A 70739-nucleotide genomic window follows, 5' to 3' on the forward strand; every position below is an offset into this window, starting at 1 on the left:
CCTCATCTCGCGGTGAGGGGGAAGTCTCATGGTTTTTCTCGAGTTGCGGCGGGAACCTGGGGTATATTCTCGAGTTACGACGGGGATGGCCCTTCCACCCACGTGTTTGTTCAGCGATGTCAGGACTGCTGCCTAGTTGTGAGGGACAACTCGGTATTCTCCTCGAGGGTTGGCAGGGCAAGTGGGACGCCTGTCCAGCTGAGGCGGGAGACCAAGGGTCCCTTTCCACGTGCCACAGGAATCCTGGAACTCCTATCAAGTTTCACGAGGAGTCAGGCATCGTCTCCTTTGGAGGCACTGATCTCCGCGTACCTCTGGAGTTTTCAACGGATGTGAGGACTCCGGTCGCGATGAGGTGGGGAACTCGGTCTTTCTCTGTGGTCTCCACAGGGGATTCAGACATCCTTTCGTCTTGGGAGATGCAAGACGAGCCTGCCTTCAAGTCACTGCAGGGATATCCGGCCTTATTTCGAGTCAGGGCATCGCGGTGTCCATTCCACTTAAGGCCGCAAACTCAGAGTCAGTCTCACATACCTAGAGCTGAGAGAAGCCTCCTCTTGAGGTGCTTGTGGTAAGGTGGTATTCCTCTGGAGTTGAAGCCAGGGACTAACCTCTAATCTCGAGTTGATTTTTGGTCCAAGGAGCTCTTTTGTGTTGCTACAGTGACCTCAGGATCCCTCTACCCTTGAAACAGTGTTCTTGGGGTTTCTCTGGAGTGCCGTCAAGGAAATCAAGGCTCCTTTCATGTTTGATGTGCAACACGGAATTGCTCTGCACGCAGTGCAGGGTAATCTGGCCTCATCTCGCGGCGAGGGGGACGTCTCATGGTTTTCCTCGAGTTGCGGCGGGAACCTGGGGTATATTCTTGAGTTACGACGGGGATGGACCTTCCACACACGTGTTTGTTCAGCGACGTCAGGACTCCTGCCTTGTTGCGAGGGACAACTCGGGATTCTCTTCGTGGGATGGCAGGGCAAGTGGGACGCCTCTCCAGCTGAGGCGGGAGACCAAGGGTCCCTTTCCACGTGCCACAGGAATCCTGGGACTCCTATCAAGTTTCACGAGGAGTCAGGCATCGTCTCCTTTGGAGGCACTGATCTCCGCGTACCTCTGGAGTTTTCAAAGGATGTGAGGCCTCCGGTCGCGATGAGGTGGGGAACTAGGTCTTTCTCTGTGGTCTCCACAGGGGATTCAGACATCCTTTCGTCTTGGGAGATGCAAGACGAACCTGCCTTCAAGTCACTGCAGGGATATCCGGCCTTATTTCGAGTCAGGGCATCGCGGTGTCCATTCCACTTAAGGCCGCAAACTCAGGGTCAGTCTCACATACCTAGAGCTGAGAGAAGCCTCCTCTTGAGGTGCTTGTGGTAAGGTGGTATTCCTCTGGAGTCGAAGCCAGGGACTAACCTCTAATCTCGAGTTGATTTTTGGTCCACGGAGCTCTTTTGTGTTGCTACAGTGACCTCAGGATCCCTCTAGCCTTGAAACAGTGTTCTTGGGGTTTCTCTGGAGTGCCGTCAAGGAAATCAAGGCTCCTTTCATGTTTGATGTGCAACACGGAATTGCTCTGCACGCAGTGCAGGGGAATCGGGCCTCATCTCGCGGCGAGGGGGAAGTCTCATGGTTTTTCTCGAGTTGCGGCGGGAACCTGGGGTATATTCTCGAGTTACGACGGGGATGGACCTTCCACACACGTGTTTGTTCAGCGATGTCAGGACTCCTCCCTAGTTACGAGTGACAACTCGGGATTCTCCTCGAGGGTTGGCAGGGCAATTGGGACGCCTCTCCAGCTGAGGCGGGAGACCAAGGGTCCCTTTCCACGTGCCACAGGAATCCTGGGACTCCTATCAAGTTTCACGAGGAGTGAGGCATCGTCTCCTTTGGAGGCACTGATCTCCGCGTACCTCTGGAGTTTTCAAAGGATGTGAGGCCTCCGTTCGCGATGAGGTTGGGAACTAGGTCTTTCTCTGTGGTCTCCACAGGGGATTCAGACATCCTTTTGTCTTGGGAGATGCAAGACGAGCCTGCATTCAAGTCACTGCAGGGATATCCGGCCTTATTTCGAGTCAGGACATCGCGGTGTCCATTCCACTTAAGGCTGCAAACTCAGGGTCAATCTCACATACCTAGAGCTGAGAGAAGCCTCCTCTTGAGGTGCTTGTGGTAAGGTGGTATTCCTCTGGAGTCGAAGCCAGGGACTAACCTCTAATCTCGAGTTGATTTTTGGTCCACGGAGCTCTTTTGTGTTGCTACAGTGACCTCAGGATCCCTCTAGCCTTGAAACAGTGTTCTTGGGGTTTCTCTGGAGTGCCGTCAAGGAAATCAAGGCTCCTTTCATGTTTGATGTGCAACACGGAATTGCTCTGCATGCAGTGCAGGGGAATCGGGCCTCATCTCGCGGTGAGGGGGAAGTCTCATGGTTTTTCTCGAGTTGCGGCGGGAACCTGGGGTATATTCTCGAGTTACGACGGGGATGGCCCTTCCACACACGTGTTTGTTCAGCGATGTCAGGACTCCTGCCTAGTTGTGAGGGACAACTCGGTATTCTCCTCGAGGGTTGGCAGGGCAAGTGGGACGCCTCTCCAGCTGAGGCGGGAGACCAAGGGTCCCTTTCCACGTGCCACAGGAATCCTGGAACTCCTATCAAGTTTCACGAGGAGTCAGGCATCGTCTCCTTTGGAGGCACTGATCTCCGCGTACCTCTGGAGTTTTCAAAGGATGTGAGGCCTCCGGTCGCGATGAGGTGGGGAACTAGGTCTTTCTCTGTGGTCTCCACAGGGGATTCAGACATCCTTTCGTCTTGGGAGATGCAAGACGAGCCTGCATTCAAGTCAATGCAGGGATATCCAGCCTTATTTCGCCTCAGGGCATCGCCGTATCCATTCCGTTTGAGGCCGCAAAATCAGGGTCCCTCTCACATACCTAGAGCTGAGAGAAGCCTCCTCTTGAGGTGCTTGTGGTAAGGTGGTATTCCTCTGGAGTCGAAGCCAGGGACTAACCTCTCATCTCGAGTTGATTTTTGGTCCACGGAGCTCTTTCGTGTTGCTACAGTGACCTCAGGATCCCTCTAGCCTTGCAAAAGTGTTCTTGGGGTTTCTCTGGAATGCCATCAAGGAAATCAAGGCTCCTTTCATGTTTGATGTGCAACACGGAATTGCTCTGCACACAGTTGAGGGGAATCGGGCCTCATCTCGCGGCGAGGGGGAAGTCTCATGGTTTTCCTCGAGTTGCGGCGGGAACCTGGGGTATATTCTCGAGTTACGACGGGGATGGACCTTCCACACACGTGTTTGTTCAGCGACGTCAGGACTCCTGCCTAGTTGCGAGGGACAACTCGGGATTCTCCTCGAGGGTTGGCAGGGCAAGTGGGACGCCTCTCCAGCTGAGGCGGGAGACCAAGGGTCCCTTTCCACGTGCCACAGGAATCCTGGAACTCCTATCAAGTTTCACGAGGAGTCAGGCATCGTCTCCTTTGGAGGCACTGATCTCCGCGTACCTCTGGAGTTTTCAAAGGATGTGAGGCCTCCGGTCGCGATGAGGTGGGGAACTAGGTCTTTCTCTGTGGTCTCCACAGGGGATTCAGACATCCTTTCGTCTTGGGAGATGCAAGACGAGCCTGCATTCAAGTCACTGCAGGAATAACCGGCCTTATTTCGAGTCAGGGCATCGCGGTGTCCATTCAACTTGAGGCCACAAACTCAGGCTCCCTCTCACATACCTAGAGCTGAGAGAAGCCTCCTCTTCAGGTGCTTGTGGTAAGGTGGTACTCCTCTGGAGTCGAAGCCAGGGACTAACCTCTCATCTCGAGTTGATTTTTGGTCCACGGAGCTCTTTCGTGTGGCTACAGTGACCTCAGGATCCCTCTAGCCTTGAAACAGTGTTCTTGGGGTTTCTCTGGAGTGCCATCAAGGAAATCAAGGCTCCTTTCATATGTGATGCGCAGCACGGAATTGCTCTGCACGCACTGCAGGGGAATCGGGCCTCATCTCGCAGGGAGGGGGAAGTCTCATGGTTTTTCTCGAGTTGCGGCGGGAACCTGGGGTATATTCTCGAGTTACGACGGGGATGGCCCTTCCACCCACGTGTTTGTTCAGCGATGTCAGGACTCCTGCCTAGTTGCGAGGGCCAACTCTGGATTCTCCTCGAGGCTTGGCAGGGCAATTGGGACGCCCCTCCAGCTGAGGCGGGAGACCAAGGGTCCCTTTCCACGTGCCACAGGAATCCTGGGACTCCTATCAAGTTTCATGAGGAGTCAGGCATCGTCTCCTTTGGAGGCACTGATCTCCGCATAGCTCTGGAGTTTTCAAAGGATGTGAGGCCTCCGGTCGTGATGAGGTGGGGAACTAGGTCTTTCTCTGTGGTCTCCACAGGGGATTCAGACATCCTTTCGTCTTGGGAGATGCAAGACGAGCCTGCATTCAAGTCAATGCAGGGATATCCGGCCTTATTTCGCCTCAGGGCATCGCCGTATCCATTCCATTTGAGGCCGAAAAATCAGGGTCCCTCTCACATACCTAGAGCTGAGAGAAGCCTCCTCTTGAGGTGCTTGTGGTTAGGTGGTATTCCTCTGGAGTCGAAGCCAGGGACTAACCTCTCATCTCGAGTTGATTTTTGGTCCACGGAATTCTTTCGTGTTGCTACAGTGACCTCAGGATCCCTCTAGCCTTGAAACAGTGTTCTTGGGGTTTCTCTGGAATGCCATCAAGGAAATCAAGGCTCCTTTCATGTTTGATGTGCAACACGGAATTGCTCTGCACACAGTGCAGGGGAATCGGGCCTCATCTCGCGGCGAGGGGGAAGTCTCATGGTTTTCCTCGAGTTGCGGCGGAACCCTGGGGTATATTCTCGAGTTACGACGGGGATGGACCTTCCACACACGTGTTTGTTCAGCGACGTTAGGACTCCTGCCTAGTAGCGAGGGACAACTCGGGATTCTCCTCGAGGGTTGGCAGGGCAAGTGGGACGCCTCTCCAGCTGAGGCGGGAGACCAAGGGTCCCTTTCCACGTGCCACAGGAATCCTGGGACTCCTATCAAGTTTCACGAGGAGTCAGGCATTGTCTCCTTTGGAGGCACTGATCTCCGCGTACCTCTGGAGTTTTCAAAGGATGTGAGGCCTCCGGTCGCGATGAGGTGGGGAACTAGGTCTTTCTCTGTGGTCTCCACAGGGGATTCAGACATCCTTTCGTCTTGGGAGATGCAAGACGAGCCTGCCTTCAAGTCACTGCAGGGATATCCGGCCTTATTTCGAGTCAGGGCATCGCGGTGTCAATTCCACTTAAGGCCGCAAACTCAGGGTCAGTCTCACATACCTAGAGCTGAGAGAAGCCTCCTCTTGAGGTGCTTGTGGTAAGGTGGTATTCCTCTGGAGTCGAAGCCAGGGACTAACCTCTAATCTCGAGTTGATTTTTGGTCCACGGAGCTCTTTTGTGTTGCTACAGTGACCTCAGGATGCCGCTAGCCTTGAAACAGGGTTCTTGGGGTTTCTCTGGAGTGCCGTCAAGGAAATCAAGGCTCCTTTCATGTTTGATGTGCAACACGGAATTGCTCTGCATGCAGTGCAGGGGAATCGGGCCTCATTTCGCGGTGAGTGGGAAGTCTCATGGTTTTTCTCGAGTTGCGGCGGGAACCTGGGGTATATTCTCGAGTTACGACGGGGATGGCCCTTCCACCCACGTGTTTGTTCAGCGATGTCAGGACTCCTGCCTAGTTGCGAGGGACAACTCGGTATTCTCCTCGAGGGTTGGCAGGGCAAGTGGGACGCCTCTCCAGCTGAGGCGGGAGACCAAGGGTCCCTTTCCACGTGCCACAGGAATCCTGGAACTCCTATCAAGTTTCACGAGGAGTCAGGCATCGTCTCCTTTGCAGGCACTGATCTCCTCGTACCTCTGGAATTTTCAAAGGATGTGAGGCCTCCGGTTGCCATGAGGTGGGGAACTAGGTCTTTCTCTGCGGTCTCCACAGGGGATTCAGATATCCTTACATCTTGGGAGATGCAAGACGAGCCTGCATTTAAGTCACTGCAGGGATATCCGGCCTTATTTTGCGTCACGGCATCGCAGTGTCCATTCCACTTGAGGCCGCAAACTCAGGGTCCCTCTCACATACCTAGAGCTGAGAGAAGCCTCATCTTGAAGTGCTTGTGGTAAGGTGGTATTCCCCTGGAGTCGAAGCCAGGGACTAACCTCTCATCTCGAGTTGACTTTTGGTCCACGGAGCTCTTTCGTGTTGCTACAGTGACCTCAGGATCCCTCTAGCCTTGAAACAGTGTTCTTGGGGTTTCTCTGGAGTGCCGTCAAGGAAATCAAGGCTCCTTTCATGTTTGATGTGCAACACGGAATTGCTCTGCATGCAGTGCAGGGGAATCGGGCCTCATCTCGCGGTGAGGGGGAAGTCTCATGGTTTTTCTCGAGTTGCGGCGGGAACCTGGGGTATATTCTCGAGTTACGACGGGGATGGCCCTTCCACCCACGTGTTTGTTCAGCGATGTCAGGACTGCTGCCTAGTTGTGAGGGACAACTCGGTATTCTCCTCGAGGGTTGGCAGGGCAAGTGGGACGCCTGTCCAGCTTAGGCGGGAGACCAAGGGTCCCTTTCCACGTGCCACAGGAATCCTGGAACTCCTATCAAGTTTCACGAGGAGTCAGGCATCGTCTCCTTTGGAGGCACTGATCTCCGCATACCTCTGGAGTTTTCAAAGGATGTGAGGCCTCCGGTCGCGATGAGGTGGGGAACTAGGTCTTTCTCTGTGGTCTCCACAGGGGATTCAGACATCCTTTCGTCTTGGGAGATGCAAGACGAGCCTGCATTCAAGTCACTGCAGGGATAACCGGCCTTATTTCGAGTCAGGGCATCGCGGTGTCCATTCAACTTGAGGCCACAAACTCAGGCTCCCTCTCACATACCTAGAGCTGAGAGAAGCCTCCTCTTGAGGTGCTTGTGGTAAGGTGGTATTCCTCTGGAGTCGAAGCCAGGGACTAACCTCTCATCTCGAGTTGATTTTTGGTCCACGGAACTCTTTCGTGTGGCTACAGTGACCTCAGGATCCCTCTAGCCTTGAAACAGTGTTCTTGGGGTTTCTCTGGAGTGCCATCAAGGAAATCAAGGCTCCTTTCATGTGTGATGCGGAGCACGGAATTGCTCTGCACGCACTGCAGGGGAATCTGGCCTCATCTCGCGGCGAGGGGGAAGTCTCATGGTTTTCCTCGAGTTGCGGTGGGAACCTGGGGTATATTCTCCAGTTACGACGGGGATGGACCTTCCACATACGTGTTTGTTCAGCGACGTCAGGACTCCTGCCTAGTTGCGAGGGACAACTCGGGATTCTCCTCGAGGGTTGGCAGGGCAAGTGGGACGCCTCTCCAGCTGAGGCGGGAGACCAAGGGTCCCTTTCCACGTGCCACAGGAATCCTGGAACTCCTATCAAGTTTCACGAGGAGTCAGGCATCGTCTCCTTTGGAGGCACTGATCTCCGCGTACCTCTGGAGTTTTCAAAGGATGTGAGGCCTCCGGTCGTGATGAGGTGGGGAACTAGGTCTTTCTCTGTGGTCTCCACAGGGGATTCAGACATCCTTTCGTCTTGGGAGATGCAAGACGAGCCTGCATTCAAGTCAATGCAGGGATATCCGGCCTTATTTCGCCTCAGGGCATCGCCGTATCCATTCCATTTGAGGCCGCAAACTCAGGGTCAGTCTCACATACCTAGAGCTGAGAGAAGCCTCCTCTTGAGGTGCTTGTGGTAAGGTGGTATTCCTCTGGAGTCGAAGCCAGGGACTAACCTCTCATCTCAAGTTGATTCTTGGTCCACGGAGCTCTTTCGTGTTGCTACAGTGACCTCAGGATACCTCTAGCCTTGAAACAGTGTTCTTGGGGTTTCTCTGGAATGCCATCAAGGAAATCAAGGCTCCTTTCATGTTTGATGTGCAACACGGAATTGCTCTGCACACAGTGCAGGGGAATCGGGCCTCATCTCGCAGGGAGGGGGAAGTCTCATGGTTTTTCTCGAGTTGCGGCGGGAACCTGGGGTATATTCTCGAGTTACGACGGGGATGGACCTTCCACACACGTGTTTGTTCAGCGACGTCAGGACTCCTGTCTAGTTGCGAGGGACAACTCGGGATTCTCCTCGACGGTTGGCAGGGAAAGTAGAACGCCTCTCCAGCTGAGGCGGGAGACCAAGGGTCCCTTTCCACGTGCCACAGGAATCCTGGGACTCCTATCAAGTTTCACGAGGAGTCAGGCATCGTCTCCTTTGTAGGCACTGATCTCCGCGTACCTCTGGAGTTTTCAAAGGATGTGAGGCGTCCGTTCGCGATGAGGTGGGTAACTAGGTCTTTCTCTGTGGTCTCCACAGGGGATTCAGACATCCTTTCGTCTTGGGAGATGCAAGACGAGCCTGCATTCAAGTCACTGCAGGGATATCCGGCCTTATTTCGAGTCAGGGCATCGCGGTGTCCATTCCACTTAAGGCTGCAAACTCAGGCTCCCTCTCACATACCTAGAGCTGAGAGAAGCCTCCTCTTGAGGTGCTTGTGGTAAGGTGGTATTCCTCTGGAGTCGAAGCCAGGGACTAACCTCTCATCTCGAGTTGATTTTTGGTCCACGGAACTCTTTCGTGTTGCTACAGTGACCTCACGATCCCTCAACCTTGAAACAGTGTTCTTCGGGTTTCTCTGGAGTGCCATCAAGGAAATCAAGGCTCCTTTCATGTGTGATGTGCAACACGGAATTGCTCTGCACGCAGTGCAGGGGAATCGGGCCTCATCTCGCAGGGAGGGGGAAGTCTCATGGTTTTTCTCGAGTTGCGGCGGGAACCTGGGGTATATTCTCAAGTTACGACGGGGATGGCCCTTCCACCCACGTGTTTGTTCAGCGACGGCAGGACTCCTGCCTAGTTGCGAGGGACAACTCGGGATTCTCCTCGAGGCTTGGCAGGGCAATTGGGACGCCTCTCCAGCTGAGGCGGGAGACCAAGGGTCCCTTTCCACGTGCCACAGGAATCCTGGGACTCCTATCAAGTTTCACGAGGAGTCAGGCATCGTCTCCTTTGGAGGCACTGATCTCCGCGTACCTCTGGAATTTTCAAAGGATGTGAGGCCTCCGGTTGCCATGAGGTGGGGAACTAGGTCTTTCTCTGCGGTCTCCACAGGGGATTCAGATATACTTACATCTTGGGAGATGCAAGACGAGCCTGCATTTAAGTCACTGCAGGGATATCCGGCCTTATTTTGCGTCAGGGCATCGCAGTGTCCATTCCACTTGAGGCCGCAAACTCAGGGTCCCTCTCACATACCTAGAGCTGAGAGAAGCCTCATCTTGAAGTGCTTGTGGTAAGGTGGTATTCCCCTGGAGTCGAAGCCAGGGACTAACCTCTCATCTCGAGTTGACTTTTGGTCCACGGAGCTCTTTCGTGTTGCTACAGTGACCTCAGGATCCCTCTAGCCTTGAAACAGTGTTCTTGGGGTTTCTCTGGAGTGCCATCAAGGAAATCAAGGCTCCTTTCATGTGTGATGTGCAATACGGAATTGCTCTGCACGCAGTGCAGGGGAGTCGGGCCTCATCTCGTGGCGATGGGGAAGTCTCATGGTTTTTCTCGAGTTGCGGCGGGAACCTGCGCTATATTCTCGAGTTACGACGGGGATGGCCCTTCCACACACGTGTTTGTTCAGCGACGGCAGGACTCCTGCCTAGTTGCGAGGGACAACTCGGGATTCTCCTCGAGGCTTGGCAGGGCAATTGGGACGCCTCTCCAGCTGAGGCGGGAGACCAAGGGTCCCTTTCGACGTGCCACAGGAATCCTGGGACTCCTATCAAGTTTCACGAGGAGTCAGGCATCGTCTCCTTTGGAGGCACTGATCTCCGCGTACCTCTGGAGTTTTCAAAGGATGTGAGGCCTCCGGTCGCGATGAGGTGGGGAACTAGGTCTTTCTCTGTTGTCTTCATAGGGGATTCAGACATCCTTTCGTCTTGGGAGATGAAAGACGAGCCTGCATTCAAGTCACTGCAGGGATATCCGGCCTTATTTCGCGTCAGGGCATCCCGGTGTCCATTCCACTTGAGGCCGCAAACTCAGCACATAGCTAGAGCTGAGAGAAGCCTCCTCTTGAGGTGCTTGTGGTAAGGTGGTATTCCTCTGGAGTCGAAGCCAGGGACTAACCTCTAATCTCGAGTTGATTTTTGGTCCACGGAGCTCTTTTGTGTTGCTACAGTGACCTCAGGATCCCTCTAGCCTTGAAACAGTGTTCTTGGGGTTTCTCTGGAGTGCCGTCAAGGAAATCAAGGCTCCTTTCATGTTTGATGTGCAACACGGAATTGCTCTGCATGCAGTGCAGGGGAATCGGGCCTCATCTCGCGGTGAGGGGGAAGTCTCATGGTTTTTCTCGAGTTGCGGCGGGAACCTGGGGTATATTCTCGAGTTACGACGGGGATGGCCCTTCCACCCACGTGTTTGTTCAGCGATGTCAGGACTGCTGCCTAGTTGTGAGGGACAACTCGGTATTCTCCTCGAGGGTTGGCAGGGCAAGTGGGACGCCTGTCCAGCTTAGGCGGGAGACCAAGGGTCCCTTTCCACGTGCCACAGGAATCCTGGAACTCCTATCAAGTTTCACGAGGAGTCAGGCATCGTCTCCTTTGGAGGCACTGATCTCCGCGTACCTCTGGAGTTTTCAAAGGATGTGAGGCCTCCGGTCGCGATGAGGTGGGGAACTAGGTCTTTCTCTGTGGTCTCCACAGGGGATTCAGACATCCTTTCGTCTTGGGAGATGCAAGACGAGCCTGCATTCAAGTCACTGCAGGGATAACCGGCCTTATTTCGAGTCAGGGCATCGCGGTGTCCATTCAACTTGAGGCCACAAACTCAGGCTCCCTCTCACATACCTAGAGCTGAGAGAAGCCTCCTCTTGAGGTGCTTGTGGTAAGGTGGTATTCCTCTGGAGTCGAAGCCAGGGACTAACCTCTCATCTCGAGTTGATTTTTGGTCCACGGAACTCTTTCGTGTGGCTACAGTGACCTCAGGATCCCTCTAGCCTTGAAACAGTGTTCTTGGGGTTTCTCTGGAGTGCCATCAAGGAAATCAAGGCTCCTTTCATGTGTGATGCGGAGCACGGAATTGCTCTGCACGCACTGCAGGGGAATCTGGCCTCATCTCGCGGCGAGGGGGAAGTCTCATGGTTTTTCTCGAGTTGCGGCGGGAACCTGGGGTATATTTTCGAGTTACGACGGGATGGCCCTTCCACCCACGTGTTTGTTCAGCAATGTCAGGACTTCTGCTTAGTTGCGAGGGCCAACTCGGGATTCTCCTCGAGGCTTGGCAGGGCAATTGGGACGCCCCTCCAGCTGAGGCGGGAGACCAAGTGTCCCTTTCCACGTGCCACAGGAATCCTGGGACTCCTATCAAGTTTCATGAGGAGTCAGGCATCGTCTCCTTTGGAGGCACTGATCTCCGCGTACCTCTGGAGTTTTCAAAGGATGTGAGGCCTCCGGTCGTGATGAGGTGGGGAACTAGGTCTTTCTCTGTGGTCTCCACAGGGGATTCAGACATCCTTTCGTCTTGGGAGATGCAAGACGAGCCTGCATTCAAGTCAACGCAGGGATATCCGGCCTTATTTCGCCTCAGGGCATCGCCGTATCCATTCCATTTGAGGCCGCAAAATCAGGGTCCCTCTCACATACCTAGAGCTGAGAGAAGCCTCCTCTTGAGGTGCTTGTGGTAAGGTGGTATTCCTCTGGAGTCGAAGCCAGGGACTAACCTCTCATCTCGAGTTGATTTTTGGTCCACGGAGCTCTTTCGTGTTGCTACAGTGACCTCAGGATCCCTCTAGCCTTGCAAAAGTGTTCTTGGGGTTTCTCTGGAATGCCATCAAGGAAATCAAGGCTCCTTTCATGTTTGATGTGCAACACGGAATTGCTCTGCACACAGTGCAGGGGAATCGGGCCTCATCTCGCGGCGAGGGGGAAGTCTCATGGTTTTCCTCGAGTTGCGGTGGGAACCTGGGGTATATTCTCCAGTTACGACGGGGATGGACCTTCCACATACGTGTTTGTTCAGCGACGTCAGGACTCCTGCCTAGTTGCGAGGGACAACTCGGGATTCTCCTCGAGGGTTGGCAGGGCAAGTGGGACGCCTCTCCAGCTGAGGCGGGAGACCAAGGGTCCCTTTCCACGTGCCACAGGAATCCTGGAACTCCTATCAAGTTTCACGAGGAGTCAGGCATCGTCTCCTTTGGAGGCACTGATCTCCGCGTACCTCTGGAGTTTTCAAAGGATGTGAGGCCTCCGGTCGTGATGAGGTGGGGAACTTGGTCTTTCTCTGTGGTCTCCACAGGGGATTCAGACATCCTTTCCTCTTGGGAGATGCAAGACGAGCCTGCATTCAAGTCAATGCAGGGATATCCGGCCTTATTTCGCCTCAGGGCATCGCCGTATCCATTCCATTTGAGGCCGCAAAATCAGGGTCCCTCTCACATACCTAGAGCTGAGAGAAGCCTCCTCTTGAGGTGCTTGTGGTAAGGTGGTATTCCTCTGGAGTCGAAGCCAGGGACTAACCTCTCATCTCGAGTTGATTCTTGGGCCACGGAGCTCTTTCGTGTTGCTACAGTGACCTCAGGATCCCTCTATCCTTGAAACAGTGTTCTTGGGGTTTCTCTGGAATGCCATCAAGGAAATCAAGGCTCCTTTCATGTTTGATGTGCAACACGGAATTGCTCTGCACACAGTGCAGGGGAATCGGGCCTCATCTCGCAGGGAGGGGGAAGTCTCATGGTTTTTCTCGAGTTGCGGCGGGAACCTGGGGTATATTCTCGAGTTACGACGGGGATGGACCTTCCACACACGTGTTTGTTCAGCGACGTCAGGACTCCTGTCTAGTTGCGAGGGAAAACTCGGGATTCTCCTCGAGGGTTGGCAGGGAAAGTAGGACGCCTCTCCAGCTGAGGCGGGAGACCAAGGGTCCCTTTCCACGTGCCACAGGAATCCTGGGACTCCTATCAAGTTTCACGAGGAGTCAGGCATCGTATCCTTTGTAGGCACTGATCTCCGCGTACCTCTGGGGTTTTCAAAGGATGTGAGGCGTCCGTTCGCGATGAGGTGGGGAACTAGGTCTTTCTCTGTGGTCTCCACAGGGGATTCAGACATCCTTTCGTCTTGGGAGATGCAAGACGAGCCTGCATTCAAGTCACTGCAGGGATATCCGGCCTTATTTCGAGTCAGGGCATCGCGGTGTCCATTCCACTTAAGGCTGCAAACTCAGGCTCCCTCTCACATACCTAGAGCTGAGAGAAGCCTCCTCTTGAGGTGCTTGTGGTAAGGTGGTATTCCTCTGGAGTCGAAGCCAGGGACTAACCTCTCATCTCGAGTTGATTTTTGGTCCACGGAACTCTTTCGTGTGGCTACAGTGACCTCAGGATCCCTCTAGCCTTGAAACAGTGTTCTTGGGGTTTCTCTGGAGTGCCATCAAGGAAATCAAGGCTCCTTTCATGTGTGATGCGCAGCACGGAATTGCTCTGCACGCACTGCAGGGGAATCTGGCCTCATCTCGCGGCGAGGGGGAAGTCTCATGGTTTTTCTCGAGTTGCGGCGGGAACCTGGGGTATATTTTCGAGTTACGACGGGATGACCCTTCCACCCACGTGTTTGTTCAGCGATGTCAGGACTTCTGCTTAGTTGCGAGGGCCAACTCGGGATTCTCCTCGAGGCTTGGCAGGGCAATTGGGACGCCCCTCCAGCTGAGGCGGGAGACCAAGTGTCCCTTTCCACGTGCCACAGGAATCCTGGGACTCCTATCAAGTTTCATGAGGAGTCAGGCATCGTCTCCTTTGGAGGCACTGATCTCCGCGTACCTCTGGAGTTTTCAAAGGATGTGAGGCCTCCGGTCGTGATGAGGTGGGGAACTAGGTCTTTCTCTGTGGTCTCCACAGGGAATTCAGACATCCTTTCGTCTTGGGAGATGCAAGACGAGCCTGCATTCAAGTCAACGCAGGGATATCCGGCCTTATTTCGCCTCAGGGCATCGCCGTATCCATTCCATTTGAGGCCGCAAAATCAGGGTCCCTCTCACATACCTAGAGCTGAGAGAAGCCTCCTCTTGAGGTGCTTGCGGTAAGGTGGTATTCCTCTGGATTCGAAGCCAGGGACTAACCTCTCATCTCGAGTTGATTTTTGGTCCACGGAGCTCTTTCGTGTTGCTACAGTGACCTCAGGATCCCTCTAGCCTTGCAAAAGTGTTCTTGGGGTTTCTCTGGAATGCCATCAAGGAAATCAAGGCTCCTTTCCTGTGTGATGTGCAACACGGAATTGCTCTGCACACAGTGGAGGGGAATCGGGCCTCATCTCCCGGCGAGGGGGAAGTCTCATGGTTTTCCTCGAGTTGCGGCGGGAACCTGGGGTATATTCTCGAGTTACGACGGGGATGGACCTTCCACACACGTGTTTGTTCAGCGACGTCAGGACTCCTGCCTAGTTGCGAGGGACAACTCGGGATTCTCCTCGAGGGTTGGCAGGGCAAGTGGGACGCCTCTCCAGCTGAGGCGGGAGACCAAGGGTCCCTTTCCACGTGCCACAGGAATCCTGGAACTCCTATCAAGTTTCACGAGGAGTCAGGCATCGTCTCCTTTGGAGGCACTGATCTCCGCGTACCTCTGGAGTTTTCAAAGGATGTGAGGCCTCCGGTCGCGATGAGGTGGGGAACTAGGTCTTTCTCTGTGGTCTCCACAGGGGATTCAGACATCCTTTCGTCTTGGGAGATGCAAGACGAGCCTGCATTCAAGTCACTGCAGGGATAACCGGCCTTATTTCGAGTCAGGGCATCGCGGTGTCCATTCAACTTGAGGCCACAAACTCAGGCTCCCTCTCACATACCTAGAGCTGAGAGAAGCCTCCTCTTCAGGTGCTTGTGGTAAGGTGGTATTCTCTGGAGTCGAAGCCAGGGACTAACCTCTCATCTCGAGTTGATTTTTGGTCCACGGAGCTCTTTCGTGTGGCTACAGTGACCTCAGGATCCCTCTAGCCTTGAAACAGTGTTCTTGGGGTTTCTCTGGAGTGCCATCAAGGAAATCAAGGCTCCTTTCATATGTGATGCGCAGCACGGAATTGCTCTGCACGCACTGCAGGGGAATCGGGCCTCATCTCGCAGGGAGGGGGAAGTCTCATGGTTTTTCTCGAGTTGCGGCGGGAACCTGGGGTATATTCTCGAGTTACGACGGGGATGGCCCTTCCACCCACGTGTTTATTCAGCGATGTCAGGACTGCTGCCTAGTTGCGAGGGCCAACTCGGGATTCTCCTCGAGGCTTGGCAGGGCAATTGGGACGCCCCTCCAGCTGAGGCGGGAGACCAAGGGTCCCTTTCCACGTGCCACAGGAATCCTGGGACTCCTATCAAGTTTCATGAGGAGTCAGGCATCGTCTCCTTTGGAGGCACTGATCTCCGCATAGCTCTGGAGTTTTCAAAGGATGTGAGGCCTCCGGTCGTGATGAGGTGGGGAACTAGGTCTTTCTCTTTGGTCTCCACAGGGGATTCAGACATCCTTTCGTCTTGGGAGATGCAAGACGAGCCTGCATTCAAGTCAATGCAGGGATATCCGGCCTTATTTCGCCTCAGGGCATCGCAGTATCCATTCCATTTGAGGCCGCAAAATCAGGGTCCCTCTCACATACCTAGAGCTGAGAGAAGCCTCCTCTTGAGGTGCTTGTGGTTAGGTGGTATACCTCTGGAGTCGAAGCCAGGGACTAACCTCTCATCTCGAGTTGATTTTTGGTCCACGGAGCTCTTTCGTGTTGCTACAGTGACCTCAGGATCCCTCTAGCCTTGAAACAGTGTTCTTGGGGTTTCTCTGGAATGCCATAAAGGAAATCAAGGCTCCTTTCATGTGTGATGTGCAACACGGAATTGCTCTGCACACAGTGCAGGGGAATCGGGCCTCATCTCGCGGCGAGGGGGACGTCTCATGGTTTTCCTCGAGTTGCGGCGGAACCCTGGGGTATATTCTCGAGTTACGACGGGGATGGACCTTCCACACACGTGTTTGTTCAGCGACGTTAGGACTCCTGCCTAGTTGCGAGGGACAACTCGGGATTCTCCTCGAGGGTTGGCAGGGCAAGTGGGACGCCTCTCCAGCTGAGGCGGGAGACCAAGGGTCCCTTTCCACCGGCCACAGGAATCCTGGGACTCCTATCAAGTTTCACGGGGAGTCAGGCATCTTCTCCTTTGGAGGCACTGATCTCCGCGTACCTCTGGAGTTTTCAAAGGATGTGAGGCCTCCGGTCGCGATGAGGTGGGGAACTAGGTCTTTCTCTGTGGTCTCCACAGGGGATTCAGACATCCTTTCATCTTGGGAGATGCAAGACGAGCCTGCCTTCAAGTCACTGCAGGGATATCCGGCCTTATTTCGAGTCAGGGCATCGCGGTGTCCATTCCACTTAAGGCCGCAAACTCAGGGTCAGTCTCACATACCTAGAGCTGAGAGAAGCCTCCTCTTGAGGTGCTTGTGGTAAGGTGGTATTCCTCTGGAGTCGAAGCCAGGGACTAACCTCTCATCTCGAGTTGATTCTTGGTCCACGGAGCTCTTTCGTGTTGCTACAGTGACCTCAGGATCCCTCTAGCCTTGAAACAGTGTTCTTGGGGTTTCTCTGGAATGCCATCAAGGAAATCAAGGCTCCTTTCATGTTTGATGTGCAACACGGAATTGCTCTGCACACAGTGCAGGGGAATCGGGCCTCATCTCGCAGGGAGGGGGAAGTCTCATGGTTTTTCTCGAGTTGCGGCGGGAACCTGGGGTATATTCTCGAGTTACGACGGGGATGGACCTTCCACACACGTGTTTGTTCAGCGACGTCAGGACTCCTGTCTAGTTGCGAGGGACAACTCGGGATTCTCCTCGAGGGTTGGCAGGGAAAGTAGGACGCCTCTCCAGCTGAGGCGGGAGACCAAGGGTCCCTTTCCACGTGCCACAGGAATCCTGGGACTCCTATCAAGTTTCACGAGGAGTCAGGCATCGTCTCCTTTGGAGGCACTGATCTCCGCGTACCTCTGGAGTTTTCAAAGGATGTGAGGCCTCCAGTCGCGATGAGGTGGGGAACTAGGTCTTTCTCTGTGGTCTCCACAGGGGATTCAGACATCCTTTCGTCTTGGGAGATGCAAGACGAGCCTGCATTCAAGTCACTGCAGGGATAACCAGCCTTATTTCGAGTCAGGGCATCGCGGTGTCCATTCAACTTGAGGCCACAAACTCAGGCTCCCTCTCACATACCTAGAGCTGAGAGAAGCCTCCTCTTGAGGTGCTTGTGGTAAGGTGGTATTCCTCTGGAGTCGAAGCCAGGGACTAACCTCTCATCTCGAGTTGATTTTTGGTCCACGGAGCTCTTTCGTGTTGCTACAGTGACCTCAGGATTCCTCTAGCCTTGAAACAGTGTTCTTGGGGTTTCTCTGGAGTGCCATCAAGGAAATCAAGGCTCCTTTCATGTGTGATGCACAGCACGGAATTGCTCTGCACGCACTGCAGGGGAATCTGGCCTCATCTCGCGGCGAGGGGGAAGTCTCATGGCTTTTCTCGAGTTGCGGCGGGAACCTGGCGTATATTCCCGAGTTACGACGGGGATGGCCCTTCCACCCACGTGTTTGTTCAGCGATGTCAGGACTCCTGCCTAGTTGCGAGGGCCAACTCGGGATTCTCCTCGAGGCTTGGCAGGGCAATTGGGACGCCTCTCCAGCTGAGGCGGGAGACCAAGGGTCCCTTTCCACGTGCCACAGGAATCCTGGGACTCCTATCAAGTTTCATGAGGAGTCAGGTATAGTCTCCTTTGGAGGCACTGATCTCCGCGTACCTCTGGAGTTTTCAAAGGATGTGAGGCCTCCGGTCGTGATGAGGTGGGGAACTAGGTCTTTCTCTGTGGTCTCCACAGGGGATTCAGACATCCTTTCGTCTTGGGAGATGCAAGACGAGCCTGCATTCAAGTCAATGCAGGGATATCCGGCCTTATTTCGCCTCAGGGCATCGCCGTATCCATTCCATTTGAGGCCGCAAACTCAGGGTCCCTCTCACATACCTAGAGCTGAGAGAAGCCTCCTCTTGAGGTGCTTGTGGTAAGGTGGTATTCCTCTGGAGTCGAAGCCAGGGACTAACCTCTCATCTCGAGTTGATTTTTGGTCCACGGAGCTCTTTCGTGTTGCTACAGTGACCTCAGGATCCCTCTAGCCTTGAAACAGTGTTCTTGGGGTTTCTCTGGAGTGCCATCAAGGAAATCAAGGCTCCTTTCATGTTTGATGTGCAACACGGAATTGCTCTGCACGCAGTGCAGGGGAATCGGGCCTCATCTCGCGGCGAGGGGGAAGTCTCCTGGTTTTCCTCGAGTTGCGGCGGGAACCTGGGGTATATTCTCGAGTTACGACGGGGATGGCCCTTCCACCCACGTGTTTGTTCAGCGACGTCAGGACTCCTGCCTAGTTGCGAGGGACAACTCGGGATTCTCCTCGAGGGTTGGCAGGGCAAGTGGGACGCCTCTCCAGCTGAGGCGGGAGACCAAGGGTCCCTTTCCACGTGCCACAGGAATCCTGGGACTCCTATCAAGTTTCACGAGGAGTCAGGCATCGTCTCCTTTGGAGGCACTGATCTCCACTACCTCTGGAGTTTTCAAAGGATGTGAGGCCTCCGGTCGCGATGAGGTGGGGAACTAGGTCTTTCTCTGTGGTCTCCACAGGGGATTCAGACATCCTTTCGTCTTGGGAGATGCAAGACGAGCCTGCCTTCAAGTCACTGCAGGGATATCCGGCCTTATTTCGCTTCAGGGCATCGCGGTGTCCATTCCACTTAAGGCCGCAAACTCAGGGTCAGTCTCACATACCTAGAGCTGAGAGAAGCCTCCTCTTGAGGTGCTTTTGGTAAGGTGGTATTCCTCTGGAGTCGAAGCCAGGGACTAACCTCTAATCTCGAGTTGATTTTTGGTCCACGGAGCTCTTTTGTGTTGCTACAGTGACCTCAGGATCCCTCTAGCCTTGAAACAGTGTTCTTGGGGTTTCTCTGGAGTGCCGTCAAGGAAATCAAGGCTCCTTTCATGTTTGATGTGCAACACGGAATTGCTCTGCATGCAGTGCAGGGGAATCGGGCCTCATCTCGCGGTGAGGAGGAAGTCTCATGGTTTTTCTCGAGTTGCGGCGGGAACCTGGAGTATATTCTCGAGTTACGACGGGGATGGCCCTTCCACCCACGTGTTTGTTCAGCGATGTCAGGACTGCTGCCTAGTTGTGAGGGACAACTCGTTATTCTCCTCGAGGGTTGGCAGGGCAAGTGGGACGCCTGTCCAGCTCAGGCGGGAGACCAAGGGTCCCTTTCCACGTGCCACAGGAATCCTGGAACTCCTATCAAGTTTCACGAGGAGTCAGGCATCGTCTCCTTTGGAGGCACTGATCTCCGCGTACCTCTGGAGTTTTCAACGGATGTGAGGCCTCCGGTCGCGATGAGGTGGGGAACTAGGTCTTTCTCTGTGGTCTCCACAGGGAATTCAGACATCCTTTCATCTTGGGAGATGCAAGACGAGCCTGCCTTCAAGTCACTGCAGGGATATCCGGCCTTATTTCGAGTCAGGGCATCGCGGTGTCCATTCCACTTAAGGCCGCAAACTCAGAGTCAGTCTCACATACCTAGAGCTGAGAGAAGCCTCCTCTTGAGGTGCTTGTGGTAAGGTGGTATTCCTCTGGAGTCGAAGCCAGGGACTAACCTCTAATCTCGAGTTGATTTTTGGTCCACGGAGCTCTTTTGTGTTGCTACAGTGACCTCAGGATCCCTCTACCCTTGAAACAGTGTTCTTGGGGTTTCTCTGGAGTGCCGTCAAGGAAATCAAGGCTCCTTTCATGTTTGATGTGCAACACGGAATTGCTCTGCATGCAGTGCAGGGGAATCGGGCCTCATCTCGCGGTGAGTGGGAAGTCTCATGGTTTTTCTCGAGTTGCGGCGGGAACCTGGGGTATATTCTCGAGTTACGACGGGGATGGCCCTTCCACCCACGTGTTTGTTCAGCGATGTCAGGACTTCTGCTTAGTTGCGAGGGCCAACTCGGGATTCTCCTCGAGGCTTGGCAGGGCAATTGGGACGCCCCTCCAGCCGAGGCGGGAGACCAAGGGTCCCTTTCCACGTGCCACAGGAATCCTGGGACTCCTATCAAGTTTCATGAGGAGTCAGGCATCGTCTCTTTTGGAGGCACTGATCTCCGCGTACCTCTGGAGTTTTCAAAGGATGTGAGGCCTCCGGTCGTGATGAGGTGGGGAACTAGGTCTTTCTCTGTGGTCTCCACAGGGGATTCAGACATCCTTTCGTCTTGGGAGATGCAAGACGAGCCTGCATTCAAGTCAATGCAGGGATATCCGGCATTATTTCGAGTCAGGGCATCGCGGTGACCATTCCACTTGAGGCCCCAAACTCAGGGTCCCTCTCAAATACCTAGAGCTAAGAGAAGCCTCCTCTTGAGGTGCTTGTGGTAAGGTGGTATTCCTCTGGAGTCGAAGCCAGGGACTAACCTCTCATCTCGAGTTGATTTTTGGTCCACGGAGCTCTTTCGTGTTGCTACAGTAACCTCGGGATCCCTCTAGCCTTGAAACAGTGTTCTTGGGGTTTCTCTGGAGTGCCATCAAGGAAATCAAGGCTCCTTTCATGTGTGATGTGCAACACGGCATTGCTCTGCACGCAGTGCAGGGGAATCGGGCCTCATCTCGCGGCGAGGGGGAAGTCTCATGGTTTTTCTCGAGTTGCGGCGGGAACCTGGGGTATATTCTCGAGTTACGACGGGGATGGCCCTTCCACCCACGTGTTTGTTCAGCGATGTCAGGACTCCTGCCTAGTTGCGAGGGACAACTCGGGATTCTCCTCGAGGCTTGGCAGGGCAATTGGGATGCCTCTCAAGCTGAGCCGGGAGACCAAGGGTCTCTTTCCACGTGCCACAGGAATCCTGGGACTCCTATCAAGTTTCACGAGGAGTCAGGCATCGTCTCCTTTGGAGGCACTGATCTCCGCGTACCTCTGGAGTTTTCAAAGGATGTGAGGCCTCCGGTCGCGAAGAGGTGGGGAACTAGGTCTTTCTCTGTGGTCTCCACAGGGGATTCAGACATCCTTTCGTCTTGGGAGATGCAAGACGAGCCTGCATTCAAGTCAATGCAGGGATATCCGGCCTTATTTCGAGTCAGGGCATCGCGGTGACCATTCCACTTGAGGCCCCAAACTCAGGGTCCCTCTCAAATACCTAGAGCTAAGAGAAGCCTCCTCTTGAGGTGCTTGTGGTAAGGTGGTATTCCTCTGGAGTCGAAGCCAGGGACTAACCTCTCATCTCGAGTTGATTTTTGGTCCACGGAGCTCTTTCGTGTTGCTACAGTAACCTCGGAATCCCTCTAGCCTTGAAACAGTGTTCTTGGGGTTTCTCTGGAGTGCCATCAAGGAAATCAAGGCTCCTTTCATGTGTGATGTGCAACACGGCATTGCTCTGCACACAGTGCAGGGGAATCGGGCCTCATCTCGCGGCGAGGGGGAAGTCTCATGGTTTTTCTCGAGTTGCGGCGGGAACCTGGGGTATATTCTCGAGTTACGACGGGGATGGCCCTTCCACCCACGTGTTTGTTCAGCGATGTCAGGACTCCTGCCTAGTTGCGAGGGACAACTCGGGATTCTCCTCGAGGCTTGGCAGGGCAATTGGGATGCCTCTCAAGCTGAGCCGGGAGACCAAGGGTCTCTTTCCACGTGTCACAGGAATCCTGGGACTCCTATCAAGTTTCACGAGGAGTCAGGCATCGTCTCCTTTGGAGGCACTGATCTCCGCGTACCTCTGGAGTTTTCAGAGGATGTGAGGCCTCCGGTCGCGATGAGGTGGTGAACTAGGTCTTTCTCTGTGTCTCCACAGGGGATTCAGACATCCTTTCGTCTTGGGAGATGCAATACGATCCTGCATTCAAGTCACTGCATGGATATCCGGCCTTATTTCGAGTCATGGCATCGCGGTGTCCATTCCACTTGATGCCGCAAACTCAGGGTCCCTCTCACATACCTAGAGCTGAGAGAAGCCTCCTCTTGAGGTGCTTGTGGTAAGGTGGTATTCCTCTGGAGTCGAAGCCAGGGACTAATCTCTACTCTCGAGTTGATTTTTGGTCCACGGAGCTCTTTTGTGTTGCTACAGTGACCTCAGGATCCCTCTAGCCTTGAAACAGTGTTCTTGGGGTTTCTCTGGAGTGCCGTCAAGGAAATCAAGGCTCCTTTCATGTTTGATGTGCAACACGGAATTGCTCTGCATGCAGTGCAGGGGAATCGGGCTTCATCTCGCGGTGAGGGGGAAGTCTCATGGTTTTTCTCGAGTTGCGGCGGGAACCTGGGGTATATTCTCGAGTTACGACGGGGATGGCCCTTCCACCCACGTGTTTGTTCAGCGATGTCAGGACTGCTGCCTAGTTGCGAGGGACAACTCGGTATTCTCCTCGAGGGTTGGCAGGGCAAGTGGGACGCCTGTCCAGCTCAGGCGGGAGACCAAGGGTCCCTTTCCACGTGCCACAGGAATCCTGGAACTCCTATCAAGTTTCACGAGGAGTCAGGCATCGTCTCCTTTGGAGGCACTGATCTCCGCGTACCTCTGGAGTTTTCAACGGATGTGAGGCCTCCGGTCGCGATGAGGTGGGGAACTAGGTCTTTCTCTGTGGTCTCCACAGGGGATTCAGACATCCTTTCGTCTTGGGAGATGCAAGACGAGCCTGCCTTCAAGTCACTGCAGGGATATCCGGCCTTATTTCGAGTCAGGGCATCGCGGTGTCCATTCCACTTAAGGCCGCAAACTCAGAGTCAGTCTCACATACCTAGAGCTGAGAGAAGCCTCCTCTTGAGGTGCTTGTGGTAAGGTGGTATTCCTCTGGAGTCGAAGCCAGGGTCTAACCTCTCATCTCGAGTTGATTTTTGGTCCACGGAGCTCTTTCGTGTTGCTACAGTGACCTCAGGATCCCTCTACCCTTGAAACAGTGTTCTTGGGGTTTCTCTGGAGTGCCGTCAAGGAAATCAAGGCTCCTTTCATGTTTGATGTGCAACACGGAATTGCTCTGCATGCAGTGCAGGGGAATCGGGCCTCATCTCGCGGTGAGTGGGAAGTCTCATGGTTTTTCTCGAGTTGCGGCGGGAACCTGGGGTATATTCTCGAGTTACGACGGGGATGGCCCTTCCACCCACGTGTTTGTTCAGCGATGTCAGGACTGCTGCTTAGTTGTGAGGGACAACTCGGTATTCTCCCCGAGGGTTGGCAGGGCAAGTGGGACGCCTCTCCAGCTGAGGCGGGAGACCAAGGGTCCCTTTCCACGTGCCACAGGAATCCTGGAACTCCTATCAAGTTTCACGAGGAGTCAGGCATCGTCTCCTTTGGAGGCACTGATCTCCGCGTACCTCTGGAGTTTTCAAAGGATGTGAGGCCTCCGGTCGCGATGAGGTGGGGAACTAGGTCTTTCTCTGTGGTCTCCACAGGGGATTCAGACATCCTTTCGTCTTGGGAGATGCAAGACGAGCCTGCATTCAAGTCACTGCAGGGATAACCGGCCTTATTTCGAGTCAGGGCATCGCGGTGTCCATTCAACCTGAGGCCACAAACTCAGGCTCCCTCTCACATACCTAGAGCTGAGAGAAGCCTCCTCTTGAGGTGCTTGTGGTAAGGTGGTATTCCTCTGGAGTCGAAGCCAGGGACTAACCTCTCATCTCGAGTTGATTTTTGGTCCACGGAGCTCTATCATGTGGCTACAGTGACCTCAGGATCCCTCTAGCCTTGAAACAGTGTTCTTGGGGTTTCTCTGGAGTGCCATCAAGGAAATCAAGGCTCCTTTCATGTGTGATACGCAGCACGGAATTGCTCTGCACGCACTGCAGGGGAATCTGGCCTCATCTCGCGGCGAGGGGGAAGTCTCATGGTTTTTCTCGAGTTGCGGCGGGAACCTGGGGTATATTCTCGAGTTACGACGGGATGGCCCTTCCACCCACGTGTTTGTTCAGCGATGTCAGGACTTCTGCTTAGTTTCGAGGGCAAACTCGGGATTCTCCTCGAGGCTTGGCAGGGCAATTGGGACGCCCCTCCAGCTGAGGCGGGAGACCAAGGGTCCCTTTCCACGTGCCACAGGAATCCTGGGACTCCTATCAAGTTTCATGAGGAGTCAGGCATCGTCTCTTTTGGAGGCACTGATCTCCGCGTACCTCTGGAGTTTTCAAAGGATGTGAGGCCTCCGGTCGTGATGAGGTGGGGAACTAGGTCTTTCTCTGTGGTCTCCACAGGGGATTCAGACATCCTTTCGTCTTGGGAGATGCAAGACGAGCCTGCATTCAAGTCAATGCAGGGATATCCGGCCTTATTTCGAGTCAGGGCATCGCGGTGACCATTCCACTTGAGGCCCCAAACTCAGGGTTCCTCTCAAATACCTAGAGCTAAGAGAAGCCTCCTCTTGAGGTGCTTGTGGTAAGGTGGTATTCCTCTGGAGTCGAAGCCAGGGACTAACCTCTCATCTCGAGTTGATTTTTGGTCCACGGAGCTCTTTCGTGTTGCTACAGTAACCTCGGGATCCCTCTAGCCTTGAAACAGTGTTCTTGGGGTTTCTCTGGAGTGCCATCAAGGAAATCAAGGCTCCTTTCATGTGTGATGTGCAACACGGCATTGCTCTGCACGCAGTGCAGGGGAATCGGGCCTCATTTCGCGGCGAGGGGGAAGTCTCATGGTTTTTCTCGAGTTGCGGCGGGAACCTGGGGTATATTCTCGAGTTACGACGGGGATGGCCCTTCCACCCACGTGTTTGTTCAGCGATGTCAGGACTCCTGCCTAGTTGCGAGGGACAACTCGGGATTCTCCTCGAGGCTTGGCAGGGCAATTGGGATGCCTCTCAAGCTGAGCCGGGAGACCAAGGGTCTCTTTCCACGTGCCACAGGAATCCTGGGACTCCTATCAAGTTTCACGAGGAGTCAGGCATCGTCTGCTTTGGAGGCACTGATCTCCGCGTACCTCTGGAGTTTTCAGAGGATGTGAGGCCTCCGGTCGCGATGAGGTGGTGAACTAGGTCTTTCTCTGTGTCTCCACAGGGGATTCAGACATCCTTTCGTCTTGGGAGATGCAATACGATCCTGCATTCAAGTCACTGCAGGGATATCCGGCCTTATTTCGAGTCATGGAATCGGGGTGTCCATTCCACTTGAGGCCGCAAACTCAGGGTCCCTCTCACATACCTAGAGCTGAGAGAAGCCTCCTCTTGAGGTGCTTGTGGTAAGGTGGTATTCCTCTGGAGTCGAAGCCAGGGACTAACCTCTCATCTCGAGTTGATTTTTGGTCCACGGAGCTCTTTCGTGTTGCTACAGTGACCTCAGGATCCCTCTAGCCTTGAAACAGTGTTCTTGGGGTTTCTCTGGAGTGCCATCAAGGAAATCAAGGCTCCTTTCATGTGTGATGTGCAACACGGAATTGCTCTTCACGCAGTGCAGGAGAATCAGGCCTCATCTCGCGGCGAGGGGGAAGTCTCATGGTTTTTCTCGAGTTGCGGCGGGAACCTGGGGTATATTCTCGAGTTACGACGGGGATGGCCCTTCCACACACGTGTTTGTTCAGCGACGGCAGGACTCCTGCCTAGTTGCGAGGGACAACTCGGGATTCTGCTCGAGGCTTGGCAGGGCAATTGGGACGCCTCTCCAGCTGAGGCGGGAGACCAAGGGTCCCTTTCCACGTGCCACAGGAATCCTGGGACTCCTATCATGTTTCACGAGGAGTCAGGCATCGTCTCCTTTGGAAGCACTGATCTCCGCGTACCTCTGGAGTTTTCATAGGATGTGAGGCCTCTGGTCGCCGTGAGGTGGGAAATTGGTCTTTCTCTGTTGTCTCCACAGGGGATTCAGAGATTCGTTCATTTTGGGAGATGCAAGACGAGCCTGCATTCAAGTCACTGCAGGGATATTCAGCCTTATTTCGCGTCAGGGCATCGCAGTGTCCATTCCACTTTAGGCCGCAAAATTAGGGTCCCTCTCACATACCTAGAGCTGAGAGAAGCCTCCTCTTGAGGTGCTTGTGGTAAGGTGGTATACCTCTGGAGTTGAATCCAGGGACTAACCTCTCATCTCGAGTTGATTCTTGGTCCACGGAGCTCTTTCGTGTTGCTACAGTGACCTCAGGATCCCTCTAGCCTTGACACAGTGTTCTTGGGGTTTCTCTGGAGTGCCATCAAGGAAATCAAGGCTCCTTTCATGTGTGATGTGCAACACGGAATTGCTCTGCACGCAGTGCAGGGGAATCGGGCCTCATCTCGCGGCGAGGGGGAAGTCTCATGGTTTTTCTCGAGTTGCGGCGGGAACCTGGGGTATATTCTTGAGTTACGACGGGGATGGCCCTTCCACCCACGTGTTTGTTCAGCGACGTCAGGACTCCTGCCTAGTTGCCAGGGACAACTCGGTATTCTCCTCGAGGCTTGGCAGGGCAATTGGGACGCCTCTCCAGCTGAGGCGGGAGACCAAGTGTCCCTTTCCACGTGCCACAGGAATCCTGGGACTCCTATCAAGTTTCACGAGGAGTCAGGCATCGTCTCCTTTGGAGGCACTGATCTCTGCATACCTCTGGAGTTTTCAAAGGATGTGAGGCCTCCGGTCGCGATGAGGTGGGGAACTAGGTCTTTCTCTGTGGTCTCCACAGGGGATTCGGACATCCTTTCGTCTTGGGAGATGCAAGACGAGCCTGCATTCAAGTCACTGCAGGGATATCCGGCCTTATTTCGAGTCAGGGCATCGCGGTGTCCATTCCACTTGAGGCCGCAAATTCAGCACATAGCTAGAGCTGAGAGAAGCCTCCTCTTGAGGTGCTTGTGATAAGGTGGTATTTCTCTGGAGTCGAAGCCAGTTACTAACCTCTCATCTCGAGTTGATTGTTGGTCCACAGAGCTCTTTCCTCTTGCTACAGTGACCTCAGGATCCCTCTAGCCTTGAAACAGTGTTCTTGGGGTTTCTCTGGAGTGCCATCAAGGAAATCAAGGCTCCTTTCATGTGTGATGTGCAACACGGAATTGCTCTGCACGCAGTGCAGGGGAATCGGGCCTCATCTCGCGGCGAGGGGGAAGTCTCATGGTTTTTCTCGAGTTGCGGCGGGAACCTGGGGTATATTCTCGAGTTACGACGGGGATGGCCCTTCCACCCACGTGTTTGTTCAGCGATGTCAGGACTCCTGCCAAGTTGCGAGGGCCAACTCGGGATTCTCCTCGAGGCTTGGCAGGGCAATTGGGACGCCTCTCAAGCTGAGGCGGGAGACCAAGGGTCCCTTTCCACGTGCCACAGGAATCCTGGGACTCCTATCAAGTTTCATGAGGAGTCAGGCATCGTCTCCTTTGGAGGCACTGATCTCCGCGTACCTCTGGAGTTTTCAGAGGATGTGAGGCCTCCGGTCGCGATGAGGTGGGGAACTAGGTCTTTTTCTGTGGTCTCCACAGGGGATTCAGACATCCTTTCGTCTTGGGCGATGCAAAACGAGCCTGCATTCAAGTCACTGCAGGGATATCCGGCCTTATTTCGAGTCAGGGCATCGCGGTCTCCATTCCACTTGAGGCAACAAACTCAGGGTCCCTCTCACATACGTAGAGCTGAGAGAAGCCTCCTCTTGAGGTGCTTGTGGTAAGGTGGTAGTCCTCTGGAGTCGAAGCCAGGGACTAACCTCTCATCTCGAGTTGATTTTTGGTCCACGGAGCTTTTTCGTGTTGCTACAGTGACCTCAGGATCCCTCAACCTTGAAACAATGTTCTTGGGGATTCTCTGGAGTGCGATCAAGGAAATCAAGGCTCCTTTCATGTGTGATGTGCAACACGGAATTGCTCTGCACGCAGTGCAGGGGAATCGGGCCTCATCTCGCAGGGAGGGGGAAGTCTCATGGTTTTTCTCGAGTTGCGGCGGGAACCTGGGGTATATTCTCGAGTTAAGACGGGGATGGCCCTTCCAACCACGTGTTTGTTCAGCGATGTCAGGACTCCTGCATAGTTGCGAGGGACAACTCGGGATTCTCCTCGAGGCTTGGCAGGGCAATTGGGACGCCTCTCCAGCTGAGGCGGGAGACCAAGGGTCTCTTTCCACGTGCCACAGGAATCCTGGGTCTCCTATCAAGTTCCACGAGGAGTCAGGCATCGTCTCCTTTGGAGGCACTGATCTCCGCGTACCTTTGGAGTTTTCAAAGGATGTGAGGCCTCCGGTCGCCATGAGGTGGGGAACTAGGTCTTTCTCTGTGGTCTCCACAGGGGATTCAGACATCCTTTCGTCTTAGGAGATGCAAGATGAGCCTGCATTCAAGTCACTGCAGGGATATCCGGCCAGATTTCGAGTCAGGGCATCGCGGTCTCCATTCCACTTGAGGCGGCAAACTCAGGGTCCCTCTCACATACATAGAGCTGAGAGAAGCCTCCTCTTGAGGTGCTTGTGGTAAGGTGGTATTCCTCTGGAGTCGAAGCCAGGGACTAACCACTCATCTCGAGTTGATTTTTTGTCCTCGGAGCTCTTTCGTGTTGCTACAGTGACCTCAGGATCCCTCAACCTTGAAACAGTGTTCTTGGGGTTTCTCTGGAGTGCCATCAAGGAAATCAAGGCTCCTTTCATGTGTGATGTGCAACACGGAATTGCTCTGCACACAGTGCAGGGGAATCGGGCCTCATCTCGCGGCGAGGGGGAAATCTCATGGTTTTTCTCGAGTTGCGGCGGGAACCTGGGGTATATTCTCGAGTTACGACGGGGATGGCCCTTCCACCCACGTGTTTGTTCAGCGACGTCAGGACTCCTGCCTAGTTGCGAGTGACAACTCGGGAATCTCCTCGAGGCTTGGCAGGGCAATTGGGACGCCTCTCCAGCTGAGGCGAAAGACAAAGGGTCCCTTTCCACGTGCCACAGGAATCCTGGGACTCCTATCAAGTTTCACGAGGAGTCAGGCATCGTCTCCTTAGGAGGCACTGATCTCCGCATACCTCTGGAATTTTCAAAGGATGTGAGGCCTCCGGTCGCCATGAGGTGGGGAACTAGGTCTTTCTCTGTGGTCTCCACAGGGGATTCAGACATCCTTTCGTCTTGGGAGATGCAAGACGAGCCTGCATTCAAGTCACTGCAGGGATATCCGGCCTTATTTCGAGTCAGGGCATCGCGGTGTCCATTCCACTTGAGGCCGCAAACTCAGGGTCCCTCTCACATACCTAGAGCTGAGAGAAGCCTCCTCTTGAGGTGCTTGTGGTAAGGTGGTATTCCTCTGGAGTCGAAGCCAGGGACTAACCTCTCATCTCGAGTTGATTTTTGGTCCACGGAGCTCTTTCGTGTTGCTACAGTGACCTCAGGATCCCTCAGCCTTGAAACAGTGTTCTTGGGGTTTCTCTGGAGTGCCATCAAGGAAATCAAGGCTCCTTTCATGTGTGATGTGCAACACGGAATTGCTCTGCACGCAGTGCAGGGTATCGGACCTCATTTTGCGGCGAGGGGGAAGTCTCATGGTTTTTCTCGAGTTGCGGCGGGAACCTGGGGTATATTCTCGAGTTACGACGGGGATGGCCCTTCCACCCACGTGTTTGTTCAGCGACGTCAGGACTCCTGCCTAGTTGCGAGGGACAACTCGGGATTCTCCTCGAGGCTTGGCAGGGCAATTGGGACGCCTCTCCAGCTGAGGCGGGAGACCAAGTGTCCCTTTCCACGTGCCCCAGGAATCCTGGGACTCCTATCAAGTTTCACAAGGAGTCAGGCATCGTCTCCTTTGGAGGCACTGATCTCCGCGTACCTCTGGAGTTTTCAAAGGATGTGAGGCCTCCGGTCGCGATGAGGTGGGGAACTAGGTCTTTCTTTGTGGTCTCCACAGGGGATTCAGACATCGTTTCGTCTTGGGAGATGCAAGACGAGCCTGCATTCAAGTCACTGCAGGGATATCCGGCCTTATTTCGCGTCAGGGCATCGGGGTCTCCATTCCACTTGAGGCCGCAAACTCAGGGTCCCTCTCACATACGTAGAGCTGAGAGAAGCCTCCTCTTGAGGTGCTTGTGGTAAGGTGGTATTCCTCTGGAGTCGAAGCCAGGGACTAACCTCTCATCTCGAGTTGATTTTTGGTCCACAGAGCTCTTTCGTGTTGCTACAGTGACCTCAGGATCCCTCAACCTTGAAACAGTGTTCTTGGGGTTTCTCTGGAGTGCCATCAAGGAAATCAAGGCTCCTTTCATGTGTGATGTGCAACACGGAATTGCTCTGCACGCAGTGCAGGGGAGTCGGGCCTCATCTCGCGGCGAGGGGGAAGTCTCATGGTTTTTCTCGAGTTGCGGCGGGAACCTGGGGTATATTCTCGAGTTACGACGGGGATGGCCCTTCCACACACGTGTTTCTTCAGCGACGGCAGGACTCCTGCCTAGTTGCGACGGACAACTCGGGATTCTCCTCGAGGCTTGGCAGGGCAATTGGGACCCCTCTCCAGCTGAGGCGGGAGACCAAGGGTCCCTTTCCACGTGCACAGGAATCCTGGGACTCCTATCAAGTTTCACGTGGAGTCAGGCATCGTCTCCTTTGGAGGCACTGATCTCCGCGTAACTCTGAAGTTTTCAAAGGATGTGAGGCCTCCGTTCGCAATGAGGTGGGGAAGTAGGTCATTCTCTGTGGTCTCCACAGGGGATTCAGACATCCTTTCGTCTTGGGAGATGCAAGACGAGCCTGCATTCAAGTCACTGCAGGGATATCCGGCCTTATTTCGAGTCAGGGCATCGCGGTGTCCATTCCACTTGAGGCCGCAAACTTAGGGTCCCTCTCACATACCTAGAGCTGAGAGAAGCCTCCTCTTGAGGTGCTTGTGGTAAGGTGGTATTCCTCTGGAGTCGAAGCCAGGGACTAACCTCTCATCTCGAGTTGACTTTTGGTCCACGGAGCTTTTTCGTGTTGCTACAGTGACCTCAGGATCCCGCTAGCCTTGAAACAGTGTTCTTGGGGTTTCTCTGGAGTGCCATCAAGGAAATCAAGGCTCCTTTCATGTGTGATGTGCAACACGGAATTGCTCTGCACGCAGTGCAGGGGAATCGGGCCTCATCTCGCGGCGAGGGGGAAGTCTCATGGTTTTTCTCTAGTTGCGGCGGGAACCTGGGGTATATTCTCGAGTTTCGACGGGGATGGCCCTTCCACCCACGTGTTTGTTCAGCGACGTCAGGACTCCTGCCTAGTTGCGAAGGACAACTCGGGATTCTCCTCGAGGCTTGGCAGGGCAATTGGGACGCCTCTCCAGCTGAGGCGGGAGACCAAGGGTCCCTTTCCACGTGCCACAGGAATCCTGGGACTCCTATCAAGTTTCACGAGGAGTCAGGCATCGTCTCCTTTGGAGGCACTGATCTCCGCGTACCTCTGGAGTTTTCAAAGGATGTGAGGCCTCCGGTCGCGATGAGGTGGGGAACTAGGTCTTTTTCTGTGGTCTCCACAGGGAATTCGGACATCCTTTCGTCTTGGACGACGCAAGACGAGCCTGCATTCAAGTCACTGCAGGGATATCCGGCCTTATTTCGAGTCAGGGCATCGCGGTTTCCATTCCACTTGAGGCCGCAAACTCAACACATAGCTAGAGCTGAGAGAAGCCTCTTCTTGAGGTGCTTGTGGTAAGGTGGTATTCCTCTGGAGTCGAAGCCAGGGACTAACCTCTCATCTCGAGTTGATTTTTGGTCCACGGAGCTCTTTCGTGTTGCTACAGTGGCCTCAGGATCCCTCAACCTTGAAACAGTGTTCTTGGGGTTTCTCTGGAGTGCCATCAAGGAAATCAAGGCTCCTTTCATGTGTGATGTGCAACACGGAATTGCTCTGCACGCAGTGCAGGGTATCGGACCTCATTTTGCGGCGAGGGGGAAGTCTAATGGTTTTTCTCGAGTTGCGATGGTAACCTGGAGTATATTCTCGAGTTACGTCGGGGATGGCCCTTTCACCCACGTGTTTGTTCATCGACGTCAGACTCCTGCCTAGTTGCTAGGGACAACTTGGGATTCTCCTCGAGGCTTGGCAGGGCAATTGGGACGCCTCTCCAGCTGAGGCGGGAGACCAAGTGTCCCTTTCCACGTGCCACAGGAATCCGGGGACTCCTATCATGTTTCACGAGGAGTCAGGCATCGTCTCCTTTGGAGGCACTGATCTCCGCGGACCTCTGGAGTTTTCAAAGGATGTGAGGCCTCCGGTCGCCATGAAGTGGGGAACTAGGTCTTTCTCTGCGGTCTCCACAGGGGATTCAGACATCCTTTCATCTTGGGAGATGCAAGACGAGCCTGCATTCAAGTCACTGCAGGGATATCCGGCCTTATTTCACGTCAGGTCATCGCGGTCTCCATTCCACTTGAGGCCGCAAACTCAGGGTCCCTCTCACATATATAGAGCTGAGAGAAGCCTCCTCTTGAGGTGCTTGTGGTAAGGTGGTATTCCTCTGGAGTCGAAGCCAGGGACTAACCTGTAATCTCGAGTTGATTTTTGGTCCAGGGAGCGCTTTCATGTTGCTACAGAGGCCTGAGGATCCCTCTAGCCTTGAAACAGTGTTCTTGGGGTTTCTCTGGAGTGCCATCAAGGAAATCAAGGCTCCTTTCATGTGTGATGTGCAACACGGAATTGCTCTGCACGCAGTGCAGGGGAATCGGGCCTCATCTCGCGGCGAGGGGGAAGTCTCATGGTTTTTCTCGAGTTGCGGCGGGAACCTGGGGTATATTCTCGAGTTACGAAGGGGATGGTCCTTCCACACACGTGTTTCTTCAGCGATGGCAGGACTCCTGCCTAGTTGCGAGGGACAACTCGGGATTCTCCTCGAGGCTTGGCAGGGCAATTGGGACGCCTCTCCAGCTGAGGCGGGAGACCAAGGGTCCCTTTCCACGTGCCACAGGAATCCTGGGACTCCTATCAAGTTTCACGAGGAGTCAGGCATCGTCTCCTTTGGAGGCACTGATCTCCGCGGACCTCTGGAGTTTTCAAAGGATGTGAGGCCTCCGGTCGCGATGAGGTGGGGAACTAGGTCTTTCTCTGTGGTCTCCACAGGGGATTCAGACATCCTTTCGTCTTGGGAGATGCAAGACGAGCCTGCATTCAAGTCACTGCAGGGATAACCGGCCTTATTTCGAGTCAGGGCATCGCGGTGTCCATTCAACTTGAGGCCACAAACTCAGGCTCCCTCTCACATACCTAGAGCTGAGAGAAGCCTCCTCTTCAGGTGCTTGTGGTAAGGTGGTATTCTCTGGAGTCGAAGCCAGGGACTAACCTCTCATCTCGAGTTGATTTTTGGTCCACGGAGCTCTTTCGTGTTGCTACAGTGACCTCAGGATCCCTCTAGCCTTGAAACAGTGTTCTTGGGGTTTCTCTGGAGTGCCATCAAGGAAATCAAGGCTCCTTTCATATGTGATGCGCAGCACGGAATTGCTCTGCACGCACTGCAGGGGAATCGGGCCTCATCTCGCAGGGAGGGGGAAGTCTCATGGTTTTTCTCGAGTTGCGGCGGGAACCTGGGGTATATTCTCGAGTTACGACGGGGATGGCCCTTCCACCCACGTGTTTGTTCAGCGATGTCAGGACTCCTGCCTAGGTGCGAGGGCCAACACGGGATTCTCCTCGAGGCTTGGCAGGGCAATTGGGACGCCTCTCCAGCTGAGGCGGGAGACCAAGGGTCCCTTTCCACGTGCCACAGGAATCCTGGGACTCCTATCAAGTTTCATGAGGAGTCAGGCATCGTCTCCTTTGGAGGCACTGATCTCCGCATAGCTCTGGAGTTTTCAAAGGATGTGAGGCCTCCGGTAGTGATGAGGTGGGGAACTAGGTCTTTCTCTGTGGTCTCCACAGGGGATTCAGACATCCTTTCGTCTTGGGAGATGCAAGACGAGCCTGCATTCAAGTCAATGCAGGGATATCCGGCCTTATTTCGCCTCAGGGCATCGCCGTATCCATTCCATTTGAGGCCGCAAAATCAGGGTCCCTCTCACATACCTAGAGCTGAGAGAAGCCTCCTCTGAGGTGCTTGTGGTTATGTGGTATTCCTCTGGAGTCGAAGCCAGGGACTAACCTCTCATCTCGAGTTGATTTTTGGTCCACGGAGCTCTTTCGTGTTGCTACAGTGACCTCAGGATCCCTCTAGCCTTGAAACAGTGTTCTTGGGGTTTCTCTGGAATGCCATAAAGGAAATCAAGGCTCCTTTCATGTGTGATGTGCAACACGGAATTGCTCTGCACACAGTGCAGGGGAATCGGGCCTCATCTCGCGGCGAGGGGGACGTCTCATGGTTTTCCTCGAGTTGCGGCGGAACCCTGGGGTATATTCTCGAGTTACGACGGGGATGGACCTTCCACACACGTGTTTGTTCAGCGACGTTAGGACTCCTGCCTAGTTGCGAGGGACAACTCGGGATTCTCCTCGAGGGTTGGCAGGGCAAGTGGGACGCCTCTCCAGCTGAGGCGGGAGACCAAGGGTCCCTTTCCACGTGCCACAGGAATCCTGGGACTCCTATCAAGTTTCACGGGGAGTCAGGCATCTTCTCCTTTGGAGGCACTGATCTCCGCGTACCTCTGGAGTTTTCAAAGGATGTGAGGCCTCCGGTCGCTATGAGGTGGGGAACTAGGTCTTTCTCTGTGGTCTCCACAGGGGATTCAGACATCCTTTCGTCTTGGGAGATGCAAGACGAGCCTGCCTTCAAGTCACTGCAGGGATATCCGGCCTTATTTCGAGTCAGGGCATCGCGGTGTCCATTCCACTTAAGGCCGCAAACTCAGGGTCAGTCTCACATACCTAGAGCTGAGAGAAGCCTCCTCTTGAGGTGCTTGTGGTAAGGTGGTATTCCTCTGGAGTCGAAGCCAGGGACTAACCTCTAATCTCGAGTTGATTTTTGGTCCACGGAGCTCTTTTGTGTTGCTACAGTGACCTCAGGATCCCTCTAGCCTTGAAACAGTGTTCTTGGGGTTTCTCTGGAGTGCCGTCAAGGAAATCAAGGCTCCTTTCATGTTTGATGTGCAACACGGAATTGCTCTGCATGCAGTGCAGGGGAATCGGGCCTCATCTCGCGGTGAGGGGGAAGTCTCAAGGTTTTTCTCGAGTTGCGGCGGGAACCTGGGGTATATTCTCGAGTTACGACGGGGATGGCCCTTCCACCCACGTGTTTGTTCAGCGATGTCAGGACTCCTGCCTAGTTGCGAGGGACAACTCGGGATTCTCCTCGAGGGTTGCCAGGGCAAGTGGGACGCCTGTCCATCTGAGGCGGGAGACCAAGGGTCCCTTTCCACGTGCCACAGGAATCCTGGAACTCCTATCATGTTTCACGAGGAGTCAGGCATCGTCTCCTTTGGAGGCACTGATCTCCGCGTACCTCTGGAGTTTTCAAAGGATGTGAGGCCTCCGGTCGCGATGAGGTGGGGAACTAGGTCTTTCTCTGTGGTCTCCACAGGGGATTCAGACATCCTTTCGTCTTGGGAGATGCAAGACGAGCCTGCATTCAAGTCACTGCAGGGATAACCAGCCTTATTTCGAGTCAGGGCATCGCGGTGTCCATTCAACTTGAGGCCACAAACTCAGGCTCCCTCTCACATACCTAGAGCTGAGAGAAGCCTCCTCTTGAGGTGCTTGTGGTAAGGTGGTATTCCTCTGGAGTCGAAGCCAGGGACTAACCTCTCATCTCGAGTTGATTTTTGGTCCACGGAGCTCTTTCGTGTTGCTACAGTGACCTCAGGATCCCTCTAGCCTTGAAACAGTGTTCTTGGGGTTTCTCTGGAGTGCCATCAAGGAAATCAAGGCTCCTTTCATGTGTGATGCACAGCACGGAATTGCTCTGCACGCACTGCAGGGGAATCTGGCCTCATCTCGCGGCGAGGGGGAAGTCTCATGGCTTTTCTCGAGTTGCGGCGGGAACCTGGCGTATATTCCCGAGTTACGACGGGGATGGCCCTTCCACCCACGTGTTTGTTCAGCGATGTCAGGACTCCTGCCTAGTTGCGAGGGCCAACTCGGGATTCTCCTCGAGGCTTGGCAGGGCAATTGGGACGCCTCTCCAGCTGAGGCGGGAGACCAAGGGTCCCTTTCCACGTGCCACAGGAATCCTGGGACTCCTATCAAGTTTCATGAGGAGTCAGGTATCGTCTCCTTTGGAGGCACTGATCTCCGCGTACCTCTGGAGTTTTCAAAGGATGTGAGGCCTCTGGTCGTGATGAGGTGGGGAACTAGGTCTTTCTCTGTGGTCTCCACAGGGGATTCAGACATCCTTTCGTCTTGGGAGATGCAAGACGAGCCTGCATTCAAGTCAATGCAGGGATATCCGGCCTTATTTCGCCTCAGGGCATCGCCGTATCCATTCCATTTGAGGCCGCAAACTCAGGGTCCCTCTCACATACCTAGAGCTGAGAGAAGCCTCCTCTTGAGGTGCTTGTGGTAAGGTGGTATTCCTCTGGAGTCGAAGCCAGGGACTAACCTCTCATCTCGAGTTGATTTTTGGTCCACGGAGCTCTTTCGTGTTGCTACAGTGACCTCAGGATCCCTCTAGCCTTGAAACAGTGTTCTTGGGGTTTCTCTGGAGTGCCATCAAGGAAATCAAGGCTCCTTTCATGTTTGATGTGCAACACGGAATTGCTCTGCACGCAGTGCAGGGGAATCGGGCCTCATCTCGCGGCGAGGGGGAAGTCTCCTGGTTTTCCTCGAGTTGCGGCGGGAACCTGGGGTATATTCTCGAGTTACGACGGGGATGGCCCTTCCACCCACGTGTTTGTTCAGCGACGTCAGGACTCCTGCCTAGTTGCGAGGGACAACTCGGGATTCTCCTCGAGGGTTGGCAGGGCAAGTGGGACGCCTCTCCAGCTGAGGCGGGAGACCAAGGGTCCCTTTCCACGTGCCACAGGAATCCTGGGACTCCTATCAAGTTTCACGGGGAGTCAGGCATCTTCTCCTTTGGAGGCACTGATCTCCGCGTACCTCTGGAGTTTTCAAAGGATGTGAGGCCTCCGGTCGCGATGAGGTGGGGAACTAGGTCTTTCTCTGTGGTCTCCACAGGGGATTCAGACATCCTTTCATCTTGGGAGATGCAAGACGAGCCTGCCTTCAAGTCACTGCAGGGATATCCGGCCTTATTTCGAGTCAGGGCATCGCGGTGTCCATTCCACTTAAGGCCGCAAACTCAGGGTCAGTCTCACATACCTAGAGCTGAGAGAAGCCTCCTCTTGAGGTGCTTGTGGTAAGGTGGTATTCCTCTGGAGTCGAAGCCAGGGACTAACCTCTAATCTCGAGTTGATTTTTGGTCCACGGAGCTCTTTTGTGTTGCTACAGTGACCTCAGGATCCCTCTAGCCTTGAAACAGTGTTCTTGGGGTTTCTCTGGAGTGCCGTCAAGGAAATCAAGGCTCCTTTCATGTTTGATGTGCAACACGGAATTGCTCTGCATGCAGTGCAGGGGAATCGGGCCTCATCTCGCGGTGAGGGGGAAGTCTCAAGGTTTTTCTCGAGTTGCGGCGGGAACCTGGGGTATATTCTCGAGTTACGACGGGGATGGCCCTTCCACCCACGTGTTTGTTCATCGATGTCAGGACTCCTGCCTAGTTGCGAGGGACAACTCGGGATTCTCCTCGAGGGTTGCCAGGGCAAGTGGGACGCCTGTCCAGCTGAGGCGGGAGACCAAGTGTCCCTTTCCACGTGCCACAGGAATCCTGGAACTCCTATCATGTTTCACGAGGAGTCAGGCATCGTCTCCTTTGGAGGCACTGATCTCCGCGTACCTCTGGAGTTTTCAAAGGATGTGAGGCCTCCGGTCGCGATGAGGTGGGGAACTAGGTCTTTCTCTGTGGTCTCCACAGGGGATTCAGACATCCTTTCGTCTTGGGAGATGCAAGACGAGCCTGCATTCAAGTCACTGCAGGGATAACCAGCCTTATTTCGAGTCAGGGCATCGCGGTGTCCATTCAACTTGAGGCCACAAACTCAGGCTCCCTCTCACATACCTAGAGCTGAGAGAAGCCTCCTCTTGAGGTGCTTGTGGTAAGGTGGTATTCCTCTGGAGTCGAAGCCAGGGACTAACCTCTCATCTCGAGTTGATTTTTGGTCCACGGAGCTCTTTCGTGTTGCTACAGTGACCTCAGGATCCCTCTAGCCTTGAAACAGTGTTCTTGGGGTTTCTCTGGAGTGCCATCAAGGAAATCAAGGCTCCTTTCATGTGTGATGCACAGCACGGAATTGCTCTGCACGCACTGCAGGGGAATCTGGCCTCATCTCGCGGCGAGGGGGAAGTCTCATGGCTTTTCTCGAGTTGCGGCGGGAACCTGGCGCATATTCCCGAGTTACGACGGGGATGGCCCTTCCACCCACGTGTTTGTTCAGCGATGTCAGGACTCCTGCCTAGTTGCGATGGCCAACTCGGGATTCTCCTCGAGGCTTGGCAGGGCAATTGGGACGCCTCTCCAGCTGAGGCGGGAGACCAAGGGTCCCTTTCCACGTGCCACAGGAATCCTGGGACTCCTATCAAGTTTCATGAGGAGTCAGGTATCGTCTCCTTTGGAGGCACTGATCTCCGCGTACCTCTGGAGTTTTCAAAGGATGTGAGGCCTCCGGTCGTGATGAGGTGGGGAACTAGGTCTTTCTCTGTGGTCTCCACAGGGGATTCAGACATCCTTTCGTCTTGGGAGATGCAAGACGAGCCTGCATTCAAGTCAATGCAGGGATATCCGGCCTTATTTCGCCTCAGGGCATCGCCGTATCCATTCCATTTGAGGCCGCAAACTCAGGGTCCCTCTCACATACCTAGAGCTGAGAGAAGCCTCCTCTTGAGGTGCTTGTGGTAAGGTGGTATTCCTCTGCAGTCGAAGCCAGGGACTAACCTCTCATCTCGAGTTGATTTTTGGTCCACGGAGCTCTTTCGTGTTGCTACAGTGACCTCAGGATCCCTCTAGCCTTGAAACAGTGTTCTTGGGGTTTCTCTGGAGTGCCATCAAGGAAATCAAGGCTCCTTTCATGTTTGATGTGCAACACGGAATTGCTCTGCACGCAGTGCAGGGGAATCGGGCCTCATCTCGCGGCGAGGGGGAAGTCTCCTGGTTTTCCTCGAGTTGCGGCGGGAACCTGGGGTATATTCTCGAGTTACGACGGGGATGGCCCTTCCACCCACGTGTTTGTTCAGCGACGTCAGGACTCCTGCCTAGTTGCGAGGGACAACTCGGGATTCTCCTCGAGGGTTGGCAGGGCAAGTGGGACGCCTCTCCAGCTGAGGCGGGAGACCAAGGGTCCCTTTCCACGTGCCACAGGAATCCTGGGACTCCTATCAAGTTTCACGAGGAGTCAGGCATCGTCTCCTTTGGAGGCACTGATCTCCACTACCTCTGGAGTTTTCAAAGGATGTGAGGCCTCCGGTCGCGATGAGGTGGGGAACTAGGTCTTTCTCTGTGGTCTCCACAGGGGATTCAGAAATCCTTTCGTCTTGGGAGATGCAAGACGAGCCTGCCTTCAAGTCACTGCAGGGATATCCGGCCTTATTTCGCTTCAGGGCATCGCGGTGTCCATTCCACTTAAGGCCGCAAACTCAGGGTCAGTCTCACATACCTAGAGCTGAGAGAAGCCTCCTCTTGAGGTGCTTGTGGTAAGGTGGTATTCCTCTGGAGTCGAAGCCAGGGACTAACCTCTAATCTCGAGTTGATTTTTGGTCCACGGAGCTCTTTTGTGTTGCTACAGTGACCTCAGGATCCCTCTACCCTTGAAACAGTGTTCTTGGGGTTTCTCTGGAGTGCCGTCAAGGAAATCAAGGCTCCTTTCATGTTTGATGTGCAACACGGAATTGCTCTGCATGCAGTGCAGGGGAATCGGGCCTCATCTCGCGGTGAGGGGGAAGTCTCATGGTTTTTCTCGAGTTGCGGCGGGAACCTGGGGTATATTCTCGAGTTACGACGGGGATGGCCCTTCCACCCACGTGTTTGTTCAGCGATGTCAGGACTGCTGCCTAGTTGTGAGGGACAACTCGGTATTCTCCTCGAGGGTTGGCAGGGCAAGTGGGACGCCTGTCCAGCTCAGGCGGGAGACCAAGGGTCCCTTTCCACGTGCCACAGGAATCCTGGAACTCCTATCAAGTTTCACGAGGAGTCAGGCATCGTCTCCTTTGGAGGCACTGATCTCCGCGTACCTCTGGAGTTTTCAACGGATGTGAGGCCTCCGGTCGCGATGAGGTGGGGAACTAGGTCTTTCTCTGTGGTCTCCACAGGGGATTCAGACATCCTTTCGTCTTGGGAGATGCAAGACGAGCCTGCCTTCAAGTCACTGCAGGGATATCCGGCCTTATTTCGCTTCAGGGCATCGCGGTGTCCATTCCACTTAAGGCCGCAAACTCAGGGTCAGTCTCACATACCTAGAGCTGAGAGAAGCCTCCTCTTGAGGTGCTTGTGGTAAGGTGGTATTCCTCTGGAGTCGAAGCCAGGGAATAACCTCTAATCTCGAGTTGATTTTTGGTCCACGGAGCTCTTTTGTGTTGCTACAGTGACCTCAGGATCCTTCTAGCCTTGAAACAGTGTTCTTGGGGTTTCTCTGGAGTGCCGTCAAGGAAATCAAGGCTCCTTTCATGTTTGATGTGCAACACGGAATTGCTCTGCATGCAGTGCAGGGGAATCGGGCCTCATCTCGCGGTGAGGGGGAAGTCTCATGGTTTTTCTCGAGTTGCGGCGGGAACCTGGGGTATATTCTCGAGTTACGACGGGGATGGCCCTTCCACCCACGTGTTTGTTCAGCGATGTCAGGACTGCTGCCTAGTTGCGAGGGACAACTCGGTATTCTCCTCGAGGGTTGGCAGGGCAAGTGGGACGCCTGTCCAGCTCAGGCGGGAGACCAAGGGTCCCTTTCCACGTGCCACAGGAATCCTGGAACTCCTATCAAGTTTCACGAGGAGTCAGGCATCGTCTCCTTTGGAGGCACTGATCTCCGCGTACCTCTGGAGTTTTCAACGGATGTGAGGCCTCCGGTCGCGATGAGGTGGGGAACTAGGTCTTTCTCTGTGGTCTCCACAGGGGATTCAGACATCCTTTCGTCTTGGGAGATGCAAGACGAGCCTGCCTTCAAGTCACTGCAGGGATATCCGGCCTTATTTCGAGTCAGGGCATCCCGGTGTCCATTCCACTTAAGGCCGCAAACTCAGAGTCAGTCTCACATACCTAGAGCTGAGAGAAGCCTCCTCTTGAGGTGCTTGTGGTAAGGTGGTATTCCTCTGGAGTCGAAGCCAGGGACTAACCTCTAATCTCGAGTTGATTTTTGGTCCACGGAGCTCTTTTGTGTTGCTACAGTGACCTCAGGATCCCTCTACCCTTGAAACAGTGTTCTTGGGGTTTCTCTGGAGTGCCGTCAAGGAAATCAAGGCTCCTTTCATGTTTGATGTGCAACACGGAATTGCTCTGCATGCAGTGCAGGGGAATCGGGCCTCATCTCGCGGTGAGTGGGAAGTCTCATGGTTTTTCTCGAGTTGCGGCGGGAAACTGGGGTATATTCTCGAGTTACGACGGGGATGGCCCTTCCACCCACGTGTTTGTTCAGCGATGTCAGGACTGCTGCCTAGTTGTGAGGGACAACTCGGTATTCTCCCCGAGGGTTGGCAGGGCAAGTGGGACGCCTCTCCAGCTGAGGCGGGAGACCAAGGGTCCCTTTCCACGTGCCACAGGAATCCTGGAACTCCTATCAAGTTTCACGAGGAGTCAGGCATCGTCTCCTTTGGAGGCACTGATCTCCGCGTACCTCTGGAGTTTTCAAAGGATGTGAGGCCTCCGGTCGCGATGAGGTGGGGAACTAGGTCTTTCTCTGTGGTCTCCACAGGGGATTCAGACATCCTTTCGTCTTGGGAGATGCAAGACGAGCCTGCATTCAAGTCACTGCAGGGATAACCGGCCTTATTTCGAGTCAGGGCATCGCGGTGTCCATTCAACTTGAGGCCACAAACTCAGGCTCCCTCTCACATAACTAGAGCTGAGAGAAGCCTCCTCTTGAGGTGCTTGTGGTAAGGTGGTATTCCTCTGGAGTCGAAGCCAGGGACTAACCTCTCATCTCGAGTTGATTTTTGGTCCACGGAGCTCTATCATGTGGCTACAGTGACCTCAGGATCCCTCTAGCCTTGAAACAGTGTTCTTGGGGTTTCTCTGGAGTGCCATCAAGGAAATCAAGGCTCCTTTCATGTGTGATACGCAGCACGGAATTGCTCTGCACGCACTGCAGGGGAATCTGGCCTCATCTCGCGGCGAGGGGGAAGTCTCATGGTTTTTCTCGAGTTGCGGCGGGAACCTGGGGTATATTCTCGAGTTACGACGGGATGGCCCTTCCACCCACGTGTTTGTTCAGCGATGTCAGGACTTCTGCTTAGTTGCGAGGGCCAACTCGGGATTCTCCTCGAGGCTTGGCAGGGCAATTGGGACGCCCCTCCAGCTGAGGCGGGAGACCAAGGGTCCCTTTCCACGTGCCACAGGAATCCTGGGACTCCTATCAAGTTTCATGAGGAGTCAGGCATCGTCTCTTTTGGAGGCACTGATCTCCGCGTACCTCTGGAGTTTTCAAAGGATGTGAGGCCTCCGGTCGTGATGAGGTGGGGAACTAGGTCTTTCTCTGTGGTCTCCACAGGGGATTCAGACATCCTTTCGTCTTGGGAGATGCAAGACGAGCCTGCATTCAAGTCAATGCAGGGATATCCGGCCTTATTTCGAGTCAGGGCATCGCGGTGACCATTCCACTTGAGGCCCCAAACTCAGGGTCCCTCTCAAATACCTAGAGCTAAGAGAAGCCTCCTCTTGAGGTGCTTGTGGTAAGGTGGTATTCCTCTGGAGTCGAAGCCAGGGACTAACCTCTCATCTCGAGTTGATTTTTGGTCCACGGAGCTCTTTCGTGTTGCTACAGTAACCTCGGAATCCCTCTAGCCTTGAAACAGTGTTCTTGGGGATTCTCTGGAGTGCCATCAAGGAAATCAAGGCTCCTTTCATGTGTGATGTGCAACACGGCATTGCTCTGCACACAGTGCAGGGGAATCGGGCCTCATCTCGCGGCGAGGGGGAAGTCTCATGGTTTTTCTCGAGTTGCGGCGGGAACCTGGGGTATATTCTCGAGTTACGACGGGGATGGCCCTTCCACCCACGTGTTTGTTCAGCGATGTCAGGACTCCTGCCTAGTTGCGAGGGACAACTCGGGATTCTCCTCGAGGCTTGGCAGGGCAATTGGGATGCCTCTCAAGCTGAGCCGGGAGACCAAGGGTCTCTTTCCACGTGTCACAGGAATCCTGGGACTCCTATCAAGTTTCACGAGGAGTCAGGCATCGTCTCCTTTGGAGGCACTGATCTCCGCGTACCTCTGGAGTTTTCAGAGGATGTGAGGCCTCCGGTCGCGATGAGGTGGTGAACTAGGTCTTTCTCTGTGTCTCCACAGGGGATTCAGACATCCTTTCGTCTTGGGAGATGCAATACGATCCTGCATTCAAGTCACTGCATGGATATCCGGCCTTATTTCGAGTCATGGCATCGCGGTGTCCATTCCACTTGATGCCGCAAACTCAGGGTCCCTCTCACATACCTAGAGCTGAGAGAAGCCTCCTCTTGAGGTGCTTGTGGTAAGGTGGTATTCCTCTGGAGTCGAAGCCAGGGACTAACCTCTCATCTCGAGTTGATTTTTGGTCCACGGAGCTCTTTCGTGTTGCTACAGTGACCTCACGATCCCTCAACCTTGAAACAGTGTTCTTGGGGTTTCTCTGGAGTGCCATCAAGGAAATCAAGGCTCCTTTCATGTGTGATGTGCAACACGGAATTGCTCTGCACGCAGTGCAGGGGAATCGGGCCTCATCTCGCGGCGAGGGGGAAGTCTCATGGTTTTTCTCGAGTTGCGGCGGGAACCTGGGCTATATTCTCAAGTTACGACGGGGATGGCCCTTCCACCCACGTGTTTGTTCAGCGACGGCAGGACTCCTGCCTAGTTGCGAGGGACAACTCGGGATTCTCCTCGAGGCTTGGCAGGGCAATTGGGACGACTCTCCAGCTGAGGCGGGAGACCAAGGGTCCCTTTCCACGTGCCACAGGAATCCTGGGACTCCTATCAAGTTTCACGAGGAGTCAGGCATCGTCTCCTTTGGAGGCACTGATCTCCGCGTACCTCTGGAATTTTCAAAGGATGTGAGGCCTCCGGTTGCCATGAGGTGGGGAACCAGGTCTTTCTCTGCGGTCTCCACAGGGGATTCAGATATCCTTACATCTTGGGAGATGCAAGACGAGCCTGCATTTAAGTCACTGCAGGGATATCCGGCCTTATTTCGCGTCAGGGCATCGCAGTGTCCATTCCACTTGAGGCCGCAAACTCAGGGTCCCTCTCACATACCTAGAGCTGAGAGAAGCCTCATCTTGAAGTGCTTGTGGTAAGGTGGTATTCCCCTGGAGTCGAAGCCAGGGACTAACCTCTCATCTCGAGTTGACTTTTGGTCCACGGAGCTCTTTCGTGTTGCTACAGTGACCTCAGGATCGCTCTAGCCTTGAAACAGTGTTCTTGGGGTTTCTCTGGAGTGCCATCAAGGAAATCAAGGCTCCTTTCATGTGTGATGTGCAATACGGAATTGCTCTGCACGCAGTGCAGGGGAGTCGGGCCTCATCTCGCGGCGAGGGGGAAGTCTCATGGTTTTTCTCGAGTTGCGGCGGGAACCTGCGCTATATTCTCGAGTTACGACGGGGATGGCCCTTCCACACACGTGTTTGTTCAGCGACGGCAGGACTCCTGCCTAGTTGCGAGGGACAACTCGGGATTCTCCTCGAGGCTTGGCAGGGCAATTGGGACGCCTCTCCAGCTGAGGCGGGAGACCAAGGGTCCCTTTCCACGTGCCACAGGAATGCTGGGACTCCTATCAAGTTTCACGAGGAGTCAGGCATCGTCTCCTTTGGAGGCACTGATCTCCGCGTACCTCTGGAGTTTTCAAAGGATGTGAGGCCTCCGGTCGCGATGAGGTGGGGAACTAGGTCTTTCTCTGTTGTCTTCACAGGGGATTCAGACATCCTTTCGTCTTGGGAGATGAAAGACGAGCCTGCATTCAAGTCACTGCAGGGATATCCGGCCTTATTTTGCATCAGGGCATCACGGTGTCCATTCCACTTGAGGCCGCAAACTCAGCACATAGCTAGAGCTGAGAGAAGCCTCCTCTTGAGGTGCTTGTGGTAAGGTGGTATTCCTCTGGAGTCGAAGCCAGGGACTAACCTCTCATCTCGAGTTGATTTTTGGTCCACGGAGCTCTTTCGTGTTGCTACAGTGACCTCAGGATCCCTCTAGCCTTGAAACAGTGTTCTTGGGGTTTCTCTGGAGTGCCATCAAGGAAATCAAGGCTCCTTTCATGTGTGATGTGCAACACGGAATTGCTCTTCACGCAGTGCAGGAGAATCAGGCCTCATCTCGCGGCGAGGGGGAAGTCTCATGGTTTTTCTCGAGTTGCGGCGGGAACCTGGGGTATATTCTCGAGTTACGACGGGGATGGCCCTTCCACACACGTGTTTGTTCAGCGACGGCAGGACTCCTGCCTAGTTGCGAGGGACAACTCGGGATTCTCCTCGAGGCTTGGCAGGGCAATTGGGACGCCTCTCCAGCTGAGGCGGGAGACCAAGGGTCCCTTTCCACGTGCCACAGGAATCCTGGGACTCCTATCATGTTTCACGAGGAGTCAGGCATCGTCTCCTTTGGAGGCACTGATCTCCGCGTACCTCTGGAGTTTTCATAGGATGTGAGGCCTCTGGTCGCCGTGAGGTGGGAAATTGGTCTTTCTCTGTTGTCTCCACAGGGGATTCAGAGATTCGTTCATTTTGGGAGATGCAAGACGAGCCTCCATTCAAGTCACTGCAGGGATATTCAGCCTTATTTCGCGTCAGGGCATCGCAGTGTCCATTCCACTTTAGGCCGCAAAATTAGGGTCCCTCTCACATACCTAGAGCTGAGAGAAGCCTCCTCTTGAGGTGCTTGTGGTAAGGTGGTAGTCCTCTGGAGTCGAAGCCAGGGACTAACCTCTCATCTCGAGTTGATTTTTGGTCCACGGAGCTCTTTCGTGTTGCTACAGTGACCTCAGGATCCCTCAACCTTGAAACAATGTTCTTGGGGATTCTCCGGAGTGCGATCAAGGAAATCAAGGCTCCTTTCATGTGTGATGTGCAACACGGAATTGCTCTGCACGCAGTGCAGGGGAATCGGGCCTCATCTCGCGGCGAGGGGGAAGTCTCATGGTTTTTCTCGAGTTGCGGCGGGAACCTGGGGTATATTCTCGAGTTAAGACGGGGATGGCCCTTCCAACCACGTGTTTGTTCAGCGATGTCAGGACTCCTGCATAGTTGCGAGGGACAACTCGGGATTCTCCTCGAGGCTTGGCAGGGCAATTGGGACGCCTCTCCAGCTGAGGCGGGAGACCAAGGGTCCCTTTCCACGTGCCACAGGAATCCTGGGTCTCCTATCAAGTTTCACGAGGAGTCAGGCATCGTCTCCTTTGGAGGCACTGATCTCCGCGTACCTTTGGAGTTTTCAAAGAATGTGAGGCCTCCGGTCGCCATGAGGTGGGGAACTAGGTCTTTCTCTGTGGTCTCCACAGGGGATTCAGACATCCTTTCGTCTTAGGAGATGCAAGATGAGCCTGCATTCAAGTCACTGCAGGGATATCCGGCCAGATTTCGAGTCAGGGCATCGCGGTCTCCATTCCACTTGAGGCGGCAAACTCAGGGTCCCTCTCACATACATAGAGCTGAGAGAAGCCTCCTCTTGAGGTGCTTGTGGTAAGGTGGTATTCCTTTGGAGTCGAAGCCAGGGACTAACCACTCATCTCGAGTTGATTTTTTGTCCACGGAGCTCTTTCGTGTTGCTACAGTGACCTCAGGATCCCTCAACCTTGAAACAGTGTTCTTGGGGTTTCTCTGGAGTGCCATCAAGGAAATCAAGGCTCCTTTCATGTGTGATGTGCAACACGGAATTGCTCTGCACACAGTGCAGGGGAATCGGGCCTCATCTCGCGGCGAGGGGGAAATCTCATGGTTTTTCTCGAGTTGCGGCGGGAACCTGGGGTATATTCTCGAGTTACGACGGGGATGGCCCTTCCACCCACGTGTTTGTTCAGCGACGTCAGGACTCCTGCCTAGTTGCGAGTAACAACTCGGGAATCTCCTCGAGGCTTGGCAGGGCAATTGGGACGCCTCTCCAGCTGAGGCGAAAGACAAAGGGTCCCTTTCCACGTGCCACAGGAATCCTGGGACTCCTATCAAGTTTCACGAGGAGTCAGGCATCGTCTCCTTTGGAGGCACTGATCTCCGCATACCTCTAGAATTTTCAAAGGATGTGAGGCCTCCGGTCGCCATGAGGTGGTGAACTAGGTCTTTCTCTGTGTCTCCACAGGGGATTCGGACACCCTTTCGTCTTGGGAGATGCAAGACGAGCCTGCATTCAAGTCACTGCAGGGATATCCGGCCTTATTTCGAGTCAGGGCATCGCGGTGTCCATTCCACTTGAGGCCGCAAACTCAGCACATAGCTAGAGCTGAGAGAAGCCTCCTCTTGAGGTGCTTGTGATAAGGTGGTATTCCTCTGGAGTCGAAGCCAGGGACTAACCTCTCATCTCGAGTTGATTTTTGGTCCATGGAGCTCTTTCCTGTTGCTACAGTGACCTCAGGATCCCTCTAGCCTTGAAACAGTGTTCTTGGGGTTTCTCTGGAGTGCCATCAAGGAAATCAAGGCTCCTTTCATGTGTGATGTGCAACACGGAATTTCTCTGCACACAGTGCAGGGGAATCGGGCCTCATCTCGCGGCGAGGGGGAAGTCTCATGGTTTTTCTCCAGTTGCAGCGGGAACCTGGGGTATATTCTCGAGTTACGACGGGGATGGCCCTTCCAACCAGGTGTTTGTTCAGCGACGGCAGGACTCCTGCCTAGTTGCGACGGACAACTCGGGATTCTCCTCGAGGCTTGGCAGGGCAATTGGGACCCCTCTCCAGCTGAGGCGGGAGACCAAGGGTCCCTTTCCACGTGCACAGGAATCCTGGGACTCCTATCAAGTTTCACGTGGAGTCAGGCATCGTCTCCTTTGGAGGCACTGATCTCCGCGTAACTCTGAAGTTTTCAAAGGATGTGAGGCCTCCGTTCGCAATGAGGTGGGGAAGTAGGTCATTCTCTGTGGTCTCCACAGGGGATTCAGACATCCTTTCGTCTTGGGAGATGCAAGACGAGCCTGCATTCAAGTCACTGCAGGGATATCCGGCCTTATTTCGAGTCAGGGCATCGCGGTGTCCATTCCACTTGAGGCCGCAAACTTAGGGTCCCTCTCACATACCTAGAGCTGAGAGAAGCCTCTTCTTGAGGTGCTTGTGGTAAGGTGGTATTCCTCTGGAGTCGAAGCCAGGGACTAACCTCTCATCTCGAGTTGATTTTTGGTCCACGGAGCTCTTTCGTGTTGCTACAGTGGCCTCAGGATCCCTCAACCTTGAAACAGTGTTCTTGGGGTTTCTCTGGAGTGCCATCAAGGAAATCAAGGCTCCTTTCATGTGTGATGTGCAACACGGAATTGCTCTGCACGCAGTGCAGCGTATCGGACCTCATTTTGCGGCGAGGGGGAAGTCTAATGGTTTTTCTCGAGTTGCGATGGTAACCTGGAGTATATTCTCGAGTTACGTCGGGGATGGCCCTTTCACCCACGTGTTTGTTCAGCGACGTCAGACTCCTGCCTAGTTACTAGGGACAACTCGGTATTCTCCTCGAGGCTTGGCAGGGCAATTGGGACGCCTCTCCAGCTGAGGCGGGAGACCAAGTGTCCCTTTCCACGTGCCACAGGAATCCGGGGACTCCTATCATGTTTCACGAGGAGTCAGGCATCGTCTCCTTTGGAGGCACTGATCTCCGCGGACCTCTGGAGTTTTCAAAGGATGTGAGGCCTCCGGTCGCCATGAAGTGGGGAACTAGGTCTTTCTCTGCGTTCTCCACAGGGGATTCAGACATCCTTTCATCTTGGGAGATGCAAGACGAGCCTGCATTCAAGTCACTGCAGGGATATCCGGCCTTATTTCACGTCAGGTCATCGCGGTCTCCATTCCACTTGAGGCCGCAAACTCAGGGTCCCTCTCACATATATAGAGCTGAGAGAAGCCTCCTCTTGAGGTGCTTGTGGTAAGGTGGTATTCCTCTGGAGTCGAAGCCAGGGACTAACCTGTCATCTCGAGTTGATTTTTGGTCCAGGGAGCGCTTTCATGTTGCTACAGAGGCCTGAGGATCCCTCTAGCCTTGAAACAGTGTTCTTGGGGTTTCTCTGGAGTGCCATCAAGGAAATCAAGGCTCCTTTCATGTGTGATGTGCAACACGGAATTGCTCTGCACGCAGTGCAGGGGAATCGGGCCTCATCTCGCGGCGAGGGGGAAGTCTCATGGTTTTTCTCGAGTTGCGGCGGGAACCTGGGGTATATTCTCGAGTTACGAAGGGGATGGTCCTTCCACACACGTGTTTCTTCAGCGATGGCAGGACTCCTGCCTAGTTGCGAGGGACAACTCGGGATTCTCCTCGAGGCTTGGCAAGGCAATTGGGACGCCTCTCCAGCTGAGGCGGGAGACCAAGGGTCCCTTTCCACGTGCCACAGGAATCCTGGGACTCCTATCAAGTTTCACGAGGAGTCAGGCATCGTCTCCTTTGGAGGCACTGATCTCCGCGGACCTCTGGAGTTTTCAAAGGATGTGAGGCCTCCGGTCGCGATGAGGTGGGGAACTATGTCTTTCTCTGTGGTCTCCACAGGGCATTCAGACATCCTTTCATCTTGGGAGATGCAAGACGAGCCTGCATTCAAGTCACTGCAGGGATATTCGGCCTTATTTTGCGTCAGGGCATCGCAGTGTCCATTCCACTTGAGGCCGCAAAATCAGGGTCCCTCTCACATACCTAGAGCTGAGAGAAGCCTCCTCTTGAGGTGCTTGTGGTAAGGTGGTCTTCCTCTGGAGTCGAAGCCAGGGACTAACCTCTCATCTCGAGTTGATTCATGGTCCACGGAGCTCTTTCGTGCTGCTACAGGGACCTCAGGATCCCTCCAGCCTTGAAACAGTGTTCTTGGGATTTCTCTGGAGTGCCATCAAGGAAATCAAGGCTCCTTTCATGTGTGATGTGCAACACGGAATTGCTCTGCACGCAGTGCAGGGGAATCGGGCCTCATCTCGCGGCGAGGGGGAAGTCTCATGGTTTTTCTCGAGTTGCGGTGGGAACCTGGGGTATATTCTCGAGTTACGACGGGGATGGCCCTTCCACACACGTGTTTGTTCAGCGACGTCAGGACTCCTGCCTAGTTGCGAGGGACAACTCGGGATTCTCTTCGAGGCTGGGCAGGGCAATTGGCACGCCTCTCCAGCAGAGGCGGGAGACCAAGTGTCCCTTTCCACGTGTCACAGGAATCCTGTGACTCCTATCAAGTTTCACGAGGAGTCAGGCATCGTCTCCTTTGGAGGCACTGATCTCCGCGTACCTCTGGAGTTTTCAAAGGATGTGAGGCCACTGGTCGCGATGAGGTGGGGAACTAGGTCATTTTCTGTGGCCTCCACAGGGGATTCAGACATCCTTTCGTCTTGGGAGATGCAAGACGAGCCTGCACTCAAGTCACTGCAGGGATATCCGGCCTTATTTCGCGTCAGGGAATCGCGGTGTCAATTCCACTTGAGGCCGCAAACTCAGGGTCCCTCTCACATAGCCAGAGCTGAGAGAAGCCTCCTGTTGAGGTGCTTGTGGTAAGGTGGTATTCCTCTGGAGTCGAAGCCAGGGACTAACCTCTCATCTCGAGTTGATTTTTGGTCCACGGAGCTCTTTCGTGTTGCTACAGTGACCTCAGGATCCCTCTAGCATTGAAACAGTGTTCTTGGGGTTTCTCTGGAGTGCCATCAAGGAAATCAAGGCTCCTATCATGTGTGATGTGCAACACGGAATTGCTCTGCACGCAGTGCAGGGTATCGGGCCTCATTTTGCGGCGAGGAGGAAGTCTAATGGTTTTTCTCGAGTTGCGATTGGAACCTGGGGTATATTCTCGAGTTACGCCGGGCATGGCCCTTCCACCGACGTGTTTGTTCAGCGAAGTCAGACTCCTGCCTATTTGCGAGGGACAACTCAGGATTCTCCTCGAGGCTTGGCAGGGCAATTGGGACGCCTCTCCAGCTGAGGCGGGAGACCAAGGGTCCCTTTCCACGTGACACAGGAATCCTGGGACTCCTATCAAGTTTCACGAGGAGTCAGGCATCGTCTCCTTTGGAGGCACTGATCTCCGCGTACCTCTGGAATTTTCAAAGGATGTGAGGCCTCCGGTCACGATGAGGTGGGGAACTAGGTCTTTCTCTGTGGTCTCCACAGGGGATTCAGACATCCTTTCGTCTTCGGAGATGCAAGACGAGCCTGCATTCAAGTCACTGCAGGGATATCCGGCCTGATTTTGCGTCAGGGCATCGCAGTGTCCATTCCACTTGAGGCCGCAAAATCAGGGTCCCTCTCACATACCTAGAGCTGAGAGAAGCCTCCTCTTGAGGTGCTTGTGGTAAGGTGGTATTCCTCTGGAGTCGAAGCCAGGGACTAACCTCTCATCTCGAGTTGATTCATGGTCCAAGGAGCTCTTTCGTTCTGCTACAGGGACCTCAGGATCCCTCCAGCCTTGAAACAGTGTTCTTGGTGTTTCTCTGGAGTGCCATCAAGGAAATCAAGGCTCCTTTCATGTGTGATGTGCAACACGGAATTGCTCTGCACGCAGTGCAGGGGAATCGGGCCTCATCTCGCGGCGAGGGGGAAGTCTCATGGTTTTTCTCGAGTTGCGGCGGGAACCTGGGGTATATTCTCGAGTTACGACGGGGATGGCCCTTCCACCCACGTGTTTGTTCAGCGACGTTAGGACTCCTGCCTATTTGCGAGGGACAACTCGGGATTCTCCTCGAGGCTTGGCAGGGCAATGGGGACGCCTCTCCAGCTGAGGCGGGAGACCAAGTGTCCCTTTCCACGTGCCACAGGAATCCTGTGACTCCTATCAAGTTTCACGAGGAGTCAGCTATCGTCTCCTTTGGAGGCACTGATCTCCGCGTACCTCTGGAGTTTTCAAATTATGTGAGGCCACCGGTTGCGATGAGGTGGGGAACTAGGTCTTTCTCTGTGGTCTCCACAGGGGATTCAGACATCCTTTCGTCTTGGGAGATGCAAGACGAGCCTGCATTCAAGTCACTGCAGGGATATCCGGCCTGATTTCGCTTCAGGGAATCGCGGTGTCAATTCCACTTGAGGCCGCAAATTCAGGGTCCCTCTCACATAGCCAGAGCTGAGAGAAGCCTCCTGTTGAGGTGCTTGTGGTAAGGTGGTATTCCTCTGGAGTCGAAGCCAGGGACTAACCTCTCATCTCGAGTTGATTTTTGGTCCACGGAGCTCTTTCGTGTTGCTACAGTGACCTCAGGATCCCTCTAGCCTTGAAACAGTGTTCTTGGGGTTTCTCTGGAGTGCCATCAAGGAAATCAAGGCTCCTTTCATGTGTGATGTGCAACACGGAATTGCTCTGCACGCAGTGCAGGGTATCGGGCCTCATTCTGCGGCGAGGAGGAAATCTAATGGTTTTTCTCGAGTTGCGATTGGAACCTGGGGTATATTCTCGAGTTACGCCGGGGATGGCCCTTCCACCGACGTGTTTGTTCAGCGAAGTCAGACTCCTGCCTATTTGCGAGGGACAACTCGGGATTCTCCTCGAGGCTTGGCAGGGCAATTGGGACGCCTCTCCAGCTGAGGCGGGAGACCAAGGGTCCCTATCCACGTGCCACAGGAATCCTGGGACTCCTATCAAGTTTCACGAGGAGTCAGGCATCGTCTCCTTTGGAGGCACTGATCTCCGCGTACCTCTGGAGTTTTCAAAGGATGTGAGGCCTCCGGTCGCGATGAGGTGGGAAACTAGGTCTTTCTCTTTGGTCTCCACAGGGGATTCAGACATCCTTTCGTCTTGGGAGATGCAGAACGAGCCTGCATTCAAGTCACTGCAGGGATATCCGGCCTGATTTCGAGTCAGGGCATCGCGGTCTCCATTCCACTTGAGGCCGCAAACTCAGGGTCCCTCTCACATACATAGAGCTGAGAGAAGCCTCCTCTTGAGGTGCTTGTGGTAAGGTGGTATTCCTCTGGAGTCGAAGCCAGGGACTAACCTCTCATCTCGAGTTGATTTTTGGTCCACGGAGCTCTTTCGTGTTGCTACAGTGACCTCAGGATCCCTCAACCTTGAAACAGTATTCTTGGGGTTTCTCTGGAGTGCCATCAAGGAAATCAAGGCTCCTTTCATGTGTGATGTGCAACACGGAATTGCTCTGCACGCAGGGCAGGGGAAACGGGCCTCATCTCGTGGCGAGGGGGAAGTCTCATGGTTTTTCTCGAGTTGCGGCGGGAACATGGGGTATATTCTCGAGTTACGACGGGGATGGCCCTTCCACCCACGTGTTTGTTCAGCGACGTCAGGACTCCTGCCTAGTTGCGAGGGACAACTCGGGATTCTCCTCGAGGCTTGGCAGGGCAATTGGGATGCCTCTCCAGCTGAGGCGGGAGACCAAGTGTCCCTTTCCACGTGCCACAGGAATCCTGGGACTCCTATCAAGTTTCACGAGGAGTCAGGCATCGTCTCCTTTTGAGGCACTGATCTCCGCGTACCTCTGGAGTTTTCAAAGGATGTGAGGACTCTGGTCGCGATGAGGTAGGGAACTAGGTCTTTCTCTGTGGTCTCCACAGGGGATTCAGACATCCTTTCGTCTTGGGAGATGCAAGACGCGCCTGCATTCAAGTCACTGCAGGGATATCCGGCCTTATTTCGAGTCAGGGCATCGCGGTCTCCATTCCACTTGAGGCCGCAAACTCAGGGTCCCTCTCACATACATAGAGCTGAGAGAAGCCTCCTCTTGAGGTGCTTGTGGTAAGGTGGTATTCCTCTGGAGTTGAAGCCAGGGACTAACCTCTCATCTCGAGTTGATTCATGGTCCACGGAGCTCTTTCGTGTTGCTACAGTGACCTCAGGATCCCTCAACCTTCAAACAGTGTTCTTGGGGTTTCTCTGGAATGCCATCAAGGAAATCAAGGCTCCTTTCATGTGTGATGTGCAACACAGAATTGCTCTGCACGCAGTGCAGGGAAATCGGGCCTCATCTCGCGGCGAGGGGGAAGTCTCATGGTTTTTCTCGAGTTGCGGTGGGAACTTGCGGTATATTCTCGAGTTACGACGGGGATGGCCCTTCCACCGACGTGTTTGTTCAGCGACGTAAGGACTCCTGCCTAGTTGCGAGGGACAACTCGGGATACTCCTCGAGGCTTGGCAGGGCAATTGGGACGCCTCTCCAGCTGAGGCAGGAGACCAAGGGTCCCTTTCCACGTGCCACAGGAATCCTGGGACTCCTATCAAGTTTCACGAGGAGTCAGGCATCGTCTCCTTTGGAGGCACTGATCTCCGCGTACCTCTGGAGTTTTCAGAGGATGTGAGGCCTCCGGGCGCGATGAGGTGGTGAACTAGGTCTTTCTCTGTGTCTCCACAGGGGATTCAGACATCCTTTCGTCTTGGGAGATGCAAGACGAGCCTGCATTCAAGTCACTGCAGGGATATCCGGCCTTATTTCGAGTCAGGGCATCGCGGTCTCCATTCCACTTGAGTCCGCAAACTCAGGGTCCCTCTCACATACCTAGAGCTGAGAGAAGCCTCCTCTTGAGGTGCTTGTGGTAAGGTGGTATTCCTCTGGAGTCGAAGCCAGGGACTAACCTCTCATCTCGAGTTGATTTTTGGTCCACGGAGCTCTTTCGTGTTGCTACAGTGACCTCAGGATCCCTCTAGCCTTGAAACAGTGTTCTTGGGGTTTCTCTGGAGTGCCATCAAGGAAATCAAGGCTCCTTTCATGTGTGATGTGCAACACGGAATTGCTCTGCACGCAGTGCAGGGTATCGGGCCTCATTCTGCGGCGAGGAGGAAATCTAATGGTTTTTCTCGAGTTGCGATTGGAACCTGGGGTATATTCTCGAGTTACGCCGGGGATGGCCCTTCCACCGACGTGTTTGTTCAGCGAAGTCAGACTCCTGCCTATTTGCGAGGGACAACTCGGGATTCTCCTCGAGGCTTGGCAGGGCAATTGGGACGCCTCTCCAGCTGAGGCGGGAGACCAAGGGTCCCTATCCACGTGCCACAGGAATCCTGGGACTCCTATCAAGTTTCACGAGGAGTCAGGCATCGTCTCCTTTGGAGGCACTGATCTCCGCGTACCTCTGGAGTTTTCAAAGAATGAGAGGCCTCCGGTCGCGATGAGGTGGGAAACTAAGTCTTTCTCTTTGGTCTCCACAGGGGATTCAGACATCCTTTCGTCTTGGGAGATGCAAGACGAGCCTGCATTCAAGTCACTGCAGGGATATCCGGCCTGATTTCGAGTCAGGGCATCGCGGTCGCCATTCCACTTGAGGCCGCAAACTCAGGGTCCCTCTCACATACATAGAGCTGAGAGAAGCCTCCTCTTGAGGTGCTTGTGGTAAGGTGGTATTCCTCTGGAGTCGAAGCCAGGGACTAACCTCTCATCTCGAGTTGATTTTTGGTCCACGGAGCTCTTTCGTGTTGCTACAGTGACCTCAGGATCCCTCAACCTTGAAACAGTGTTCTTGGGGTTTCTCTGGAGTGCCATCAAGGAAATCAAGGCTCCTTTCATGTGTGATGTGCAACACGGAATAGCTCTGCACGCAGTGCAGGGGAATCGGGCCTCATCTCGCGGCGAGGGGCAGTCTCATGGTTTTTCTCGAGTTGCGGTGGGAACCTGGGGTATATTCTCGAGTTACGAAGGGAATGGCCCTTCCACCCACGTGTTTGTTCAGCGACGTCAGGCCTCCTGCCTAGTTGCGAGGGACAACTCGGGATTCTCCTCGAGGCTTGGCAGGGCAATTGGGACGCCTCTCCAGCTGAGGCGGGAGACCAAGGTTCCCTTTCCACGTGCCACAGGAATCCTGGGACTCCTATCAAGTTTCACGAGGAGTCAGGCATCGTCTCCTTTGGAGGCACTGATCTCCGCGTACCTCTGGAGTTTTCAAAGGATGTGAGGCCTCAGGTCGCGATGAGGTGGGGAACTAGGTCTTTCTCTGTGGTCTCCACAGGGGATTCAGACATCCTTTCGTCTTGGGAGATGCAAGACGAGCCTGCATTCAAGTCACTGCAGGGATATCCGGCCTTATTTCGAGCCAGGGCATCGCGGTGTCCATTCCACTTGAGGCCGCAAACTCAGGGTCCCTCTCACATACCTCAAGCTGAGAGAAGCCTCCTCTTGAGGTGCTTGTGGTAAGGTGGTATTCCTCTGGAGTCGAAGCCAGGGACTAACCTCTCATCTCGAGTTGATTTTTGGTCCACGGAGCTCTTTCATGTTGCTACAGTGACCTCAATATCCCTCTAGCCTTGAAACAGTGTTCTTGGGGTTTCTCTGGAGTGCCATCAAGGAAATCAAGGCTCCTTTCATGTGTGATGTGCAACACGGAATTGCTCTGCACGCAGTGCAGGGGAATCGGGCCTCATCTCGCGGCGAGGGGGAAGTCTCATGGTTTTTCTCGAGTTGCGGCGGGATCCTGGGGTATATTCTCGAGTTACGACGGGGATGGCCCTTCCACCCACGTGTTTGCTCAGCGACGTCAGGACTCCTGCCTGGTTGCGAGGGACAACTCGGGATTCTCCTCGAGGCTTGGCAGGGCAATTGGGACGCCTCTCCAGCTGAGGCGGGAGACCAAGGGTCCCTTTCCACGTGCCACAGGAATCCTGGGACTCCTATCAAGTTTCACGAGGAGTCAGGCATCGTCCCCTTTGGAGGCACTGATCTCCGCGTACCTCTGGAGTTTTCAAAGGATGTGAGGCCTCCGGTCGCGATGAGGTGGGGAACTAGGTCTTTTTCTGTGGTCTCCACAGGGGATTCGGACATCCTTTCGTCTTGGGAGATGCAAGACGAACCTGCATTCAAGTCACTGCAGGGATATCCGGCCTTATTTCGAGTCAGGGCATCGCGGTGTCCATTCCACTTGAGGCCGCAAACTCAGGGTCCCTCTCACATACCTAGAGCTGAGAGAAGCCTCCTCTTGAGGTGCTTGTGGTAAGATGGTATTCCTCTGCAGTCGAATCCAGGGACTAACCTCTCATCTCGAGTTGATTTTTGGTCCACGGAGCTCTTTCGTGTTGCTACAGTGACCTAAGGATCCCTCTAGCCTTGAAACAGTGTTCTTGGGGTTTCTCTGGAGTGCCATCAAGGAAATTAAGGCTCCTTTCATGTGTGATGTGCAACACGGAATTGCTCTGCACGCAGTGCAGGGGAATCGGGCCTCATCTCGCGGCGAGGAGGAAGTCTCATGGTTTTTCTCGAGTTGCGGCGGGAACCTGGGGTATATTCTCGAGTTACGATGGGGATGGCCTTTCCACCCAAGTGTTTGTTCAGCGACGTCAGGACTCCTGCCTAGTTGCGAGGGACAACTCGGGATTCTCCTCGAGGCTTGGCAGGGCCATTGGGATGCCTCTCCAGCTGAGGCGGGAGACCAAGTGTCCCTTTCCACGTGCCACAGGAATCCTGGGACTCCTATCAAGTTTCACGAGGAGTCAGGCATCGTCTCCTTTGGAGGCACTGATCTCCGCGTACCTCTGGAGTTGTCAAAGTATATGAGGCCTCCCTTCGCGATGAGGTGGGGAACTAGGTCTTTCTCTGTGGTCTACACAGGTGATTCAGACATCCTTTCATCTTGGGAGATGCAAGACGAGCCTGCATTCAAGTCACTGCAGGGATATACGGCCTGATTTCGAGTCATGGCATCGCGGTGTCCATTCCACTTGAGGCCCCAAATTCAGGGTCCCTCTCAAATACCTAGAGCTAAGAGTAGCCCCCTCTTGAAGTGCTTGTGGTAAAGTGGTATTCCTCTGGAGTCGAAGCCAGGGACTAACCTCTCATCTCGAGTTGATTTTTGGTCCACGGAGCTCTTTCGTGTTGCTACAGTGACCTCAGGATCCCTCAACCTTGAAACAATGTTCTTGGGGATTCTCTGGAGTGCGATCAAGGAAATCAAGGCTCCTTTCATGTGTGATGTGCAACACGGAATTGCTCTGCACGCAGTGCAGGGGAATCGGGCCTCATCTCGCGGCGAGGGGGAAGTCTCATGGTTTTTCTCGAGTTGCGGCGGGAACCTGGGGTATATTCTCGAGTTAAGACGGGGATGGCCCTTCCACCCACGTGTTTGTTCAGCGATGTCAGGACTCCTGCCTAGTTGCGAGGGACAACTCGGGATTCTCCTCGAGGCTTGGCAGGGCAATTGGGGCGCCTCTCCAGCTGAGGCGGGAGACCAAGGGTCCCTTTCCACGTGCCACAGGAATCCTGGGTCTCCTATCAAGTTTCACGAGGAGTCAGGCATCGTCTCCTTTGGAGGCACTGATCTCCGCGTACCTCTGGAGTTTTCAAAGAATGTGAGGCCTCCGGTCGCCATGAGGTGGGGAACTAGGTCTTTCTCTGTGGTCTCCACAGGGGATTCAGACATCCTTTCGTCTTGGGAGATGCAAGACGAGCCTGCATTTAAGTCACTGCAGGGATATCCGGCCTGATTTCGAGTCAGGGCATCGCGGTCTCCATTCCATTTGAGGCGGCAAACTCAGGGTCCCTGTCACATACATAGAGCTGAGAGAAGCCTCCTCTTGAGGTGCTTGTGGTAAGGTGGTATTCCTTTGGAGTCGAAGCCAGGGACTAACCACTCATCTCGAGTTGATTCATGGTCCACGGAGCTCTTTCGTGTTGCTACAGTGACCTCAGGATCCCTCAACCTTGAAACAGTGTTCTTGGGGTTTCTCTGGAATGCCATCAAGGAAATCAAGGCTCCTTTCATGTGTGATGTGCAACACGGAATTGCTCTGCACGCAGTGCAGGGGAATCGGGCCTCATCTCGCGGCGAGGGGGAAGTCTCATGGTTTTTCTCGAGTTGCGGTGGGAACTTGCGGTATATTCTCGAGTTACGACGGGGATGGCCCTTCCACCGACGTGTTTGTTCAGCGACGTCAGGACTCCTGCCTAGTTGCGAGGGACAACTCGGGATACTCCTCGAGGCTTGGCAGGGCAATTGGGACGCCTCTCCAGCTGAGGCAGGAGACCAAGGGTCCCTTTCCACGTGCCACAGGAATCCTGGGACTCCTATCAAGTTTCACGAGGAGTCAGGCATCGTCTCCTTTGGAGGCACTGATCTCCGCGTACCTCTGGAGTTTTTAGAGGATGTGAGGCCTCCGGGCGCGATGAGGTGGTGAACTAGGTCTTTCTCTGTGTCTCCACAGGGGATTCAGACATCCTTTCGTCTTGGGAGATGCAAGACGAGCCTGCATTCAAGTCACTGCAGGGATATCCGGCCTTATTTCGAGTCAGGGCATCGCGGTCTCCATTCCACTTGAGTCCGCAAACTCAGGGTCTCTCTCACATACCTAGAGCTGAGAGAAGCCTCCTCTTGAGGTGCTTGTGGTAAGGTGGTATTCCTCTGGAGTCGAAGCCAGGGACTAACCTCTCATCTCGAGTTGATTTTTGGTCCACGGAGCTCTTTCGTGTTGCTACAGTGACCTCAGGATCCCTCAACCTTGAAACAGTGTTCTTGGGGTTTCTCTGGAGTGCCATCAAGGAAATCAAGGATCCTTTCATGTGTGATGTGCAACACGGAATTGCTCTGCACGCAGTGCAGGGGAATCGGGCCTCATCTCGCGGCGAGGGGGAAGTCTCATGGTTTTTCTCGAGTTGCGGGGGGAACCTGGGGTATATTCTCGAGTTACGACGGGGATGGCCCTTCCACACACGTGTTTGTTCAGCGACGTCAGGACTCCTGCCTAGTTGCGAGGGACAACTCGGGATTCTCCTCGAGGCTTGGCAGGGCAATTGGGACGCCTCTCCAGCTGAGGCGGGAGACCAAGGGTCCCTTTCCACGTGCCACAGGAATCCTGGGACTCCTATCAAGTTTCATGAGGAGTCAGGCATCGTCTCCTTTGGAGGCACTGATCTCCGCGTACCTCTGGAGTTTTCAAAGGATGTGAGGCCTCCGGTCGCGATGAGGTGGGGAACTAGGTCTTTTTCTGTGGTCTCCACAGGGGATTCGGACATCCTTTCGTCTTGGGAGATGCAAGACGAACCTGCATTCAAGTCACTGCAGGGATATCCGGCCTTATTTCGAGCCAGGGCATCGCGGTGTCCATTCCACTTGAGGCCGCAAACTCAGGGTCCCTTTCACATACCTCAAGCTGAGAGAAGCCTCCTCTTGAGGTGCTTGTGGTAAGGTGGTATTCCTCTGGAGTCGAAGCCAGGGACTAACCTCTCATCTCGAGTTGATTTTTGGTCCACGGAGCTCTTTCATGTTGCTACAGTGACCTCAATATCCCTCTAGCCTTGAAACAGTGTTCTTGGGGATTCTCTGGAGTGCCATCAAGGAAATCAAGGCTCCTTTCATGTGTGATGTGCAACACGGAATTGCTCTGCACGCAGTGCAGGGGAATCGGGCCTCATCTCGCGGCGAGGGGGAAGTCTCATGGTTTTTCTCGAGTTGCGGGGGGAACCTGGGGTATATTCTCGAGTTACGACGGGGATGGCCCTTCCACACACGTGTTTGTTCAGCGACGTCAGGACTCCTGCCTAGTTGCGAGGGACAACTCGGGATTCTCCTCGAGGCTTGGCAGGGCAATTGGGACGCCTCTCCAGCTGAGGCGGGAGACCAAGGGTCCCTTTCCACGTGCCACAGGAATCCTGGGACTCCTATCAAGTTTCATGAGGAGTCAGGCATCGTCTCCTTTGGAGGCACTGATCTCCGCGTACCTCTGGAGTTTTCAAAGGATGTGAGGCCTCCGGTCGCGATGAGGTGGGGAACTAGGTCTTTTTCTGTGGTCTCCACAGGGGATTCGGACATCCTTTCGTCTTGGGAGATGCAAGACGAACCTGCATTCAAGTCACTGCAGGGATATCCGGCCTTATTTCGAGCCAGGGCATCGCGGTGTCCATTCCACTTGAGGCCGCAAACTCAGGGTCCCCCTCACATACCTAGAGCTGAGAGAAGCCTCCTCTTGAGGTGCTTATGGTAAGGTGGTATTCCTCTGGAGTCGAATCCAGGGACTAACCTCTCATCTCGAGTTGATTTTTGGTCCACGGAGCTCTTTCGTGTTGCTACAGTGACCTAAGGATCCCTCTAGCCTTGAAACAGTGTTCTTGGGGTTTCTCTGGAGTGCCATCAAGGAAATTAAGGCTCCTTTCATGTGTGATGTGCAACACGGAATTGCTCTGCACGCAGTGCAGGGGAATCGGGCCTCATCTCGCGGCGAGGGGGAATTCTCATGGTTTTTCTCGAGTTGCGGCGGGAACCTGGGGTATATTGTCGAGTTACGACCGGGATGGCCCTTCCACCCACGTGTTTGTTCAGCGACGTCAGGACTCCTTCCTAGTTGCGAGGGACAACTCGGGATTCTCCTCGAGGCTTGGCAGGGCAATTGGGATGCCTCTCCAGCTGAGGCGGGAGACCAAGTGTCCCTTTCCACGTGCCACAGGAATCCTGGGACTCCTATCAAGTTTCACGAGGAGTCAGGCATCGTCTCTTTTTGAGGCACTGATCTCCGCGTACCTCTGGAGTTTTCAAAGGATGTGAGGCCTCTGGTCGCGATGAGGTAGGGAACTAGGTCTTTCTCTGTGGTCTCCACAGGGGATTCAGACATCCTTTCGTCTTGGGAGATGCAAGACGCGCCTGCATTCAAGTCACTGCAGGGATATCCGGCCTTATTTCGAGTCAGGGCATCGCGGTCTCCATTCCACTTGAGGCCGCAAACTCAGGGTCCCTCTCACATACATAGAGCTGAGAGAAGCCTCCTCTTGAGGTGCTTGTGGTAAGGTGGTATTCCTCTGGAGTTGAAGCCAGGGACTAACCTCTCATCTCGAGTTGATTCATGGTCCACGGAGCTCTTTCGTGTTACTACAGTGACCTCAGGATCCCTCAACCTTGAAACAGTGTTCTTGGGGTTTCTCTGGAATGCCATCAAGGAAATCAAGGCTCCTTTCATGTGTGATGTGCAACACAGAATTGCTCTGCACGCAGTGCAGGGGAATCGGGCCTCATCTCGCGGCGAGGGGGAAGTCTCATGGTTTTTCTCGAGTTGCGGTGGGAACTTGCGGTATATTCTCGAGTTACGACGGGGATGGCCCTTCCACCGACGTGTTTGTTCAGCGACGTCAGGACTCCTGCCTAGTTGCGAGGGACAACTCGGGATACTCCTCGAGGCTTGGCAGGGCAATTGGGACGCCTCTCCAGCTGAGGCAGGAGACCAAGGGTCCCTTTCCACGTGCCACAGGAATCCTGGGACTCCTATCAAGTTTCACGAGGAGTCAGGCATCGTCTCCTTTGGAGGCACTGATCTCCGCGTACCTCTGGAGTTTTCAGAGGATGTGAGGCCTCTGGGCGCGATGAGGTGGTGAACTAGGTCTTTCTCTGTGTCTCCACAGGGGATTCAGACATCCTTTCGTCTTGGGAGATGCAAGACGAGCCTGCATTCAAGGCACTGCAGGGATATCCGGCCTTATTTCGAGTCAGGGCATCGCGGTCTCCATTCCACTTGAGTCCGCAAACTCAGGGTCTCTCTCACATACCTAGAGCTGAGAGAAGCCTCCTCTTGAGGTGCTTGTGGTAAGGTGGTATTCCTCTGGAGTCGAAGCCAGGGACTAACCTCTCATCTCGAGTTGATTTTTGGTCCACGGAGCTCTTTCGTGTTGCTACAGTGACCTCAGGATCCCTCAACCTTGAAACAGTGTTCTTGGGGTTTCTCTGGAGTGCCATCAAGGAAATCAAGGATCCTTTCATGTGTGATGTGCAACACGGAATTGCTCTGCACGCAGTGCAGGGGAATCGGGCCTCATCTCGCGGCGAGGGGGAAGTCTCATGGTTTTTCTCGAGTTGCGGTGGGAACCTGGGGTATATTCTCGAGTTACGAAGGGAATGGCCCTTCCACCCACGTGTTTGTTCAGCGACGTCAGGACTCCTGCCTAGTTGCGAGGGACAACTCGGGATTCTCCTCGAGGCTTGGCAGGGCAATTGGGACGCCTCTCCAGCTGAGGCGGGAGACCAAGGTTCCCTTTCCACGTGCCACAGGAATCCTGGGACTCCTATCAAGTTTCACGAGGAGTCAGGCATCGTCTCCTTTGGAGGCACTGATCTCCGCGTACCTCTGGAGTTTTCAAAGGATGTGAGGCCTCAGGTCGCGATGAGGTGGGGAACTAGGTCTTTCTCTGTGGTCTCCACAGGGGATTCAGACATCCTTTCGTCTTGGGAGATGCAAGACGAGCCTGCATTCAAGTCACTGCAGGGATATCCGGCCTTATTTCGAGCCAGGGCATCGCGGTGTACATTCCACTTGAGGCCGCAAACTCAGGGTCCCTCTCACATACCTCAAGCTGAGAGAAGCCTCCTCTTGAGGTGCTTGTGGTAAGGTGGTATTCCTCTGGAGTCGAAGCCAGGGACTAACCTCTCATCTCGAGTTGATTTTTGGTCCACGGAGCTCTTTCATGTTGCTACAGTGACCTCAATATCCCTCTAGCTTTGAAACAGTTTTCTTGGGGTTTCTCTGGAGTGCCATCAAGGAAATCAAGGCTCCTTTCATGTGTGATGTGCAACACGGAATTGCTCTGCACGCAGTGCAGGGGAATCGGGCCTCATCTCGCGGCGAGGGGGAAGTCTCATGGTTTTTCTCGAGTTGCGGCGGGAACCTGGGGTATATTCTCGAGTTACGACGGGGATGGCCCTTCCACCCACGTGTTTGCTCAGCGACGTCAGGACTCCTGCCTGGTTGCGAGGGACAACTCGGGATTCTCCTCGAGGCTTGGCAGGGCAATTGGGACGCCTCTCCAGCTGAGGCGGGAGACCAAGGGTCCCTTTCCACGTGCCACAGGAATCCTGGGACTCCTATCAAGTTTCACGAGTAGTCAGGCATCGTCCCCTTTGGAGGCACTGATCTCCGCGTACCTCTGGAGTTTTCAAAGGATGTGAGGCCTCCGGTCGCGATGAGGTGGGGAACTAGGTCTTTTTCTGTGGTCTCCACAGGGGATTCGGACATCCTTTCGTCTTGGGAGATGCAAGACGAACCTGCATTCAAGTCACTGCAGGGATATCCGGCCTTATTTCGAGTCAGGGCATCGCGGTGTCCATTCAACTTGAGGCCACAAACTCAGGCTCCCTCTCACATACCTAGAGCTGAGAGAAGCCTCCTCTTGAGGTGCTTGTGGTGTGGTGGTATTCCTCTGGAGTCGAAGCCAGGGACTAACCTCTCATCTCGAGTTGATTTTTGGTCCACGGAGCTCTTTCGTGTTGCTACAGTGACCTCAGGATCCCTCTAGCCTTGAAACAGTGTTCTTGGGGTTTCTCTGGAGTGCCATCAAGGAAATTAAGGCTCCTTTCATGTGTGATGTGCAACACGGAATTGCTCTGCACGCAGTGCAGGGGAATCGGGCCTCATCTCGCGGCGAGGAGGAAGTCTCATGGTTTTTCTCGAGTTGCGGCGGGAACCTGGGGTATATTCTCGAGTTACGATGGGGATGGCCTTTCCACCCAAGTGTTTGTTCAGCGACGTCAGGACTCCTGCCTAGTTGCGAGGGACAACTCGGGATTCTCCTCGAGGCTTGGCAGGGCCATTGGGATGCCTCTCCGGCTGAGGCGGGAGACCAAGTGTCCCTTTCCACGTGCCACAGGAATCCTGGGACTCCTATCAAGTTTCACGAGGAGTCAGGCATCGTCTCCTTTGCAGGCACTGATCTCCGCGTACCTCTGGAGTTGTCAAAGTATATGAGGCCTCCCTTCGCGATGAGGTGGGGAACTAGGTCTTTCTCTGTGGTCTACACAGGTGATTCAGACATCCTTTCATCTTGGGAGATGCAAGACGAGCCTGCATTCAAGTCACTGCAGGGATATACGGCCTGATTTCGAGTCATGGCATCGCGGTGTCCATTCCACTTGAGGCCCCAAATTCAGGGTCCCTCTCAAATACCTAGAGCTAAGAGAAGCCCCCTCTTGAAGTGCTTGTGGTAAAGTGGTATTCCTCTGGAGTCGAAGCCAGGGACTAACCTCTCATCTCGAGTTGATTTTTGGTCCACGGAGCTCTTTCGTGTTGCTACAGTGACCTCCGGCTCCCTCTCGCCTTGAAAGAGTGTTCTTGGGGTTTCTCTGGAGTGCCATCAAGGAAATCAAGGCTCCTTTCATGTGTGATGTGCAACACGGAATTGCTCTGCACGCAGTGCAGGGGAATCGGGCCTCATCTCGCGGCGAGGGGGAAGTCTCATGGTTTTTCTCGAGTTGCGGCGGGAACCTGGGGTATATTCTCGAGTTACGACGGGGATGGCCCTTCCACCCACGTGTTTGTTCAGCGATGTCAGGACTCCTGCCTAGTTGCGAGGGACAACTCGGGATTCTCCTCGAGGCTTGGCACGGCAATTGGGACGCCTGTCAAGCTGAGCCGGGAGACCAAGGGTCCCTTTCCACGTGCCACAGGAATCCTGGGACTCCTATCAAGTTTCCCGAGGAGTCAGGCATCGTCTCCTTTGGAGGGACTGATCTCCGCGTACCTCTGGAGTTTTCAGAGGATGTGAGGCCTCCCGTCGCGATGAGGTGTGGAACTAGGTCTTTCTCTGTGGTCTCCACAGGGGATTCAGACATCCTTTCGTCTTGGGAGATGCAAGACGAGCCTGCATTCAAGTCACTGCAGGGATATCCGGCCTTATTTCGAGTCAGGGCATCGCGGTCTCCATTCCACTTGAGGCCACAAACTCAGGGTCCCTCTCACATACCTAGAGCTGAGAGAAGCCTCCTCTTGAGGTGCTTGTGGCAAGGTGGTATTCCTCTGGAGTCGAAGCCAGGGACTAACCTCTCATCTCGAGTTGATTTTTGGTCCACGGAGCTCTTTCGTGTTGCTACAGTGACCTCAGGATCCCTCAACCTTGAAACAATGTTCTTGGGGATTCTCTGGAGTGCGATCATGGAAATCAAGGCTCCTTTCATGTGTGATGTGCAACACGGAATTGCTCTGCACGCAGTGCAGGGGAATCGGGCCTCATCTCGCGGCGAGGGGGAAGTCTCATGGTTTTTCTCGAGTTGCGGCGGGAACCTGGGGTATATTCTCGAGTTAAGACGGGGATGGCCCTTCCACCCACGTGTTTGTTCAGCGATGTCAGGACTCCTGCCTAGTTGCGAGGGACAACTCGGGATTCTCCTCGAGGCTTGGCAGGGCAATTGGGACGCCTCTCCAGCTGAGGCGGGAGACCAAGGGTCCCTTTCCACGTGCCACAGGAATCCTGGGACTCCTATCAAGTTTCACGAGGAGTCAGGCATCGTCCCCTTTGGAGGCACTGATCTCCGCGTACCTCTGGAGTTTTCAAAGAATGTGAGGCCTCCGGTCGCCATGAGGTGGGGAACTAGGTCTTTCTCTGTGGTCTCCACAGGGGATTCAGACATCCTTTCGTCTTGGGAGATGCAAGACGAGCCTGCATTCAAGTCACTGCAGGGATATCCGGCCTGATTTCGAGTCAGGGCATCGCGGTCTCCATTCCACTTGAGGCGGCAAACTCAGGGTCCCTGTCACATACATAGAGCTGAGAGAAGCCTCCTCTTGAGGTGCTTGTGGTAAGGTGGTATTCCTTTGGAGTCGAAGCCAGAGACTAACCACTCATCTCGAGTTGATTCATGGTCCACGGAGCTCTTTCGTGTTGCTACAGTGACCTCAGGATCCCTCAACCTTGAAACAGTGTTCTTGGGGTTTCTCTGGAATGCCATCAAGGAAATCAAGGCTCCTTTCATGTGTGATGTGCAACACGGAATTGCTCTGCACGCAGTGCAGGGGAATCGGGCCTCATCTCGCGGCGAGGGGGAAGTCTCATGGTTTTTCTCGAGTTGCGGTGGGAACTTGCGGTATATTCTCGAGTTACGACGGGGATGGCCCTTCCACCGACGTGTTTGTTCAGCGACGTCAGGACTCCTGCCTAGTTGCGAGGGACAACTCGCGATACTCCTCGAGGCTTGGCAGGGCAATTGGGACGCCTCTCCAGCTGAGGCAGGAGACCAAGGGTCCCTTTCCACGTGCCACAGGAATCCTGGGACTCCTATCAAGTTTCACGAGGAGTCAGGCATCGTCTCCTTTGGAGGCACTGATCTCCGCGTACCTCTGGAGTTTTCAGAGGATGTGAGGCCTCCGGGCGCGATGAGGTGGTGAACTAGGTCTTTCTCTGTGTCTCCACAGGGGATTCAGACATCCTTTCGTCTTGGGAGATGCAAGACGAGCCTGCATTCAAGTCACTGCAGGGATATCCGGCCTTATTTCGAGTCAGGGCATCGCGGTCTCCATTCCACTTGAGTCCGCAAACTCAGGGTCTCTCTCACATACCTAGAGCTGAGAGAAGCCTCCTCTTGAGGTGCTTGTGGTAAGGTGGTATTCCTCTGGAGTCGAAGCCAGGGACTAACCTCTCATCTCGAGTTGATTTTTGGTCCACGGAGCTCTTTCGTGTTGCTACAGTGACCTCAGGATCCCTCAACCTTGAAACAGTGTTCTTGGGGTTTCTCTGGAGTGCCATCAAGGAAATCAAGGATCCTTTCATGTGTGATGTGCAACACGGAATTGCTCTGCACGCAGTGCAGGGGAATCGGGCCTCATCTCGCGGCGAGGGGGAAGTCTCATGGTTTTTCTCGAGTTGCGGTGGGAACCTGGGGTATATTCTCGATTTACGAAGGGAATGGCCCTTCCACCCACGTGTTTGTTCAGCGACGTCAGGACTCCTGCCTAGTTGCGAGGGACAACTCGGGATTCTCCTCGAGGCTTGGCAGGGCAATTGGGACGCCTCTCCAGCTGAGGCGGGAGACCAAGGTTCCCTTTCCACGTGCCACAGGAATCCTGGGACTCCTATCAAGTTTCACGAGGAGTCAGGCATCGTCTCCTTTGGAGGCACTGATCTCCGCGTACCTCTGGAGTTTTCAAAGGATGTGAGGCCTCAGGTCGCGATGAGGTGGGGAACTAGGTCTTTCTCTGTGGTCTCCACAGGGGATTCAGACATCCTTTCGTCTTGGGAGATGCAAGACGAGCCTGCATTCAAGTCACTGCAGGGATATCCGGCCTTATTTCGAGCCAGGGCATCCCGGTGTCCATTCCACTTGAGGCCGCAAACTCAGGGTCCCTCTCACATACCTCAAGCTGAGAGAAGCCTCCTCTTGAGGTGCTTGTGGTAAGGTGGTATTCCTCTGGAGTCGAAGCCAGGGACTAACCTCTCATCTCGAGTTGATTTTTGGTCCACGGAGCTCTTTCATGTTGCTACAGTGTCCTCAATATCCCTCTAGCCTTGAAACAGTGTTCTTGGGGTTTCTCTGGAGTGCCATCAAGGAAATCAAGGCTCCTTTCATGTGTGATGTGCAACACGGAATTGCTCTGCACGCAGTGCAGGGGAATCGGGCCTCATCTCGCGGCGAGGGGGAAGTCTCATGGTTTTTCTCGAGTTGCGGCGGGAACCTGGGGTATATTCTCGAGTTACGACGGGGATGGCCCTTCCACCCACGTGTTTGTTCAGCGACGTCAGGACTCCTGCCTAGTTGCGAGGGACAACTCGGGATTCTCCTCGAGGCTTGGCAGGGCAATTGGGACGCCTCTCCAGCTGAGGCGGGAGACCAAGGGTCCCTTTCCACGTGCCACAGGAATTCTGGGACTCCTATCAAGTTTCATGAGGAGTCAGGCATCGTCTCCTTTGGAGGCACTGATCTCCGCGTACCTCTGGAGTTTTCAAAGGATGTGAGGCCTCCGGTCGCGATGAGGTGGGGAACTAGGTCTTTTTCTGTGGTCTCCACAGGGGATTCGGACATCCTTTCGTCTTGGGAGATGCAAGACGAACCTGCATTCAAGTCACTGCAGGGATATCCGGCCTTATTTCGAGTCAGGGCATCGCGGTGTCCATTCCACTTGAGGCCGCAAACTCAGGGTCCCTCTCACATACCTAGAGCTGAGAGAAGCCTCCTCTTGAGGTGCTTGTGGTAAGGTGGTATTCCTCTGGAGTCGAATCCAGGGACTAACCTCTCATCTCGAGTTGATTTTTGGTCCACGGAGCTCTTTCGTGTTGCTACAGTGACCTAAGGATCCCTCTAGCCTTGAAACAGTGTTCTTGGGGTTTCTCTGGAGTGCCATCAAGGAAATTAAGGCTCCTTTCATGTGTGATGTGCAACACGGAATTGCTCTGCACGCAGTGCAGGGGAATCGGGCCTCATCTCGCGGCGAGGAGGAAGTCTCATGGTTTTTCTCGAGTTGCGGCGGGAACCTGGGGTATATTCTCGAGTTACGATGGGGATGGCCCTTCCACCCAAGTGTTTGTTCAGCGACGTCAGGACTCCTGCCTAGTTGCGAGGGACAACTCGGGATTCTCCTCGAGGCTTGGCAGGGCCATTGGGATGCCTCTCCAGCTGAGGCGGGAGACCAAGTGTCCCTTTCCACGTGCCACAGGAATCCTGGGACTCCTATCAAGTTTCACGAGGAGTCAGGCATCGTCTCCTTTGGAGGCACTGATCTCCGCGTACCTCTGGAGTTGTCAAAGTATATGAGGCCTCCCTTCGCGATGAGGTGGGGAACTAGGTCTTTCTCTGTGGTCTCCACAGGTGATTCAGACATCCTTTCATCTTGGGAGATGCAAGACGAGCCTGCATTCAAGCCACTGCAGGGATATCCGGCCTTATTTCGAGTCAGGGCATCGCGTTGACCATTCCACTTGAGGCCGCAAACTCAGGGTCCCTCTCACATACCTAGAGCTGAGAGAAGCCTCCTCTTGAGGTGCTTATGGTAAGGTGGTATTCCTCTGGAGTCGAAGCCAGGGACTAACCTCTCATCTCGAGTTGATTTTTGGTCCACGGAGCTCTTTCCTGTTGCTACAGTGACCTCAGGATCCCTCTAGCCTTGAAACAGTGTTCTTGGGGTTTCTCTGGAGTGCCATCAAGGAAATCAAGGCTCCTTTCATGTGTGATGTGCAACACGGAATTGCTCTGCACACAGTGCAGGGGAATCGGGCCTCATCTCGCGGCGAGGGGGAAGTCTCATGGTTTTTCTCGAGTTGCGGCGGGCACCTGGGGTATATTCGCGACTTACGACGAGGATGTCCCTTCCACACACGTGTTTCTTCAGCGACGTCAGGACTCCTGCCTAGTTGCGAGGGACAACTCGGGATTCTCCTCGAGGCTTGGCACGGCAATTGGGACGCCTCTCCAGCTGAGGCAGGAGACCAAGGGTCCCTTTCCACGTGTCACAGGAATCCTGGGACTCCTATCAAGTTTCACGAGGGGTCAGGCATCGTCTCCTTTGGAGGCACTGATCTCCGCGTACCTCTGGAGTTTTCAAAAGATGTGAGGCCTCCGGTCGCGATGAGGTGGGGAACTAGGTCTTTCTCTGTGGTCTCCACAGGGGATTCAGACATCCTTTCATCTTGGGAGATGCAAGACGAGCCTGCATTCAAGTCACTGCAGGGATATCCGGCCTGATTTCGAGTCAGGGTATCGCAGTGTGCATTCCACTTGAGGCCCCAAATTCAGGGTCCCTCTCAAATACCTAGAGCTAAGAGAAGCCCCCTCTTGAAGTGCTTGTGGTAAAGTGGTATTCCTCTGGAGTCGAAGCCAGGGACTAACCTCTCATCTCGAGTTGATTTTTGGTCCACGGAGCTCTTTCGTGTTGCTACAGTGACCTCCGGCTCCCTCTCGCTTGAAACAGTGTTCTTGGGGTTTCTCTGGAGTGCCATCAAGGAAATCAAGGCTCCTTTCATGTGTGATGTGCAACACGGAATTGCTCTGCACGCAGTGCAGGGGAA

This window comes from Cervus elaphus, chromosome 20, assembly GCF_910594005.1.
Source record: "Cervus elaphus chromosome 20, mCerEla1.1, whole genome shotgun sequence".
NCBI lineage: Eukaryota > Metazoa > Chordata > Mammalia > Artiodactyla > Cervidae > Cervus > Cervus elaphus.